General features: G+C 44.0%; 1 long non-coding RNA gene across 1 annotated transcript; it reads left to right on the top strand.

Moving 5' to 3' along the window:
• Window positions 1-13,278: 13,278 nt before the first annotated feature.
• Window positions 13,279-56,706, top strand: LOC138750368 (uncharacterized). Its single transcript, XR_011349289.1, has 3 exons — window positions 13,279-13,371; window positions 49,244-49,385; window positions 56,425-56,706. It is a non-coding gene; the product is annotated as an uncharacterized lncRNA (long non-coding RNA).
• The last annotated feature ends 15,383 nt before the right edge of the window (window positions 56,707-72,089 follow it).

Genomic DNA, 72,089 nt, shown 5'->3' on the forward strand with positions numbered 1-72,089 from the left:
TGACGCATTCAAACCACTCACAACTCTCTGCATAAAAAAAAATCTCCCCTCACCTGAAGCGGATGCTCTCTGGGATTTGCACCTGATACTTTCGGAAAATTTGCTGGCTGTTCATTCCATCTAAGCCCCCCACAATCTTATTTAGAATAAGTTATTAAGCTGTGGAAGGGGCAAGTTGGGAGAGGGAGGAGGGGAGAGAACTGGTGTGGGAGGGGTGAGAGCTGGTGCGGAGGGGACAAGGCCGTGTTGGGGAGAGGGATCAGGACCGCGTTGAGGTGGTGAACGGGCAGACACTACCTGCCGAAATAAAGGAGCAATAAGAAGGCTATCTCGGGATCTGCCAGCATCTTCTGGGGCTTGATGTCTTAATGGCAAACCCCCTGAGGATGGATGTAGGCCAGGCTCTGCTACAGCTGGTACATGAACATCTGGCAACACAACGATATAACATGACCCTCTCTGCCTCCACACTGGCCGGGTCTGGATCCTAAGGGTAAGGGGAGGTGGGTGAAGGGCCCCTCCCTGCCAATCAACATCCATCCTCATCATCCTCTCCACCCCTCTCCCCTCACTACGCTTTCTTTCCTCACCAATACCCATTGAGACCCTCATGCACCCTTCATCGATATCCAGTCCCCAGTGAGACTCAGCCAGTAAACTCCTTCATATCCTCCAACCCCACCATCCAAGCTTGCCCCAGTGGACAACTTGACCACCCAGACCCACAACCACCTTGATGTAGATCATGGGAATGGGCTGCTTGGCCTTGTTGAAGTGCTGGGCCATGCAGTGAACCGTCTCAGGAACATAGTCCAGACCCAGATTCAAATAAACCTCCTCTTTCTCTTGGACACAATACAAACATGTCAGCTGGATTTACCCTCCAACACCCAGCGCCTCTCCCAACAGGAGTGCCAGCCCCTCCTGCTCTCTGTAGGCCTGATGCCCCCAGTGCTCAACATAACGTGGCATGAATCCAAGGGCTCAGCGAGCAGAGCGTCAACAGGCCGTAGTGGACCCGTCCGCTGCCCCATCATTCGGCTTCTGGTGAGACTGCAGAAAATGGGCAGCTCTGACCGCCCTCCCTCGTGAAGCAAGGATTCGCCGGGAGAGAAAAACCATTGACGTTTCGAGATGAGAAATGTTTGCAGCCGGGTGTTGGCTGGGGTCGAACATGTGGAGGCTGAGTTGTTGGGAAAATTCAGAGCAGGCGTTGATTTGGAAGGGCACCAAAAGGTTCTGGGGAAGTGAGTTATGGGGGAAAATACATTCGTGAAATGATTTGTGGAAACAGACTGGAGGGGCTAAGTGGCCGAATTTGGCGACCTTGTCTTGTGGTCTTGGCTGCTGCTGTCTGGAGTTGAAATGGCAAGAGGTCATGAGTTAATGGGTGAGGAGCAGGGCAGCCAGCGTCAAAGAGTCGGCACTGGTCAGAGGGGCAGGATGGAGGCAACAGAGAGGCTGCAGCAAGACAGATTGATTGAAGGAATGGGGAAGGTAGCAGCAAATGATATGCATCAGAGTGGGGGTAGGGTGGGTGCAGGTGGATCTTACCTTGACTACAGTGGAGTAGAAGTTGAGAAGAGGGACGATGATGGTGTGATCCAACTTTCGCACGATATGCAGTTTGCGGTTCTATGGCGAGAGAGGAACATCAGCAAGGCTGGGCGATGGGTCGGGGCCCTGAGGGGCGACTTGTCCAAGTTGAGGGGGGAGGCGGGGAGGAGATTCGTCAAGAGGTCAGAGGTGGGGAACTCCTAGGGAGGCCGAAGTGGGGGACTTTTCGAGAGTCAGTGGGGGGGACTTTTCGTGTCGCTGGAGTGGGGACTCGTCAGGGGGTTCAATGAAGTATCATTTCAGTTTTTATGATTGTTTTCCCAGCTTCTACTAAACAATGAATTTGCAGAAAATCTCTGATATTTGCCAGGTGTGTGTGTGTGTGTGTGTGTGTGCGTGTGTGTGGGGGGGGGGGGGGTGGGGGGTTGTGTGAGGGGATGGGGGGACTGTTGTTGGTTTGTGTGACTTTCTCTGTTTCCAAACCCCATGGCTGCCTTGGTCTCTGTCAGATGCTCCTCTTTCCACCCACCCTTCAAAAATGTGTTTGGGGTGTTGTTTGTCAATTGGGTGTAATTGTGTGAAACGGGCTCATGTGTCGCAAGGGCCTGTGAACGTGATGTAGGCCTAAAGTTAAATATCAGGGTGTTCAATTTCCACACAACTGCTCCTCCCCCTCACCTTGAATCTCTTATCCTGCAAGATCTTCTTGATGGCAGTCAGCTCTCCGGAGTCCACCAGCCTTGCCTGGTACACCACACCGAAAGATCCATTGTCGATGATTTTAACATCTGTGCAGGACACCACCTTGGGGACGTTGGGTCCATGACCCGGTGTGGCCACCTCTGTTGTGACCTTATTGCCATGTCCTCTGGGGCAGAAGCAGCAGCATTTACACACCCAGAGGGTACACAACAGGTCATTTATCCCAACCCAGCCTTGCTGTACAAGTTAGTCTCTACCCCTCCCTCTAACTCCCTTCTAAGGGTCACCTAAATGTCAGAATTGATCCTCTGGTGGTTCGTTCCAGCCTCTAAGTAGAAATATTGCCATCCCAGGTCCCTCTTTGATCACTCTCCTCAGACTGAGGCCAGTTCCGCAGACGTTCACTTTGTCTACAACCCTCCCTCCATGAGAGGATCGGGACATCCTTGACCTTCAGCACATCCCGGGGAGATGAACCACTCTGAACCCCACCACGGGTTTAGCAGAAGCCCTCCACATTCCCAGAAGCTCAGCAACACCGTGATCTTCCATGATGCAAGCGAGATCTCATCGCCTGAGGGAGCAGGTGGTGCGGAGAGAGCCTCACTCTTCACCGGTCAACTCTGCTAGGTCCGCCGCAGCAGAAACACTTTCTAGCACCTTGATCCAGGTCCACTGGGGGAAAGAATCCTATCCCGGTTGGGGGGGTGTGGGGGTGTATGCAAGGGTGGAAGGGATCTTATAACCCGGGGGGGGGGGGGGGGGGGGCGCGGGTAGAGGTGTGGTCCTGTCTCTCAGTGGACAGATCCCATTCCAGGTGGAGGGGGAGCTCTGTCCCATTTCTGTTGAAAGGTCTACCTTCCATCCCCCTCGCAACTTTTATTCTCAGACACCTCACACTCTCCCCTTCCCCAATTCCTCTACCACACTCTCATCCCCCACCCAACACCACCCCCATGGTTTCCCCAGTGCCTTCCATCCCCTCGCACCCCATCCCCCCAGCTCAACCCTATGTCCCCTACCTCTGATCCAATCTCCCTTGACATTAGCCTGTGGTGCAACCCCGTTCCTTCGTTCTCCCCTCCACTCCTACAGACCCCATCCCTGTATCCCCTCACATGCCATTGTTCTCCCCTCCCCAGTCCCCTCCAGCTGCCTCATAAAGTGCCCTGCACTCAGGATGGGGAGAGGGGATTAAATGCAGCCTCCATTCTCTCCGCCCACTCTGGGTGAAGGATGGTGCCAGAGGAGGGTCTGTCCCAGTAGGGGAGCCTGTAACAGGCTCTTTATCTCACCCATGGGCGCAGGGTGCTTCCAAACACAACCCTGTTGATCAGAGGGTCTCTGAGATGAGACAGTGTCCTACTCCGACATGCAGGCCAGAATCCCCTTCCAGGAGAGTCATCTTTCTCGTGTTGCTGTGCCATGGCACGACTCAGCTATGGCTGCCCCATGCAGTGACATCATCACCCCCTCTGTGTCATCATCTCCCCCCTCTGTGACACCTCCCCTCTCTGTGACACCACTAGTGTAATGGGCAGGGACATCCAACCATTTAAATCCTCCTCAATTTCCCCAAGCAAGGGGAGAATAATTCATCTGGTCTAAATTACTCGTTGTTATCTATTCTAACTCCTAGATATTTGATTCCATTTTGCCTCCACATTTGTTGACTATTTTCTTGACATTGGCTCTAATCCCCCTTCCTAAGTGACATGATTTTGCACATATCCCAAAAGAACTTATACCCAGAGATCTCCCCATAGTCCTCCAGGGTGGAGCACAACTTGGGCAATGAGTGTGTCAGGTCTGTCAGATTTATCAGAACAACTTCTGCAAATAAATTGATTTCATGCTCTTCCTGGCCTATACTGAAACCTTTAATGTCTGGATCCTGGCAAATGGCCGCGGCTAATCGCTCCATGGCCAGTACAAACTCACTCACTGGGGGTGTGGGGGAGGGGGTGTCTCACCTTGATTGGCATGCCTGTTGACTACCTCTGTCCCTCTCATCTCGACATCAGTGGCTCAGGTTGGGGGAGTCTGCGCTGCCTCCTGCAGTGCACAGCAGCACTGCTGGACCACCTTTATCTCCTTATTTTCCTGGGCCCTCTCTAAATCTTTCCTTTCTATGATCTCACATTGGTTTCTCAGGAGAAATACTGGCAGCCAAAAGGCACCCTCTGGTTCCCCTTAGATTTTGGGAACCCCGACTTCTTGAAGTGGGACAACACGTGGTGACCTATTTTCTAAAGATGTGGATCCAGGAGCTTGGACCAGTCTACCAGTTTGCCGTGGTCCGCCAGCATGCTTGCCAAGCTCCCCAACCCTGCACTCTCGTCAGTAGACACGCAGATCTTGTTCTCCCTGCCTGCACTTGATTTCCTGCCCCGATCCAAAGCATCTCCACTGCAGCTGTGTTCAGTCGGAGCTCGAAGGACCCTGCTCACTGCACCAATTATTATGTGTGTGAAACTGATTCAAGGAGTCCCAAGGGTGACGAATTTGAACACAGTTGTCTTTTATTGACACATGTAGTGCAGTCGCATGAGGAGTTAAAGACACACACAGAGAGAAACTCGCCGGGTTAATCGATACACTTGCAACCACTCGTGGATAGAAGACTTGACAATCAACTTGTCACATCTTTCTCTCTCTTTGGCTTGGCTTCACAGACGAAGATTTATGGAGGGGTAAATGTCCATGTCAGCTGCAGGCTCGTTTGTGGCTGACAAGTCCGATGCGGGACAGGCAGACACGGTTGCAGTGGTTGCAGGGGAAAATTGGTTGGTTGGGGTTGGGTGTTGGGTTTTTCCTCCTTTGTCTTTTGTCAGTGAGGTGGGCTCTGGTCTTCTTCAAAGGAGGTTGCTGCCCGCCGAACTGTGAGGCACCAAGATGCACGGTTTGAGGCGATATCAGCCCACTGGCGGTGGTCAATATGGCAGGCACCAAGAGATTTCTTTAGGCAGTCCTTGTACCTCTTCTTTGGTGCACCTCTGTAACGGTGGCCAGTGGAGAGCTCACCATATAACATGATCTTGGGAAGGCGATGGTCCTCCATTCTGGAGACGTGACCTACCCAGCGCAGTTGGATCTTCAGCAGAATGGATTCGATGCTGTCGGCCTCTGCCATCTCGAGTACTTCGATGTTAAGGATGAAGTCACTCCAATGAATGTTGAGGATGGAGCGGAGACAACACTGGTGAAAGCGTCCTAGGAGCCGTAGGTGATGCCGGTAGAGGACCCATGATTCAGAGCCGAACAGGAGTGTGGGTATGACAACGGCTCTCTATACGCTAATCTTTGTGAGGTTTTTCAGTTTGTTGTTTTTCCAGACTCTTTTGTGTAGTCTTCCAAAGGTGTTATTTGCCTTGGCGAGTCTGTTGTCTATCTCGTTGTCGATCCTTGCATCCGATGAAATGGTGCAGCCAAGATAGGTAAACTGGTTGACCGTTTTGAGTTTTGTGTGCCCGATGGAGATGTGGTAGTCATGGTGGGGAGCTGGCTGATGGAGGACCTCAGTTTTCTTCAGGCTGACTTCCAGGCCAAACATTTTGGCAGTTTCCGCAAAACAGGACATCAAGCGCTGAAGAGCTGGCTCTGAATGGGCAACTAAAGCGGCATCATTCCTCAACATGGTTATCCAACTGCACGAAAACCAACAAGGTCGGGTCAGAATCAGCAATGAGCTCTCTGAACACTTCTCCGTTAACAATGGCGTGAAGCAAGGCTGCGTTCTCGCACTAACCCTCTTTTCAATCTTCTTCAGCATGATGCTAAACCAAGCCATGAAAGACCTCAACAATGAAGACGCTGTTTACATCCGGTACTGCACGGACGGCAGTCTCTTCAATCTGAGACGCCTGCAAGCTCACAGCAAGACACAAGAGCAACTTGTCCATGAACTACTCTTTCCAGACGATGCCGAACTTGTCACATACGATACCTTGAACAGGTCATTCATTCACTCATTCATCTTGGATGCCTGTGGGTGGTAGGGGATATGCAGGTGGCCGCAAATACTTGGTACTACCTATCGGACGTTACCCGTTAGGGTATTCCACATATGGAGCACGCTTAAATGGTGCTTGGTCGGCCCGCTGGCAGGACATCCGAGTATGTGCTGAACATCATGAGAACATATCACTTTTTTTGGCAGGGGAGAGGCCTGATATAGTCAATTTATCAGACTTGGCCAGCACCCGAACCCCGGCGAATGCGGCCCTTGGTTTTACTTGCTGACAAATAGGGCATTTGGCCATCACAGTTCTTGCAACATCATGAGACCCCCAGATCCTCTGTCCATCATAGTGCCCCCATATGCCCACATTTATGATGCACCAATGCTGCCAAGGCTCCGGGGTCACTCTTCTTGGGGAAAATAGTGGCAGAGCATATTTGAGCAGCTCAGTCCACAGAGGCATCACGTCAGCTTCAGCGGTTTTCCTGGAGGTGTGTCCATCCACGTGGTGGACCCTGACTATTCTTTTGTTGTTCCACCTCTCAGAAGATCTGCCAGTGCTGTTGTCCTCAGAGCAGGCAGCCATGGATCTTCCTCCCTGTCTCCTGCCGCCGACCCAGCCCAGAAATCCTGTGGCACTGATTGGAAAAGAGGCTCCTGGGCCCGCCTGGTTGTCCCTTTTCAGATCAGTGCCACAGCTGCTACTTGGACAGTTGGCTCTCCCCTCCATTACATCCTCTTGTGTCAGTACTTTATCTGTGGTGGGCTGGAGCGCTGCCACCATACACCGCTGTTTTCCGCACCTCCACCAGCCGGAGCCGTCAGTAAACCAAGCTTTTTCCTGGTGTCCAGCATCGAGGGTGTTGAATGGTTTGTCCCAGGCCATGGTGCCAGGCTCTTCTCTGGGTCATTCAGGTGGGAGGCTGTCACTTTCGGGCAGGAATGATCTGTTCTTGCAAGTGGCTCAGCCCTTTGCCCCGGCCTCTGTGCGGTCTGCCTTGTACCACTTCTTCAGTCTGCTGTGAGTGGCATTCGCAGATTTAACCCATCATATGATGGTGAGGTGTGCCTGGAGTGTGACTGTCTCTGCTGCCATCTGGTTCTCTGTGGTGAGCAGGCGAGCATCTGACACTCAAATGGGGAGTCGTGGGAGGCAGCTTCCAGAAAGCAATTGAACCAGAAGCTATGTGGGACTCGGCGACCTTGCCTCTTTTGCTCGAGTCTCCACTAGGCCATTGTCTTCATGGCAGAGACGTCATTCAAAGGGTCTTCCAGTCTTGAGGGGTTGGGGGGTGCTTGTGGTCAGTGGCAGTGGTGTTCAACCGTGTTTTGCCATTAAGCCGTTTGTTGTTCAGGTCATCAATGAAACGTAGAGTTGTTTTTTCTGGGCCACAGATGGAGGGGCAGGGTGAGATGGGGAATATGTTGGCACCAGTAACCCAAAACACCCACAAAACTTTGTGCCTCAACTTGTTGGTGGGCACCGCAATGAGGATTTTGCTTTGAGCAACCATTGATATTTCTCTGCTGCCTGGATTCTCAGGAAAAGGACTGTTGGACTAGGACTCTGGACCTTTTCCAGGTGGTGCCTCCCTGGTGCCAGTGTCTAGGGTGTTGCTGCTGGTGTCCAAGACATCCTAAAGTGGGCCAGAGGTTGTGGTACATGGAGATAGCAATGAAATAGATAGGAAGAGGGAAGGGTTCCTGAAAAGTGGGTCCAGGGCGTTTGGTGAGAGCTGAAAAGAAATGCACAAAGGGAGTCATGTTGGGATGACTGTCTGGACCATGCGACAGTGAGAGCAGGAACAGAATGAGGTGGAGGATGAAGGTGTGGCCTGAAGGTGCGGGTTAAGAGCTCCTTGAGGGCATCCTATTTGCCTTGCTCGGGAGGCTGATGTCGGAAGTCGATGAGCCTTGCTGCCATGTCCTGATGAGCAAGATCATCATGGAGGAGTAATGGGTGTCATCAGCGGTGATCTCTTGGAGGTGAACTGGTCCTCGGCCTGTTTTCTGAAACCCACGTGTGGCTGCGACATCCAGAATGTTGACAGCTTCAACCAAACCATCTGAAGAGCCGCCTTGACCGTGATCTTCACGTCCAACTGAAGGGCTGGGTCCTGCTGAGGTCACCACTCTAGTAGGCGCGCTCCCGCAAACTCTGGAAAGAATGACATGCACCCAAGAAGTGGAAATGGAAGATAAGTTGCTTGAACAGGCAACTCCAGCCTCGGGTTGGAAGGCGATCCTCCCGTTGCTCATTGTTTCCCACCATGTGGGTTATCCCCTGGGATGAAGGGCATTGGCCCCAACGGGGTCTGCGCTGTCAGTGTGTTTGTCAGCTCTCTAGTGTAGTGGCTCGTGTCTCGGTTAACAGGCCACTCCAACTTGATATGTCAGAATAAAATGGAGCCCATATTTACCAAGGGTGGGTGTGGAAATTTACATGAAACCCTGACACTCCCTTTCACCTGAAGGCATCCGTTTATTCAATTTACTTTAAAGTAACAGACACTTCTGTTGAGGAGAGAAGGGGGAGGGGGTAGGATATTGGGGAAGGGGGTGGGGGGTGGTTTCTTTATTCTTTCTTTTATAGATGCCACACATTAGAAGAGCATTATTATTAATTGTGTGAATTTGTTGTGGTTTTAAGTTTATAAATATTTTTTTAAAATATTTTTTTGTGGGTGGCAGATAGGATCATGGGGACTCTCTCCCCCCCAACCCACCCACCCCAAATATCAATGGGATAAACCGGGTTCATTGTCAACGTCGTCGAGGATCCCTTCCACCTGCCCACAGCATCTGGCAGCTCTTCTCGTCAGGAAAGAGGTCGAGGAATATCGGAGCCAGTAGCACCAGGCCCAGAAACAGATTTTTCCTGCGAGCAGTGAGGATGGAGAATGATGGATGACCGGCTCAAAGACTCCATGACTCTGCTATTGATTAAACAGAATTTATTTCTTTTTTGGGAGGGACTGCACGTGTATCATTTGTCTCTCTGTGCGTAGGTCCGGTTGTGTGTTTGCAGAGGTTTCCACCATGAACACAGTTTCCTCGGGTTAAATTTGAACGGGTACAGAGGAGCTTTCCTGGATTGGAGAATGTATCTCATGAAACAAAGTTGACTGAGTTCGGGCTTTTCTCTTTTTCACCCCAAAATTAATTTTATTCTAAAATTATTGACCAAGAGGACAACTGTTCCATGTCTTTTCTCATCCTCGTGTTGCATGCCTATACTCCCTTCACTGCACACGTTCTCTCTTTAGCATCATTCCACCACTTTGACACCTTGTGGTTACTCCCTGCACTCTGTGGTTGAAGGGGTTCCCCTTAGTCTCCGCCCCTCAAGACCCGGAGGATTAGAGTCCTTCCCGACAGTGCCCTCGTGTTGGCTGCACAAAGCCTCAGTGCATCTCTCAGCAACCTGGAATAGGCCGGTGGGCAGCGTTCCCTCACCCACATCTCCATGTGCTAAAAGACCAGCAGGTTAATGTCGAACAGTTATGCCCTTTGGACCTCGATGTTGTGCTGACCTATCAATTCCAAGCAAAATAAAAACTGGACCCGTCCTCCTTCATATCCCTCCATTCTTGCAATGGAGGGAGTGCAGAGGCGATTCACCAGGCTGATACCTGGAATGGCAGGAATGACTTATGAGGAAAGATTGTGCAAATTGGGATTGTACTCCCTGGAGTTTAGAAGATTGAGAGTGGATCTCATAGAGACATATAAAATTCTGGCAGGACTGAACAGAATGGATGCAGATGGGATGTTTCCAAGGATGGGAAAATCCAGAACCCGGGGCCATGGTTTGAGGATAATAGGCAAACCATTTAGGACCGAGATGAGGAGGAATTTCTTTACACATCACCCATTCCCTCTTGTTCATGTGCCCAACCAAATGCCTCTTAAATCGTGGCGATTTCACCACTATCCTGGCAGCGTGGGCCAGACCCCCACCACACTGTGCAAAAACCTGCCTCACTTCTCTCCTTTTCCCCTCTCATGTTCAATATAGGCATCAAAGTATTTTTACATCTCCCACGGGGGTGGGGGGGGGTGTGGAAATAAGAAATCTACCTTCTCCAGGACTACAATAATTGGATAAATTTCAACCAGGTCATCACTCAGCTTCCAATGCTCCAGAGAAAACTATCCAAACTATCCTCTCCTCAGAGCCAATGCTCTAACCCAAGCAACCCCCGATAAACTCCTTTTGTCATGCAGCAACTAGAATTGCAGAAAACACTCGAAATGTGGCCAAAATAACACCAAAGTCCCTATATTTTTCAAGGCATTTGGACAAGTAACTGAGAAAAATTACATTTTAGACACATGGTTTGTCAAGATCAGAAGGATTGGAGCATTATTGTTCAAGTGACACAACTTTAAAAAATAACATCTAACTTTATGAAGAATGTGATACAACAACAGGAAAAACGGATGGAATCAGACACATTCTATGAGCATTGGGAAGCAAAGAAAAACGAATTGGTTTTCCATCTCTTCCAAAGCGACCCAATGACCCCGACAGGTCCTCACCGACCTGCGACCGTAGTACCACAATGGTCGCGTCCTGGGAGGGTGCCCACGATGGTCGCAAGTCGGGGTTCTGACCGCGTGTGAGGACCCCTGAAGTCTTAGAGCCTATTTTTAAAATCAAATGATTTGACAAACGAGAACAGAGACACAGGGCACAAAAGACCCAAAATGTACGGATTGACTTTGTGACTCAGGGTCCATTGGCTGGGTCAGCCATCTTAATTTCTGTACGCATGCGCCAGACGTCAGTTGGCCCTTGCGCAAACAGTTCGCTTCGTGGCCCTCAATCGGCACATGCGTATCTGCAAGATATGCGCGAACTCACCACGCATGCGCCAACTAGACTTGCCAATCACGTTCCCGCGCCCCCTCCCGCTGCAAGTAACCCCGCGGCCTCCAGCCTCGCCCAGCCGACGCCATTAGGCCTCGCACCGACGCCTCGGCTTCACCCAAACACCCCGCCGGTACCGGCCGCTCCCGGGTATGGCCCAGCGGGCTGCTGGTAGCCCGTTTTCCCTGGACCATGCGGCTGTGGATCCCGGCGCCGCCGCCAACTTTTCCCGTTGGGCCAGCGGGGACGCGACGGACCCTGAGCAGACGATGCCGCCGCAAACGTCCCGCCTCCCCACAGCACGAGCCAATCAGCCCGCGAATCCGCCCATCAATCCACCCCGACTTCAGCGTCCAATCAAATAGCGGTCTCACCGAATCAGCCCATTGGCTCGCAAAACTGAATCAACCAATCAGCGAGCGATCGAGCGAACACACAGGTGAACCCAATCTGCATCGCAAGACAGAAAACAAAGGCAGTGGAAGGAGCAGGAGACCTTTCGGCCCTTCCACTTTCAACTACCCCAACAACTCAATCAAATCTTTGGGAAACACAGGATCACTTTGTCTTGGCTCCAGGATTCCTCTGATCTTAAGAAATACATTGTACCCCAACTGCAAGGGAGACTATTTATTATCAAACTTTCCTTTATATTTATTACTGCTTCCAATTTAATGGAGGACACAAGTGGTTGTGTCAACCAGCTGGACGGCCTCGGGGAACCTCATGGAGCAGGTAATTATGCTGAGAAGGTAACTCATCCCTTGGGAGGCCGGTAGTGACCCTACAATGTCATTGTAGATGTGGCTGAACCTATGTGGTGCTGGCTCGAATGTCTGGGGTGGTGCCTTCATGTATGTCTGCATTTTGGTCATCTGGCAAAGTGTACAGGCCTTGGCCCACTGACAACCTGTTTCTGAAGGCTCAGCAAGACAAACCTATTGACCACCATTTTGACAGTACTGATGGCCGGGTGCGTCAGGTTGTGCACCTCATCATAAAACTGCCATCTCCATGCTGTCGGCAGGATGAGGTGGGGTTTGCCATTGGAATGTCTCAGAGGAGCGTCTACTTACCAGGGTCGATGTTAACATCCTCCAGCCTGAGCCTGGACACTGCTGTCTTGCTTGCAAGGATCTCAGGGTCGTACTGCTGTCCCCTGCCGAGGGCTAAGTAGTCTATTCACTGGGACAGGGCCTGGTCAGACTTGATTGCGGGGGTGGGGCAGTGCGTCACCCACGATGTGTTGAATGTCTGTAGTGAACTCAGACTCATATGAGAGGAGTCGCTGCTGCTTGGCCAACCACAGGTCCAACACTTTATGGAAGGCAAAAGTTAATGGCTTCTAGTCCATGAAGACACTGAATTGTTTACCTTCCAAAAATACTTTAAGTGCCTGACTGCCAGGTACAGCACCAATTGCTCTCAGTCAAAGGCACTGTATTTGAGTTCAGGTGGCCAGAGGTGTCTGCTAAAGAAGGACAGAGGCTGCCATTCCCCTTCGATGAATTGCTCCAGTGCACCCCCTACTGCTGTGCTGGAAGCATCTACTGTGAGAGTGGTGGGTGTCTCTGGCCTGGCGTGTACCACAAGGGTTGTGTTGGCCAGTGCGTCCTTGGCCTTCTGGAACGCCTCCAAATCCTCATTGTCCCAGGTAATGTCTTTACCTTTCTCCGAATGATCTGGGCCACTACCGGTATGAATCGGTGATAAAAATTAATGGTACCAGTGAATTCTTGCAGCCCCTTCATTATGCGGGGTTTGGGGAAGCACTGAACATCCTCTACCTTTTCAAGCAGGATTTAGTTCCGTGCCTGTTGATTTGACCCCCAAGGAAGTCGAACGTTTCCAACCTGCACTGGCACTTAGCAAGGTTTATATAGTATGTCCAAATACCTCCAGCCAGGTGCACAGTCACATTCAATAGGGTAGAGAATTCCAAGGATATTTAATTTTCATTGAAGACATTTCTTAAAGTCTAAGCAGCCGATCGGTTATTGGGAAATTGTGACACTTGGTGAGCCTTTTAAATGCCCCTAAGATTTCAGCCTTCACCACCACTCCAGTTCTTGGGCTCGTCCCATGTCCCTGACCTGGTACGCATACATTGCATCCCCTCCCCTTGTCACCCTCCTGTTGTTCCACCCCGAGCCAGTGGTGAAAGTGGTTTCTGTCCCAACAGGTGTTGGGGACCTCAACCAGGGAGCAGACCCGGGAGATGAACCTCAACTGCATCTAATTCACATTCCCGCAGATCAACGCACGACCGTGGGCCAAGGTGAGTGACCCATTGGTGAACCGGAGCTCCGGGGGTGGTCTCCATCCTCTGGGTTCATCCCCAATACTGTCCCCTGTCACCTACCAGGCCCATCTCCAAACCCCCATCTCCCACCAGGCCCATCTCACACACCTCTGCCCTGGCTGGAGCAGTTTCCCTCTTCATGTGGGGGTCCAAAATGGATGGAGTGGGAAGGAAGTCCATGTACGTCGTCAGACTATCATGTTATGATCCCAAAGGACCCCAAAACCCAGCAGCAATGGACATTCACCAGGACAAGTATTTGAGCGAGTCAAGGGTTGATTCGGTGAGGCCGCTATTGGAGGAGACGCTGGGGTCGGGTTGGATTGATGGGTGGGTTCGCGGGCTGATTGGCTCTTGCTGTGAGGAGGCGGGACGTTGGCGGCGACGTCGTCTGCTCGGGGTCCGTCGCGTCGCCGCGGGCGCGAATGGGAGGAAGTTGGCGGAGGCGCCGGAACCTTCCTCAGCCGCGCGGTCCAGGGAAAACGGGCGACGAGCAGCCAGCTGGGCCCCACCCGGGAGTGGCCGGTACCGGCGGGATGTTTGGGTGGAGCCGAGGCGTCGGTGCGAGGCCTGATGGCGCCGACAGGGCGAGGCCGGAGGCCGTGGGGTAACTGGCAGCGGGAAGGGGCGGGGGAGGGGCAAGAAGAAGTTTTGGAAGTCTGGTTGGCGCATGCGCGGTGGATTCGCGACTTGGAGTTGGGTTTGCGCATGTGCGGCTGATACGCACGTGCCGACTGACGGGCCACTCAGCAAAGCCACAAGTCGCGCATGCGCACTGAAATTAAGATGGCTTCCCCCAGCCGATGGACCCTGAGAAACTGAATCACAAAGTCAATCCGCACATTTTGGGTTTTACGTGTCCTGTGTCTCTGTTCACCTTTGAAAATCATTTGATTTTAAAAATAGGCTCTAAGACTTCAGGGTTCCTCGCACGGGGGCAAAACTCCGACTTGCGTCCATTGTGGTATCTGACTGAACTTTTGAGTTCCATTGCGGTCGCAAGTCGGGAAGGACTTGGGGTCATTGGGTCGCTTAGGAAGGGATGGAAAACCAATCCATTTTTTTTTGCTTCCAAATGTTCATAGAATGTGTCTGATTCCATCCGTTGTTCCTGTTGTAGTATCACATTCTTCATAAAGTTAGATGATATTATTTTAAAAGTTGTGTCTTTTGAACAATAATGCTCCAATCCTTCTGATCCTGGCATACCATGTGTTTAAAATGTAATGTTTCTCAGTTACCTGTCCGAATAGCTTAAAAATATAGGTACTTTGGTGTTAAAAATACAGGGTAAAGATTTCACCAATCCTTTTGAATTTATGATCTCTGGGATTTCTGGACATGTTTTCTATTTAGGTTAGTGTATCATGCAGACCTGTTTGGTTGCAGCAAGTTGCATCCGCTGTGGCAGCGCTACCAAATAAAGAGACATCCACCCAAGGTGAGAGTAAACCAAAGACTGGCTTTACTGTTTTAAATTCCCCATGTGTGCTCGCTGGCCCACCCACTTCTGGTGACGTACTCCCTGACTTCCAGCTTTACATCATTGTGTCATGGCGTCACTCTCCAGCTGTCTGCCTCTACGTGGAAGTGTAGGGCTCCTCAGCCCATACATGGTGCTAGGTGCGGGCTCCTTCTTGGCAGTGAAGGGGAGTCCGTGCCATCTTGGACTATCCGAGTGTTGCAGAGATTTGGCCTCTTTTTGCTCACCTGGTCTCTTGGCATGCTACAATCTCAGTGTTTATAAGCGGGAAATTCTTTCAATGTTTCATTCAACTTTATTACAAAATTCTTCCTAGATTATCTGTGTACCATTGAAGGTTATGGGTTTTCTTGAACAGGGATCATGATTTTACTCATAATTTGGTGAGCCAATGGATGGGACATTTTTTGCTCATGCCCCATGAGAATCGAAATAAAAATGTAGTGACAAAATTAGGAAGGTTTGTTGACCCTTCTTTTTAAGCAGGATGTCATGATGATGTTCATCTTGCATATGATGTGTCAGTTCTTAATGGCAGCTGCCATATTGGCATTGTAAGGAGAGATGGGAAATGGGTCAGGTCCTTGGTGGTCCCAGTAATGCAACGTAGAAAGATGTCATGGGGCTGAATGTGGTTTAGGGAGGGAGAGGGTAGAGTATTAATTTTTAAGAAACGTATGTTGCCAGCCACCTATCAATATTTTTTGTCAAATAGAAACTCCTGCTGGTAGAACCCATTTCCTACTTTGAACATTCCCAATGTCATTATCCAAGCAGATATTGTTCAATCTCACTTCTCCTTCTTCCAAGTTATCTGGATGCAGGCAATTCTTCTGCTGTGCACAGAATTGAACGTTTCTAAATTTCACCAGGTTTTGGTGCTCAAAAGGTAAATGTTTCCCGCTCAGAAGGTTCTTGTAGGGTTTTTAAAGATTTGTTGTTCCAGGATTTCCACAACTGAGGTACCTTCATTAGTCATCTCAATATCTGGATGATGAAACTTGCCCCATCAGGATTTTCCAGATGGTAACTTATTTTTGCAAGCTACTACATAGTTCTATTCCTCTTATTCCAAACAACAGGAGTTCTTTCTTCTGCTCAAGCTGTTGTTAGATAAACAAAACCCACGTGTGACTTTCCTCTAAGCACCCTGCAGAAAAGTACTTGTAGCCATCCTGGCTCCATTTCCAAACAATGGTCATTCATTTTATGACATCAGTTCGACTAACACCAACTTGTGAATGTGAATAACTTTCTCCAGAGATCTTCAATATTTCTTCAGTCTTTCAAATAAAATGTTTTATAATGTATGTTTGTGTATGTATGTAACCTACTCTAAATCTTACCAAAATCCCAAATATTACCAAATTCTCCAAATATATTTATCCATTACAATATCGCGTAAGGTGCATTTAAGAGACTCTAAGACAGGTTTACATGGGTGAAAGAAAAACAGGGTTGTAGCGGACGCAATGCCACCGTCAGTTCACAGACTTACCTGACACGTCACAGGCTAACAGTGCTGGGCACCAAACTACAGTGAGTGGATCAGATGAAGCCCCTGCCTAAAGGCACGGGGAACAAATGGCTGGTAGCTTTAACCTGCTGGTCCTCTGGACCAGGTGTTCACTAATGTTCTCTTTGAGAGGCAGGGAATAAAAGGTCTGTATGTCTGCAATAAACCACTCTTGAGTTGACTACCTTTGTATGTGTTTTCCTTTATTTAGTAGCATCTACCGCAGTAGCTGCTACAGGGTTTTTTTTTGTTAATAATATCAAGATCAACAAAACATCGTGGGCCAAAGGGCTTGTACTGGGCTGTAATATTCTGTTATTTCTGTTATTGCTTGATTTGAATATCTGTTGTAAACACTGTGAGACTTCAATAATGTAGCAAATTTGGACAGCAACATTGCAGTCAGAAATTTGTATCTCCTGGTTGACTTGAATTTTTTACCTTTTTACACAATGCTTTATAGTTCTGGTCAGTAAGAAAATAAATATTGTGCATGTTGAATATGTCATTATGTCTGAAAGTAACACTGGAAAAGAGTCATTAACACCAAGGTAAATAGCACCCTGTAGTGGGTGGTGCAGTTTCCTGATGGGCACAAGTTATCCCTCAGTGGCTACAGTGATGTGAAACTGTGGGTAAATTATTTTGATTTATACATGGCAAAATTAGCTGTTGTTTGTTCCAATTTCAGGTAGATGAGGCTGCAAAGAGGGTAAGGATAGAAAATAGTTGGGGAACAAAACTGGGGCTTGCATTTGATGGTGTGAAAGTCAAAATGGAAACTCAGAATAAGGCTAATCTGATTAAGCAATCCACTGGCTCTTATACTTCCACCAGAAGTGAATTGAATTTTGAGGCATTTACGGTGGGTAATTTCAAAGTCTGTTGATTGTAAGAATAAATTAAGAGACCTTTTGCCCCTGGCTGTGCTGAAAGATTGTTTTGTTTATTAACTAAATCTTTCTGAGAGGGAGAATAGACTGAAGCTACTTTACTACTCGTTGTTGATGAATCTTGCAGTAGGATCTTTCAACTAATTACAGACTCCTAATTCCTCCCCCTCCTCGGTCATTTTCTCCTGCAATCTACATCATTTACCACCATCGAGGGATTCTCATGCAGGGTAAAGTTTCAAAATCACCTCCTCCAACCATGTCTGTTCTCTCTGTGGCAGGAAACCCAATGCAGAGTAAATGACAGATTGGCTGAGCACCTCCAATTTGATCACAATGGCCATCTTGGCTCATGGTCACAAGCTGTTTTAAGTTCCATTCCATTCCCACACTGACCTTTGTCTTCTGCCTCCTCCATTGTCAGGGTTAGATCAAATCCAGAGGAACCATCTCTTATTGCATTTGTGACTCGATAGTATGCATATGGAATTTTCCAAAATCATGTAACCTGTCCACCACCTCCCCCCTCCACAGGTTTCACTCTCTCTCCTGCTGATTCGCCCACTTCCCCTCGTATTCTCCATTCCAAACCGATAACTTTTAAATGTGGGCAGAGAAATGGCAGATGGAGTTTAATCTGGACAAGTGCCTTGCTCTTCGAGAGGACTTGTCATACTGTTGCAAAGAGGGATCTTGGGGTACAAGCGTGAGCTCCTTGAAAGTGGCAACACAAGTGTAGGGTGTTAAAGAAAGTATTCTTCATTGAGCAGGGCATTAAGTATTAAATGTGATTACGCCACATTTTGAATGTTTTCTGCAATTCTAGTTGCTGCAGCTCAGACGGCAAAGTCCTCCTCAGCGACAAGATCTCCATCCTCAACCGATGGTCAGAACACTTCCAATCTCTTTTCAGTGCCAACCGCTCAGTCCAAGATTCCGCCCTGCTCCAGCTCCCTCAACAGCCCCTAAGGCTAGAGCTGGAAGAGGTCCTCACCCTGGATAAGACATATAAGGCAATCGAACAACTGAAAAGTGGCAAAGCAGCAGGTATGGATGGAATCCCCCCAGAGGTCTGGAAGGCTGGCGGCAAAACTCTGCATGCCAAACTGCATGAGTTTTTCAAGCTTTGTTGGGACCAAGGAAAACTGCCTCAGGATCTTCGTGATGCCACCATCATCACCCTGTACAAAAACAAAGGCGAGAAATCAGACTGCTCAAACTACAGGGGAATCACGTTGCTCTCCATTGCAGGCAAAATCTTCGCTAGGATTCTACTAAATAGAATAATACCTAGTGTCGCCGAGAATATTCTCCCAGAATCACAGTGCGGCTTTCGCACAAACAGAGGAACTACTGACATGGTCTTTGCCCTCAGACAGCTCCAAGAAAAGTGCAGAGAACAAAACAAAGGACTCTACATCACCTTTGTTGACCTCACCAAAGCCTTCGACACCGTGAGCAGGAAAGGGCTTTGGCAAATACTAGAGCGCAACGGATGTCCCCCAAAGTTCCTCAACATGATTATCCAACTGCACGAAAACCAACAAGGTCGGGTCAGATACAGCAATGAGCTCTCTGAACCCTTCTCCATTAACAATGGCGTGAAGCAAGGCTGTGTTCTCGCACCAACCCTCTTTTCAATCTTCTTCAGCATGATGCTGAATCAAGCAATGAAAGACCTCAACAATGAAGACGCTGTTTACATCCGGTACCGCACGGATGGCAGTCTCTTCAATCTGAGGCGCCTGCAAGCTCACACCAAGTCACAAGAGAAACTTGTCCGTGAACTACTCTTTGCAGACGATGCCGCTTTAGTTGCCCATTCAGAGCCAGCTCTTCAGCGCTTGACGTCCTGCTTTGCGGAAACTGCCAAAATGTTTGGCCTGGAAGTCAGCCTAAAGAAAACTGAGGTCCTCCATCAGCCAGCTCCCCACCATGACTACCAGCCCCCCCACATCCCCATCGGGCACACAAAACTCAAAACGGTCAACCAGTTTACCTATCTCGGCTGCACCATTTCATCAGATGCAAGGATCGACAATGAGATAGACAACAGACTCGCCAAGGCAAATAGCGCCTTTGGAAGACTACACAAAAGAGTCTGGAAAAACAACCAACTGAAAAACCTCACAAAGATAAGCGTATACAGAGCCGTTGTCATACCCACACTCCTGTTCGGCTCCGAATCATGGGTCCTCTACCGGCATCACCTACGGCTCCTAGAACGCTTCCACCAGCGTTGTCTCCGCACAATCCTCAACATCCATTGGAGCGCTTTCATCCCTAACGTCGAAGTACTCATGATGGCAGAGGTCGACAGCATCGAGTCCACGCTGCTGAAGATCCAGCTGCGCTGGATGGGTCGCGTCTCCAGAATGGAGGACCATCGCCTTCCCAAGATCGTGTTATATGGCGAGCTCTCCACTGGCCACTGTGACAGAGATGCACCAAAGAAAAGGTACAAGGACTGCCTAAAGAAATCTCTTGGTGCCTGCCACATTGACCACCGCCAGTGGGCTGATATCGCCTCAAACCGTGCATCTTGGCGCCTCACAGTTTGGCGGGCAGCAACCTCCTTTGAAGAAGACTGCAGAGCCCACCTCACTGACAAAAGGCAAAGGAGGAAAAACCCAACACCCAACCCCAACCAACCAATTTTCCCCTTCAGCCGCTGCAACCGTGTCTGGTTGTCCTGCATCGGATTTGTCAGCCACAAACGAGCCTGCAGCTGACCTGGACTTTTACCCCCTCCATAAATCTTCGTCCGCGAAGCCAAGCCAAAGAAAGAAGAAGTTGCTGCATGACAAAAGGAATTCATCTGGGGTTTGCTTGGGATAGAGCATTGGGTCTGAGGAGAAGTTGGACAAATTTGGATACTTTTCTTTGGAGCATTGGAGGCTGAGAGATGACCTGGTTGAAATTTATCCAATTATTGTAGTCCTGAAGAAGATAGATTTCTTTTTTCCCGGCCCCCGAGGGAGATGTAAAAATACTACGATCCCTATATTGAACATGAGAGGGGAAAAGGAGACAAGTAAGGCAGGGTTTTGCACAATGCGGTGGGGGTCTGGCCCACATGGCCAGGATAGTGGTGAAATCACCACGATTTAAGAGGCATGTAGTTGGGCACATGAACAAGAGGGAATGGATGATGTGTATGGACCATGTGCTGACACATGGGATTAATTTCAATGAGCATCATGGTCACCACAGACATTGTTCACCAAATGGCCTATTCCTGGGCTGCTCTGTTGGGTGATGATTCATCTCTTTTCAAGGATTGTTGCCGATGGGCAATATACTTTTCACAGAGGTCTATCTCCAATTCATGTATTTAGAACGTTTCCATGAGTTAATTCCCTGGAGAAACACCAGTTTGTCATTCAAGCCACAGCAAAAATGCAAAGTTTGAAGGCCATCATTACTGAATCCATTTTAATCAGCCTTCACCTTGTACAATGTTCAGTTGAGACAACAAAATCAAAATGCAACTTTTAACCTTTAGGAAAGATGAGTAATCCTCTGTACCACAGAATTATTGCTGAAAAAATATTTGGAAAATTTTGTGAATTCAGCTTCCAAAGAGGTGATGAAAAGGAACCACAACATGATTTAAAAAATTTAAACCCAGAATATTTATTAGAAGATGTTTATCACAATAAACATGTTCATGTTCAGTAATGATCGATTCTGGAATGGCATGTGGCAGTGATAAAAGGAATGCAGGATAGATATATTCCAAGGAAAAAGAAATTAATGATTTGGATTGTGGTTTAAATGGTTTTGTGGCCAAATTTGTGGAGGTCACCAAGATAGGGGACAGAGTAGGAAGTGTAGAAACCGTAAAGTTGCAGAAGAATATAAACAGATTAGGAAACTGGGCAAAATGATGGCAGATAAGATTTAACACCAAGAAATTTACTGTTGTACATTTTGGCAGTGAAAATAAACAGGAAGCATACTGTTTGGATGGGATGAAAATTCAGACCTTGGATGTGCAAAGGGACCTGGGTGTCCTTGTGCAAGGAAACCTAAAAGTTAATGACCAGGTGAAATTGGTCATGAAGAAAGCGAATGCTATGTTGGCATTCATTTCAAGAGAAATAGTGTACAAGAGTAAAGAGGTGTTGATGAGGCTCTATGGGGCACTGGTGAGACCTCATTTCGAGTAGTGTGTGTAGTTTTGGGCCCCCTATCTGAGAAAGGATGTGATGTTGTTGGAGAGGGTGCAGAGGAGAATGACTAGGATGATTCCCAAAATGCAAAGGATAACGTACAAGGAGTGTTCGACAGCTCTTGGGTTGTATTCATTGGAGTAGAGGAAGTTAAAGAAGAAATCTCATGGAGGGATTTTGTGCATTGAAAGGTTTAGATAGGGTGGATGCGGGTAAGATGGTTCCCTTGGTGGGTGAATCGAGGACAAGAAAATTAGAGGTTATCCTTTAAAACAGAGATTAGGAAGAACTTGTTTCGCCAGAAATTCGTGGATCTGTGGAACCGCTGCTACATACAGTAGTGGAAGCCAGATCACTGAGTATTAAAACAAGAAATAGTTTTGTGTCAGTTTACGGAGCAGATTCGATGGGCCTGGTGGCCTGGTTCTGTTCCTTTGTCTGTGATCTTGTTCTCATTTGGGAGAGATTATTGAAGGCAACGGAGAAAAATGGAACAATTCAGGCAGTTGTTAGAATAGGTTATTAGTTTGGCATCTCTGTGTAAAACTCCAAAACTATCTGTGACTCTGGAGCGGTGCCTGTCCCTCCAACACCTGAGGAACATAGATTTGCTAATATGTCATGTGTTCATTCAGCTACAAATGATTCTCTTATTCAAATATGCCCAGAGGTCACTCGCATTTCATTTCAGCTTCACATCGTTTTGGGTGGGTTTTCTGTTGTAAATGTGGCCAGTTCCACTTTGGGAGAGAATTTCTTGTCACATTTTTCAGTGATGTATTTGACAAAATGCCGTTGTGTGGACTGCAGCTCTTGAATGCAAGTGAGCTACATTTATTGTCCTTCCAATGCCATCTGCTGCCTGACAAGCCTTCAACCTGGCTCCTGCCCTTTCCAAGCCTTCCTCAAGTCTTTTCCTCGCCTCGTGTCCCCATCATAATGGTGTGCAGACATGCAATAAGCCACCATATAAAGGCAGGGTCTATGAGACGCAGGCTTATAATACCCCGGATTATCTTAAAATCTCAAAATTGGAATGGCAAGAATTGTGCCTAGCCCACAGATCTGACAGCTGCTGGGCTTCACGATTGTATGTGGTTCTGAACAAACTAGAGATTGGCAGCCTTGCAGAGATGATCGTCCCCTGAACAATTCCACCATGCCTGACTGATACAATATTCCAAATTTACAAGACTTCTCAGCAAACCTCCATGGCAAATCTGCATTTGCCAAAATAGATCTAGAACGTGCTTACTATTAGATTCCATTTGAGTCTTTGGATGTCACAAAGACAAAGATGCTCCCGTTCGGCATGTTTGTGTTTCTGAGAAAACCATTCGGTCTATGGAATGCAGCTCAGAAATTCCAGTGGTTCATGGACCACGAACTCACTGTCCATGGGTTTGTTTGGTGCTTGTGTTGATTGAGGAGATTCTGGTTGTAAGTGTGGATGAAGTGGAGCACAAGAGCCACCTTATCTCATTGTTTCTAAGGCTTGAGGAATGTGGTACCGTGATCAATCCCTGGAAAATGTTTCTGGTGTTTCTGATCTTGTATGTTTGGGAGCTAGAGTTATGCAACATGGTATTTTGCCTGATGAATGGAAAGTGCGTGAAATTTGAGAATTTCCTCCCTCTGTTACGTTTGGCCAGTTGTGATGGTTTTGAGGTATGAGGAATTTTTATTGCTGTTTCCTGCTGAATGCCACTACACCTCTTGCTGAACGACTCAAAGGATCTGATCTCTGCTTCAAAAAGACATTATCTTTGGGAGACCATCCTATTTATGCTTTCCATGATGTGAACACTGTTCTGACAAATGTCACTAAGGTTGTACATCAAATGCCCAAGATCTTGCTCTCTTACCACAGATGCATCTGTCAGTGCTGTGGGAGCAGTGTTCGAACAACGAGTCTGTGGGAAATTGGAACCTCCGGTGTTTTTTTTCAGCCAAGCGGTCACCGGCTCAGGCAAAGTATAGTACATTTGGGCAAGAACTCTTAGCTATCTATCGCGCAGTGAAACATTTCAGTTTTTTTTTAAATTTATAGTTTTGTATACAGTACAATATAATACCAGAATCGTATCCAAATGATACATTGATCAAAATAGAATAACAAATAAATGGTTGTACTGTCCATAAAAGTGAGAAGAGAAGAAAAGTATAATGAAAAAAAAAACAGATCTAGGTTCAAAGCTCCTGTGATAACTATTCCCTCCCAAAAGGAAAGGCAGGATATTTATAAAATATTAGAATTAAACCAACATGATAAGGTTCAACCATTAAGATTAATGAAAAGTGGTGGTGGGGTGGAGAAGTAAATACATTAGATATCCAAACCCATATCTATATATGGTTTCCATATTTTGAATAATGTATCATACCCAGTTAATATTATACGTCACCTTTGCTAAGGGAATACAATTTTGCATTTCCTCCCCACAATCAATTTTAAGATGGGATTCAGATTTCCATGGAATTGCTATACATCTCCTGGCCACTGTCAATGCAACTTATAAAAATAATTAATTTTTCTTTGAGAAATTGAATTAGGCTTCCAAATCATATACATTTCCCAAAAGTAAATGCTCAGGTGTTGATGGTAAACATTATTATAATTTGTTCCAAAAACTTGCCCACATCTTTCCAAAATGATGTCACCTTGAGACATGACCAGAAAGAATGTATAAACGTACCAATTTCTGTGCCACATCTAAGACATAAATTTGAAAAAATTGCAATAAATTAATTGATATGGCATTAAATATAATTGAGGAATAAATTTGTAATTAACTAATCTATTAAAAACATTAATTACTGTCTCAACAAATGTCAGACAAGCAAAAAGGGTCAATTTCAGTTCCCAAATGCAATTCCCATCTTTCTTTTGATTTATTCAAGTCTGGGTTTGGAGTTTCCTCTTGAAATATTAGATACAATTTTGAAACAAATTTATTTGTAATTCTCTCATGAATCCAAATTTCCAATTCAGTATTTCAGCTTTTTATTGGAAGGTCATTCTTACACAATTTGTACAGACCACCAGCCTCTTCTGCATACTGAAAGTAGAAGCACACATCTCTATTTGCGCAGAGAGATTTGGCACTTGGAGTTCATCCTACAATTTTCATCGGACACACAGCATATCTGAGGAAAAGCGAATGCTGTGGCTGGTGCCCTATCCAGGCGCGACATTACATCCAACAATTGCCATCGATTTTAGTGCCATGGCTCATGCACGGCACACTGATGCTGATTTCATCAGGTGAAACCAGATCAACTCTGGTCTCCATCTTCAAGATGTGACCCTGGATGAATCGGGTGAAAAGTTGGCCTGTGATTTTTTTTCCCCCAACAGGAAGGACTCTGCCGTTTGTGTGGCAGGTATGAGGCAGGAGATTTTCTCTTCACAATCTATCTCTTCCTGGTCGAAGAGCATCAATCAAACTGGTTAAGGAAGATTTTATCTGGTTTCATGTTGAACAGAATGTTGGATTATGGGCAAGGACTCGCTTGCTGGTTCAACGCCCTAAAGTCTCCAGGCACATGAAATTCAACCTGGGGGATTTTGTTGTTTTGGATTCCCATTTCCAGCACGTGCACCTTGTGCTTGGAAGGTCCACTTCCGCCATCTCGACAATGTACTTATCTGCTCACGGGTTAGGACTGGACGACCAGGTGGAAGGATGAAATTCCTAACATCGGCATCTCTGCAGAGACAATTGCTTGGGCTTTTGTGGATCATTGGATTCCATCTTTAGATGTTCTGGGCACTATTACAACAGATCAAAGGTTTCAGTTCGAGTCAGCATTGGTCCGAACTCTCATTGATCCTCTGGGCACGACCTGAATTATTGCTAAGCATTTCAGGGCCAACAGCTTCTTTGAGCATTTTCATTGACAATTGAAAGCAGTTGCCGATGCATCTACATGAAGCAAACGTTTGGCCATGGTTCTCCTTCGACTGCCTACTGCTGTTAAGGCAGATCATGGATGTTTAGTGGTAGAGCTTGTCAATGGCTGTATGCTGACCTTGCCAGGTGAGTTTGTGAATCTGTGTCCAGGCATAGTGCTCCATGAACAGGTTAGTTATCTTGATTGTCTTCAAGAAAATGATTTGGCAGAGAATGATTCCAACTGAAACGGTATCTTCTTATGAACCAAAGTAGCAACACCTCGAGCTTTCGAATTAAATGGAGATGAAAAACATGTCCGACCCAATCTCTTTTCAATTTCATATGTTCTTTCTCAGACAAATGAGTTTCTTGCAAAAAAGCAAGATCAACCGTCATTTTCTTTATATATGCCAATATTCACTTTCTTTCAATCGGATTATTGTCCTTTAACATTAAAGATCACAAAATTGAAATGAGCCAAAACTTAATTTCCTCCTGAGATTGACACTTAACACAGCAATTACAATTATCTATCTATAAAAAAACCCAAACCCTTCTTTTCAAAGAAGAAAATCCTGTAAAAAAACCTACGAGTATAAGAGTCGGATCCCCCTCTGTGGACCAGGTGCAGCTAATACCACAAGTGGCAGATGACTTTAGAAGTAGTCGAGTCAACCACCACCCCACCACCGAACATTAAAACCCATCAGTCATCCCAGTGATAACACCCACATTGAGCTTGAGCTTCATCTTCAACATCACTCACCAATTCTGATTCCAACTTCTTTTCCCCATACCCATCCCAATTTTATCCTCTGATATTTTCCCCATTGATTCCTTCAAATCTGGGAAGGAATTCACAAAAGTTAATGCACCATAAGGACTCTCAAAACATTGAGACAGATCTGGCCTATAAAGTAAAGTAAACTTATACCCTTTCTTCCACAGAACTGCTTTGGCCAGATTAATCTCTTTCCGTCACTTAATAATCTCCTGACTTAAATCAGCATAAAATAAAACCCTATTGCCTTGAACCATCATAGGGCTTTGATCAAGGCGAGCTTTCTGAACCGCAAGCCGCAAAATCATTTCTCTATCCTGATATCGCAAACATCTTAAAAGAACCGCTCTTGGCATTTGACCCGGAAAAGATTTTCTCCTTAATGCCCTCTAAGCCCGATCTAAAAAAACTCAACTCCCAACATCTCTGGAATCCATTTCCAAAAATAATTTTACAGGATCTGAATCTTCAATATCTTCCAGCAGACCAACTATCTTAATATTATTATGACAACTTTGATTTTCCAACAAATCAATGTTTTGTAACAAATCTCTCTTCTGGACATCCCAGCCTGTAAATAAATCCTCAATATGATCCATTCTCTCTGCATAATGGTCCACACGGTCCTTACAGTCATTAAAAACTTCTTCTATCCTCTTAAATTGATCTTGTCCAGTGTCCACTGCTGTTAAACTCTTATTAATATCAACTTCAATAGATGTAATTTCTTCACACATACCAGCCATTTTTTTCCTTCATACCAGCAAATTGATCATTAAAAGTTTCAAAACCTTAGTTCACAGAAGACATCATATTTTCATTTTGATGGATCAGTTCTGTAGAGGGGCCTTGAAGTCTGGGGAAGGTATCTGGTGAAACAACAGCTTTCATTGGAGAAGGAGATGTTCTTCAAGCCTTAGGCCTCCCTTCATTGAGTCCAACTGCAGCAAGTAGTAATTCTTGCTCTTCTTCTTCTTGAACCTCTAAGTTGTCCTCCTCCACCTCTTCTCTTCCACATCATACCTGGCAGCCGGACTGTAGATCGGATCCAGAATTTCCTGCAAGTGAGAACATCTCCAGATGCTCCGCTGCAAACAGGCAGTCCCCTTCCCGGTATCTAGAGCTCGCATTCGGGCATTCACCCCCCACTCTCCTTAGTCAAGCCCGGCTCATGTCGAATTCCTTACTTGCGCTCCTCCTGGCCTGGCCAAAAGTCTTGGCACCATCTTTCATCTCCGGATGGCAGAGGTTGCAGACATTTCTTCCAGCTGCTCCCGACTTGCATGTTGAGGATTCAGATCCATGTCTAACTTGTCCTGAGGTTCCTTCTGGAAGGTCGTCCTTGCTTCTTCTGCACTTTTCACAGGTTGACAACCTAGGTTTTTTCGAAGTTACTTGTAATGAAATGGTATTGTATGTACTGACCAGTACAGGCACGGGCTGGCACCACCCCCCCCCCCCCCCCCACCGATTACAAGCTCTCCTGGATCCTCCCTGGACTCCTCCCCTGTGATCCAGGCCTTCACTTCCCTCACTTGGACGCGGGCCTGCAGTCTTGTGTGTAATAAAGCCTATCGTTCCCCTCAGTCTTTGTCTCTGTGATAATTGGGGCAACTGATCGTGCCCAACACTGTTTTTTTTCTTTCTTCATTTCCAGAATTCTACAGTAGAAAATTATTGTTCAAAACATTGATAAAGTCAAACAAGACATAACAGTTCGAGTATTGAACAGTTCAGTCAGGGAGAGGTGTCTTCGAACTTCTTTTTCCTACGCCATCTTGCCACGAGACCCCCGCCCCCCCCCACCTCAGCTGACTCCTTGAACACCATCCAATCCATGGACTCTAGGCAGACCTACAGCTGTCTTCCCTCCCGTGACCACCTTCTGGTTGTCCTGCTCTCGTAAGGGTTGTGAGCAATTTTAGGCCCCATTTCTAAGAGAGGATGTGATGGTCCAGAGGTGGTTTACAAGAATGACCCTGGGGATGAGAGAAATAATGTTTGAGGAGCATTTGAAGGCTCTGGGCCCGTACTCGCCCGAGTTTATAAGGATGAGGCAGGACCTCATTGAAATCTGATGAATAGTGAAAGGGCTGGATAGAGAGGATTTTGCCAGTAGTGGGAGAGTTTAGGATCAGTGGGCACAACCTCAGAATAAAAGGATGTCTGCTTAAAATGGAGATGGAGAAATCTTTTCATCTAGAGCAGTGATTTTCAAACTCCTCCTCCACACCCCCACCCCCCTGGATCATATTCCACTTAATCCCTTTGCCAGAAGTGCTCTGTTAGTAAGGAATTACTTAATGAGCTATGTGATTGGGAAAAAAAGTTTGAAAACCACTGTTTTAATCGTATGACATTGACTTGTTCTGTGCGTGGTTTCATAACTCGAGAGGAAATGGGCCAATGACAATTTATCTCAAGCAAAATCTTTCCTTCACCATTGGCTCCACTGCAGTCTTTCTCAGCCTTTTTTCCCATTCATATAACACTTTAAGCAATCTCTTACTCAGTTTTCGACACTCCAAGGAATAAAGCCCCAACCTGTTCAACCTTTCCCTGCAGCTCAACTCCTGAAGACCTGGCAGCGTCCAAGTAAATCTTCTCTGCACTCTATCAATCTTACTAATACCCTTCCTGTAGCTAGGTGACCAGAACTGCACACAATACTCCAAATTTGGCCTCACCAACATCTTATACAACCTCACCATAAGTTCCCAACTCCTATTTTTAACATTTTAATTAATGAAGGCCAAGATGACAAAAGCTGTCTTTAGAACCCTGTCTTCCTGTGACACCACTTTCATGGAATTATGTAACTGTGTTTTATCTCTTGCTACCAATTTCTATAACTTCGCTGTTCAATTTCATATCGTTGGCTTTTGGATTATTTTATTGTGTCCCTTGATCTAGAGAGTTCTGGCAGAGCAAAGGAATTTTGTTTTCTTTTGTCAGGTCAAATTTTGTCACATTGATCCAAAAACAAGTATTTTCTCCATTCCTTCATTTCAGATTCTCTTCAGCTGTCGTATTGAACCTCACAGTGACGGCATCATGTTTGTCTTGTTTATCCTTTATCCCTCCATCCAGACAGATGTGTTGATCAACGAGTCGACTTCACTCATCCAGCAGCCAATTCTGCTGCTTGGGCTTTTCATCCCACTTATTCAGTTTGTTATCTCTCCTCTTCTTTTTCTCAAAAAGAGAATCAGGTTTGTTTGATCATCTTCTTGAATCCCAGTGAAAGGTTATCAACCTGAAGGTTTTAAAGCCGATTATTTTTCCAGTAGATGGCTTGCCGAGTATTTCCAGCATTGAATTTTTATTTTACTGCCTTGGTGTATTACTGAGTGCTTTAAATAGTAGAAGAAATGTGGGTTGGGTTAAGTGGAGATGATTATGGAGTGGATTTAGAAAAATAGACATAAAAGGGAAGGGAGCATGGAAATAGTTAATTCATCTTTTCAAATTGTTTTTTGAGCTATGATTGTTTTCTGATGTACGCGCAGTGTTCAGAATTAAAAATTTATTGTGATGAACATGTCACAAAATTTGTCATTTTGTTGCAACAATATAGGTGCAAATATTGCTATAAATTACATTTTTAAAAAAGAAATCTATTTGTGCAAAATGAAGAGTAAGTGAGGGAGTGACTGTGGTTCCTTGTCCATTCAGAAATCTGATGGAAGAGGGGGAGAAGCTGTGTTTGTACCATTGGGTGTTCGTCTTCAGGCTCCTGGACCTGTTTCCCTGGTGATAGCAGGGTGAAGAAAGCCTGGCCTGGGTGGTGAGGGTCCTTGAGGATAGAGGTTGTTTTCTTCAGACTCCGCCTCTTGGAAAAGTCCTTAATACGTGGGCCAAGGATGAAAGAGGAAAAGTTTAGTTGAAACATGAGGGGGAACTTCTCCACACAAGGTGGTGGGAGAATGGAACAAGCTGCCAGCTGCATGAGGAAATATGAGCTCAATGTTAGCATTGAAGAATTTGGACAAGTTCAGGGATACGAGGGGAATGGAGGTCTCTGGACTGGATTCTCGTCACTGAGACAAGGCAGAATAAGAGTTGTTCAGTGGGCGCACGAAAACATAAGACAGACAGCTGTGTTCTCAACCATTTAATGGACTGCACTTGGTGCAGTGTGCCAAGGAATGGCACGTCGATCTGTGGAGACTCCTGCCGGAGAGTGTGGGATGCTCACGGGGCTTAATTTAAACCTGCCGGTAGCAAACACTTCATTATGTCCCACCTTGTCTCGTGGAGCCCGGCACATATAACCATATGACAATTTACAGCACGGAAACAGGCCATATCAGCCTTTCGAGTCCATGCCATTTCACATGAACCACTCCACTCCCTAACCATTCCCCAGCCCCATCCCACACTCTGCCCATATCCTCCAACCCCCTCATATCCATGTACACATCCAACAATCTCTTCAATGACAGAAAGGACCCTGCCACAACTATCTCTTCTGGAAGATCATTCCATTCTGCCACCACTCTCTGAGTGAAGAAACATCCTCTAACATTTCTCCTGAAGTTTTACCCCCTTACCCTTAAGTCATGCCCTCTTGTTCCAGCCTCCCCTGCCCTCAGTGGCAAGAGTCTACTCATGTCTTGCCTATCTATTCCCTTCATAATTTTAAATACCTCTATCATAACCCCCTTCAATTGTCCACATTCCAATGAATAAAGTCGCTGTCTCCTTCATCTTCCTCTGTACCCTAGGCAACATTTTTGTAAATCTTCTCTGCACATGGCTTCACCAATGCCTTAAACAGCTATACTCTAGTCTATGCTATGATTTATGAAGGCCAGCATGTCACATGCCTTCTTAACTACCGTGTCTACATGGGAAACCACCTTCAAGGAAATCTGTACCATAACTCAGGATCCCTCTGTTCCTCTGCCTTCCTCGATGCCCATCCCTGAACTGCATATGTCATATTAAGATTATTTTTTCTGGAATGCAGCACCTCATACTTGTCAACATTAAATTCCATCTGCCATCTTTCAGTCCACTTTTCCAAACAAACCAAATCCTGTAATCCAAGAAAACCTTCCTCACATTCCACCAGTCCCCCTATTTTTGTATCGTCTGCCTATTTGATTACCCAGTTAACCACCCCCTCATTCAAATCATGAAAATAAATGATAAACATCAGGGGACCTAGCACCAATCCCTGAGTCACACCGCTCGTCACAGGCTTCTATCCTCACAGACAGTTGTCCACCATGACTCTCTGCTGTCTGTTTTACAGCCACCTCTGAACCATCTCACTATCTATTAATCCCTAGTCACTGAACCTTCCTAACTAACTTTACATGCGGAACCTTATCAAAAGCCTTACTAAAATTCAAATAGATATCGTCAGCCGCCCTACCTTCAGCCACTTGCCTTGTCACCTCTTCAAAACATTCAACAAGATTCATTAAAATGATTTTCTCTTCATAAACCCATTCTGGATGCCCCTGATCATTCCCTGCCTATCCAGATATTTGTACATACTATCTCTGAGAATACCCTCCATAACTTTTACCACCACCAAAGTAAAACTTACTGGCCGATAATTATTTGGCCTGCACCTTCTGCTTTTTTTAAACAGTGGAACAACATTTGCAACCCTCCAATCCCGCGACACCACACCCTTCTCCAGTGATGTTTGAAACATCACTGTCAGAGCCCCGGCTATTTGCTCCCTGACCTCCCTTAATGTCCTGGGGAAAATCCCATCAGGACCAGGAGACATCCAACGCTATTGACCCGAGAAGCTCCAAATTCCTCTCTTTACTAATCCCTATCCTTTCCATAACTAAGCCATTCACCTCATTTATCTCACATAGTCCAGTGTCCCTTTTGCTCGTGAATACAGAAAAGAAAAAAAATTGTTCAATATCTCCCCCATCTCATACAGCTTCTCACTTACACATAGTCCACCGTTCCCATTTTCCAGTGGACGTACTCTATCCTTAACCCTCTTTGTACTGTTCTCGTATCTGTAAAAACCCGAAGGACTCACTTTCACCTTATTAGCTATGGATACTTCATACCTTCTTTTTCCCTTTCTAATTTCCCTCTTGAGGTTCTTTCTTCAATATAAGTAAGGATCATAAATCTCATCAATCTTTTGTTTCTTATATTGAGCATGGGACTCCCTCTTATCCCGAATCATTCATAATTTTTCTAGAAATCCACAGCTCCCTTGAACTTCTTACATTTCAGCCGATATGGAACAAAATGATCCTGTACTCTCAAAATCTCACCTTTAAATACCCTCCAATTTTCCTCTTCATCATTTCCGGCTAAAAGATCAGCCCACACAACTCTGCAAATCTCTTCTCATTTCTTCAAATCTGGCCTTCCCCCACTCGAAGACCTTCGACTTCAGACATGACCTATCCCTTTCCATAATTAAGCTAAATCTAATTAACCCATGATCACTGGATCTGAAGTTCTTCCCAATGCTCACCTCCGCCACCTGCCCCATTTCATTCCCTAACCACAGATCAAACACTGCCCCCCATCTCGTGGGCATCTCCACATACTGCTGCAAAAAGCAGTCCTGAACACGTTGTCTAAACTCTAAGCCATGCTGACCTCTCACTGACTGTGTTTCCCAATCGATGTTAGGACTTCACTTGCCTCCTTTCCAGACCAATCAACCAAGGATGAAACTTAGTTTTGTCTTGTGTCATAATGGCAGAGGACATGAAATTCTGGTACATAGTAGGTGCATTGGATGCTGCTAAAGCATGTCGTAGAAGAGAATTTGTTGCTAATCCCCTGGCAGAAAACCAGTACACGAGGCGTCGCGCAATTTGTCTGCACATGTACCTCATGCCAGACTGCCAAAATTCAACGGCACACTAAGGCACTTCTTCAACCTTTCCCGGTGGTACACACGCGGTTGGAACATGTGCATGTGGATCTGCTCGGACCATTGCCAAAATCTCAAAACATGAGATACATTCTAACAGTCGTAGAACGTTTCACACGCTGGCCAGAGGCCATCTCGTTTCCATCTAGTGACACTGAGACAAGGGCCATAGCATTCATCATTAATTGGATGGCTAGATTTGGTTTCCCGACCCACATTGCATCAGACCACGCACCACAATTCACCCACAGTCCAACGGCCTTGTGGAACGTTTCCATTGGCAACTGAAGGCCCTACTCACCGGACACAATATAATCGATGAATTGCCATGGGTTCTATTGGGAGTGTGCACGGCTCCAAAGGAAGATGTCTGCATTGTCCGCAGAGATGGTTTATGGTACGGTCCTTACAGTTTCATGGGACATTCATTTCACACCAACTCTGACCTGAACGTCCTTCAGCAGCTTCGACATGGTGTTGTGATCAGCAAATCTTTTCCTACCCACTTGCATGGTTCCCCTAAACAGAATGTGCCCCCAAAACTCCTGGACACTGATTATATTTTTGTGCACAGACAGGTCCCAGGAGCGCCATTACAATGACCGTATGAGAGCCCTTTCCGCGTGATGAAGAAGGATGGGGTTGTGTATACTTTGGACATTGGGGGGCATTCACAGCTGTTTAGTGTGGACAGATGCAAGCCTGCCCATGTGGATCCCACTTCACCCTTTCAGTTCCCCCAGCACAGATGATGAGGGGGTCCACCTAAGGTCGATGCAGCTGGGGCTTTAGTTTCTGGTGACAGTTCTGGTGGGGGGGGGGGGGTCGGGTAGCAGCTGTGTAGCGGGCTGAGTGGGGATGGTTCTTTGGTGGGCGCGTGAAAGCATAAGACAGACAGCTGTCTATTTAATGGACCACACGCACGTGGTGCTGCGTGTCAAGGAACGACACGTTGATCTGTGGATTCTCCTGACAGAAGGTGCGAGACACTCACAGGGCTTAATTTAAACCTGTGGTTCCGTGGATCAGTAGCAAACTCATAATGATGTCCCATCTCTCCCATGGAGCCCGGGACACACGGTAAATAAAAGAAGCCTGCAAAGACTGAATAAAGCAGTCTTGTGTTGACTACATATATAAATATTTAGGGTAACTATCCCATTTACAGGATACTTTTCATCCATCTCACAGCCTGTGGGAAGAAGCTATTCCCCAGCCTGGCAGTCCTGATTTTGATGATGGATGTGGTGAAAGATGCTGTGCACTGGATGGAAATGGTCTTTTTACAATTCCTTGAGCCCTATTTGAACAACACTCCCAGTAAATGTCATCTGCAGAAGAAAGTGAGACCCCAGTGATCCTCACAATTCTGCATCATTCCTGTCTGATGCTTTACAGCTACTGGAGCGTCCAATGACTTAGCCAGACAGGAGACTCAACTGCGCTCCTGTAAAATCTCAGGAAGCATAAATCCAAATGAGTAAATCCATATTTTTTTAACTTTTCTGGTGTTTAATACAACTGAAGTAGAAAATTATAGTTCACCAAATGTAGTCACACTATCTTCACACATAGTAGTCCATTCTTCTTGGGATAATTCTAAGGATAAATCTTTCTCCCATTTAATATTTTATTTATCTAAATCCAGTTTGCCCATTTTCTCTTGCAACAAAGAATACATTTCTGAAATAAATCCCTTTTTTCCCCATTTACAATTACTTTTTTAAATTTAGTTAACTTAGGTATCTTCAATTCCCACCCAAAATACTTCAGTACTGGAGCACGTACTTGAAAATATGCAAGCAAAGAATTTAACAGTACCACAATTTTTTTCCCCAAGCCTATCAAAAGAAAGAGTTGTCCCATTTCAAAACAATCTGCTAACACTTGAATACCTTTCATTTGGCAAATCTTTAAATACTAAAATTATTCATCGAGAAGAATATGAACTTGACATGGAATTTGAAATGAAACCTTATCTCCAGTTTCTGTTGCCAGATTTCTTTTATACCAAACATCACATAAATGTCATAATAGTGGGAAATTATAATAATGCAAAAGATGAGGAGTCCATCTAAATATACATTGATGTATAGTAGAATGAGAAATCTGTGCTAATTTCACTTTATCCAGGCGAGGAGGTTGATTAATTTTGAACATCATATTCATAAATTTTAACTGATAATTAATTAATAATTTAACAAATAATTCTGAAAATGAGGCCATTGTAGTCCCTAATGCATATTTCCATGTCAATTTTTGCAATAATACTCTAGCCAAAGTACCTTTCTATAAAAATATTCTGATGGCTGCATAACTCTTTAAAAAATATCTTTGGAAGCGAACATGGAATTGATTGAAAAAGATATTGAATACAAGGAAAAATGTTCACTTCAACACAATTCACACGTGCCATTCATGTCAAAGGAAGATTTTTCCATTTAATTAAATCAGCTTTAATTTTATCAATAGAGAAACATAGTTCAGCTTACACAAATGTTGATAATCCGCATCAACCATTACCTCTAAATATTAAATTTTCTTCGTCCATCTAAGCTGTGTAATCTGTTTACAAGCAGGATAATCTTCCTCTGTAATTGGTAATATGTTCCTCTTATCCCGATTAACCTGATAACCAGACATTTCTCCATATTGAACCAAACAGGTTTGCAGATGTCATAACAATTACTGAGGATTTGTTAAATATATTACTACGTCATCTGCAAACAAATGAATCTTATATTCTCTTCATTTATTTTAATCCCAATAATTTTATCATTTTGCCTTTTTGCTTGGGCTAGCAGTTCTATCACCAATGGTGACAAAGGACCACCTTGCTTAGTCATTGATTGATTCAAACAATATCTTTATCCATTAATCAAAGTCACAGTTGAACAATATTTTCAGAAGAAAATCTATTCTTAATAAAACCTGCTGGATCAACATGTATTAAACGTGATAAATACTTTGCAAGTCTATTAGCTACTATCTTATAATCTACATTTAATAAAGATATTGTTCGATATGAGGCAACTTTCAATGGGGCTCTTCCTTTTTTGCAATAACTAATTCTAGCTCTAGAAAAGAATTCTGGAAATGCTTTTGCTCTTCTGTAGATTGTTTAAGAACATCCATCAAAACAGGAGACAAGACTTCATAAAATTCTTTATAAAACCCTCCTGTAAACCCATCTTCTCCAGGTGATATTCAATATCGCTTCTTCAATTTCAAAATCATTGAAAAGAACTTCCAATTCTGTCCTATCTTTATCGTCCAAAACCGATAACTCCAAACTACCTAAAAAAGACTCAACACGTTCCTCATCCTGACTTACATCAAAAGAATATAAATTCTGGGAAAATGAGTGAAATTCATCATTCATTTCCTGAGGTTTATTATCTCATCGCATTTATTGTCCTTGATGCCTGTTCAGTCTTTAATTGCTGAGCGAAAACCTTATGCGCTCTTTCTCCTTACTCATAGTAACGCTATTTGGATCATTGTATTAATTTTTCATATTTATATGTTTGCATTATATTATAACAGTTTGAACTGAATCAAAAAACTATTTTTATCCACAGTCAAATTTCATTGGAATTGCTTTTCCAACATTGTTATATCCTTCTCCAAATGTTGGCTCTCCGCCAAATACTGTGTCTTAATTCTTGCAGTATAATTGATTATCACACCTCTTCAATAAGCGTTTGAAGCATCCCACAAAACAAATTTACTTTGGACTGAATATGTATTAATTGGCAAATAAGTCTGAATATGGTCTTTGATATAACTTACAAACTTTGGTTGCTTCAATAACATCCCATTAAACCTTCACCGATAAGGGTCTCTACATTATGCAAACCAGAACATGTGCAGGTGCACAATCCTTTATCCAGAACCCTTTGTGGGGGGGGTGGGTCACTGTGTTCTGTATTTCAGATTTTTCTGGATTTTGGAAAGCCAGATTTAAGCCCACCCAAATTATGCTGCTGTATCCACCCCCACTCCCTTTCAGTCACACTGCCATTTTCCCCCCACCCCTCGCCCGCCTGACTCGCGCTCCCATCTCTCTCCCCACTTGCTCATGTTTGGTAAAAGGATTGTGTACTTCTACTTAACAATGAGGAATGATCAGACAATTCCTACTCTTATACTCTGCATGTATAAATCTACCCTGTAATTGTGCTGACATTAAGCAAAAGTCGATTCTCAAAAAAGGATCATGTCTAGGTGAATAAAAATAAAAGACTTTTTCTGTCAGAATTAACTCCCTCCACATTTCCACCAAATTCAAATCTTTCATTGAGTCTTACATCCATTTAGCTATTTTGGTTCTTTGTACAGTTTTTGGAAATGTATCCAACACACAATTAAAATCCCCACCAACCAAAATATTTTCATTAGCTTGACCCAGATTCCAAAAAGTTTCAGAAATCGCGTCTTCATTATTTTCAATGGGTGGATAAACATTCATCAGTCCATGCTTCAGCAAAAATTTTACAATTCACCAACAGCTCTCTACCCAATGTGGCAGAGAATGATTCCAACTGAAACGGTATCTTCTTCTGAACCAAAGTTGCAACTCACCTCTAGCTTTCGAATTAAATGAAGATGCAAAAACATGTCCTACCCAATCTCTCATCAATTTCATATGTTCTTTCTCAGACAAACGAGTTTCTTGCAAAAAGGCAACATCAACCGTCATTTTCTTTATATATGCCAATATTCACTTCCTTTTCATCTGATTATTAAGTCCTTTAACATTGAAGGTCACAAAATTTAAGTGAGCCATAACTTAATTTCCTCTTGAGATTGGCACTTCACAGAGCAATTACATATTTTAAAAATCCTAACCCACCCCCCCCTTTCAAACAATAAGAAACCCCTGTAAACAATGTAAAAATCTACAAGTACAAAAGTCGGACCCCCCTCTGTGGTCCAGCTGCAGTTAATGCCACAAGTGGCAGTTGGCTTTAGAAGTAGCAGAGACGACCATCACCCCCCAACCGAACATTAAAACCCATCCGTCATCCCAATGGTAACACCCACATTGAGCATGAGCTTCATCTTCAACATCACTCACCAATTCTGATTCCAATTCTTTTCCCTGTTCCCTTCCCAATTTTAACCTCGGGCATTTTCTCCATCAATTCCTTCAAATCTGGGAAGGAATTTGCAAAAGATAATGCACCATAAGGACTCTCAAAACATTGAGACTGATCTGGCCCATAATTCACCTTAAATATCGTCGGACACCGAAAAGTAAACTTATACCCTTTCTTCCACAGCACTGCTTTGACCAGATTAAACTCTTTCTGTCACTTAATAATCTCCTGACTTAAATCAGCATAAAATAAAACCCTATTGCCTTGAACCATCATTGGGCTTTGATCAAGGCGAGCTTTCTGAACTGCAAGCCGCAATATAATTTCTCTATCCTGATATCACAAACATCTTAAAAGAACTGCTCTTGGCATTTGACCCAGAAAAGGTTTTCTCCTTCACACCCTATGAGCCCTATCTAAAAAGACTCGACTCCCAACATCTCTGGAATCCATTTCCAGAAATAATTTTACAGGATCTGAACCATCAATATCTTCCGGCAGACCAACTATCTTAATATTATTACGACAACTTTGATTTTCTAACGAATCAATGTTTTTTAACAAATCTCTCTTCTGGACATCCAAGCCTGTAAACAAATCCTCAATATGATCCATTCTCTCTGCATAATGGCCCACACGGTCCTTACAGTCAATAAAAATGTCTTCTATCTTCTTAAATTGATCTTGTCCAGTGTCCACTGCTGTTAAACTCTTATTAATATCAACTTGAATAAATGTAATTTCTTCACACATACCAGCCATTATTTCCTTTATAGCAGCAAATTGATCATTTAAAGTTTCAAAATTTAAGGTCATAGAAGACATAATCTTTTCATTTGGTTGGATCAGTTCTATAGACATGAAGTTGACTTCCATCCCTGTTGCGGGGCCTTGAAGACTGGGGAAGGTGTCTGTGGTTAAACAACAGCTTTCATTGGAGAAGGAGATGTTCTTAAAGCTTAAGGCCTTCCTTCAGTGAGTCCAACTGCAGCAAATAGTCATTCTTGCTCTTCTTCTTCTCGAATTTCTGAGTTGTCCTCCTCCACCTCATACCTGGCAGCCCTACTGCAGATTTCCTGCATGTGAGAACATCCATCCATGCTGAGAAGCTCAGTAGCACCAGAGGAGCATCTTCAGATGGGCCGCTGCATACAGTCAGTCGCCTTCCCGCGAACTCGCGCTCACATTCGAGCACCCACCCCCCTGCTCTCCTTAGTCAAGCCAGGCTTGGGTCGGATTCCACGCTCACTCTCCTGGCCCACCCCCAGGCCAAAGATCTTGGTGATATCTTGCGTCTCTGGAGGCGCAGAGGATGCAGACATTTCTTCCAGCTTCTCTTGGGTTCCACGTTGAGGATTTGGATCTATCTCTAACTGCTCCTGAGGTTCCTTCTGGAAGGTCGGCCTTGCTTCTTCTGCACTTTTCACAGGTTGAAAACCTAGGTTTTTTTCTAAGTTGCTGGTAATGAAATGGTATTGTATGAACTGACCAGTATAGGCATGGGCTGGCCCACCCTCCTGATGACATCCTCTCCGAGACTCCTCCCTGGACTCCTCCCCTGTGACCCAGGCCATAAAGGTCGAGCCACCTCTTCCATCCCTTCACTTACCTAGCTTGCACGCGGGCCTGCAGTCTTGTATGTAATAAAGCCTATCGCTCCCCTTAGTCTTTGTCTTTTTGATTTTTAGGGCAACTGTCAGTGCCCAACACTGCTGTTTTCCTTTCTTCATTTCCAGAATCCTACAGTAGTAAATTAATGTTCAAAACATTGATAAAGTCAAAAAATTCACTACAGTTCGAGTATTGAATAGTTCAGTCAGGGAGAGGTGTCTTCTCACGTCATTTTCTGATGCCATCTTTCCACGACCCCCCACCCCACCTCCCCTCAGCTGACTCCTTGAACACCATCCAATCCAGAAACTCTAGGCAGGCCTGCAGCTGTATTCCCTCACGTGACCACCTTCTGGTTGTCCTGATCTCGTAAGTGTTGTGAGCAATTTTAGGCCCCATTTCTAATAGAGGATGTGATGGGCCAGAGGTGGTTTACAAGAATGATCCTGGGGATGAGCGGAATAATGTTTGCGGAGCATTTGATGGTTCTGGGCCTATACTCGCCTGAGTTTAGAATAATGAGGCAGGACCTCATTGAAATCTGATGAATAGTGAAAGGGCTGGATAGAGAGGATTTGGCCAGTAGTGGGAGAGTTTAGGACCAGTGGGCACAACCTTAGAATAAAAGGATGTCTGCTTAAAACTGAAATGGAGAAACATTTTCATCTCGAGCAGTGATTTTCAAACTCCTCCTCCACACCCCCACCCCCCGGATCATATTCCACTTAATCCCTGTGCCAGAAGTGCTCTGTTAGTAAGGGATTACTTAAGGTGGAATGTAATTGGAAAGAAAAAGTTTGAAAACCACTCTTTTAATTGTACGTCATTGACTTGTTCTGTGCGCGGTTTCATATCTCCAGAGGAAATGGGCCAATGACAATTTTTCTCAGGCAAAATATTTCCTTCACAATTGGGTCCACTGCAGTCTTTCTCAGCCTTTTTTCTCATTCATATTCCACTTTAAGCAATCTCTTACACATTTTTCGACACTCCAAGGAATAAAGTCCCAACCTGTTCAACCTTTCCCTGTAGCTCAACTCCTGAAGATCTGGCAGCTTCTTAGTAAATCTTCTCTGCACTCTTTCAATCTAACTAATACCCTTCCTGTAGCTAGGAATTATTTTTTTTATATAAAGAAAAATCCGATTATTTTTCCAGTAGATGACCCGCTGAGTATTTCCAGCATTGAGTTTTTATTTTACTGCCTTGGTGTATTACTGAGTGATTTGAATGGGAGAAGAAATGTGGGTTGGGTTAAGTAAAGATGTCTAGATTATGGAATGGATTTAGAAAAATAGACGTAAAAGTGGAGGGTTCATGGAAATAGTTAATTCATCTTTTCGAATTTTGGAGTCTCCTGCCGAAAAGCATGGGATAATCGCGGGGCTTAATTCAAACCTGCCGGCAGCAAATTCTTAATGATGTCCCACCTTGTCCCGTGGAGCCCAGCACATATAACCATAGAACAGTTTACAGCACGGAAACAGGCCACGTCGGCCCTTCGAGTCTGTGCCAGTTCACATGAACAACTCCACTATTTTTCCCCTCAACACTCTGGCCATATCCCTCCAACCCCCTCATATCCATGTACACATCCAACCTTCACTTAAATGACAGAAAGGACCCTGCCGCAATGATCCCTTCTGGAAGATCATTCCATTCTGCCACCACTCTCTGAGTGAAGAAACATCCTCTAACATTCCTCCTAAAGTTTTGCACCCTTACCTTGAACTCATGCCCTCTTGTTCCAACCTCCCCTGCCCTCAGGGGAAAGAGTCTACTCTCGTCTAGTCTATCTATTCCTTTCATAATTTTGACTACCTCTATCATAACTTCCTTCATCCATCTACGTTCCAATGAATAAAGTCACTGTCTCCTTAATCTTTATCTGTACTCGAGATGTTGTAAGCCACGTAACATTTTTGTAAATCCTTTCTGCACCCTCTCCACCTTATCTATTTCATTCCTATATTTGGAGACCGGAACTGAAAACAATTCTCTAAACCTGGCCTCACCAATGCCTTAAACAGTTGCAGCATCACTTTCCAGCTATACTCTAGTCTATGCTATGATTTATGAAGCCCAGCGGACCATATCTCTGGTTAAGACCCACTGTCTTAACGTCCCTCATATGCAAGATTTTGCCTCCCATCTGCACAATTTCTGTGCTTTCTCCAAGGTTGATCTTGTCATGAGATACCATTAGATCCCATCCACAAGGAAGACATTCCTAAAACGGTGATTATTACCCCTTCTGGTCTTTTTGAATGTCTTAGGATGCCACTTGAGTTGAAGAATGGTGTTCAAACCTGCCAGCGGGTTATAGACAGTTTGGGCAGAGATTTAGAGTTCCCTACGATCTACTTGGATAACATCTGGTAAAAACAATGGCATCACGAATATGCTGTCCAGACCGACTATATATCATATTCAGGGTGACATTGATATTTCTGAATTAGCCAGTGTCCAGGCAATGGACCCCGATGTTCAGGCATACAGTACGGCCATTACTAACCTGGACATACAGCAGAGGGCAGCACAACTGGGTGGCCAACCTTACGTTGTGACATGTCTTTGGGCTACATTAGACCAATGTTTCCTGCATCTTGGAGGAAACACCTTATTGACCAGATACACAGCTTATCTCATCCATCCATCAGAACATCTGTCAAGCTCATGTCAAATAAATATGTATAGCATGGACTGAGAAAATGCGTTGTGCAATGGGTTTGCACATGTACCTCCTGCCAGACTGCCAAAATTCAGTGCCACACTAAGGCACCTCTTCAACATTTCCCGACGGAATGCAGACAGTTGGAACACGTGCATGTAGACCTGCTTGGACCATTGCCAGAATCTGAAAACATGAGATACATTCTAACAGTTGTAGAACATTTCACGTGCTGGCCAGAGGCCGTCCCGTTGCCATCCAGTGACACTGAGACAAGGGCCAGAGCATTCATCGTCAACTGGATGGCTAGATTTGGTTTTCCCACATTAATTCCGTCCGCGGAAAACAATTCACCCACGTTCCCACTGGCAACTGAAGTCCACTTTTAAGGCCTGACTCACTGGTCCCAATTAGGTTGATGAGTTGCCATGCGTTCTTTTGGAGTGCACACAGCTCAAAAGTAAGATATGTCTGTGTTGTCCGCAGAGATGGTTTATGGTCTGGTCCTAACAGTTTCATGGGACATTCATTTCACAACCAACTCTGATCTGAATATCCTTCGGCAGCTTCGACATGGTATCACGATCAGCAAAGCTTTTCCTACCCACTGGCTTTGATCCCCTTAACAGAATGTGCCCCACAACTCCTGGACGCTGATTTTGTTTTTGTGCACAGACAGTACACAGGAGTGTTGTTACAACGACCGTATGAGAGCCTTTTCTGCGTGGTGAAGAAGGATGGATTTGAGTATACTTTTGACATTGGGGGACATTCGCAGCTGTTTAGTTTGGACAGACATAAGCCTGCCCATGTGGAATCCGCTTCACCCATTCAGTGCCCCCATCCCAAAAGATGAGGGTGTCCACCTAAGTTGCATGCAGCTGGTGTTTTTCTTTCTGGCGACGGTTCTGGGGGTGTAGCAGCTGTGAAGCGGGCCGACTGGGCAAGGTTCTTTGGTGGGCACATGAAATCATAAGGCAGACAGCTGGGTACTCATCCATTTAATTGACCGCATGCACGTGGTGCTGTGTGCCGTTCGAACGGCACGTTGATCTGTGATTTCCCCTGCTGGAAGGTGCGGGACACTCAAAGGGCTTACTTTAAACCTGTGGTCCCGTGGATCTGCAGCTAACTCATAATGATGTCCCATCTTGACCCATAGAGCCCGGGACATGCTGTAAATAGAAGAAGCCTGTAAAGACTGAATAAAGCAGTCTTGTGTTGACTAACCTGGTATGTGTGTGTGTGTGTGTGTGTGTGTGTGTGTGTGTGTGTGTGTGTGTGTGTGTGTGTGTGTGTGTGTGTGTGTGTGTGTGTGTGTGTTGCTTTTCATAGCTCTATCGAAGTAGCCGCTACATATATTAATATTTGGGAGGATTATCACACTTACAGGATACTTTTCATCCATCTAACAGCCTGTGGGAAGAAGCTATTCCCCAGCCTGTAAGACCTCTTTTTGATGATGTACGTGGTTAAAGATGCTGTTCACTAGATCAAAATGGTCTTTGCACTATTCCTTGAGCGCAATTTGAACAACACTCCCAGTAAATGTCATCTACAGAAAAAGGGAGAGCCCAGTGATCCTCACAACTCTGCATCATTCCTGTCTGATGCTTAACAGCAACTAGATCATCCAATGGTGCAACCAGACAGGAGACTCAACTGCGCTCCTGTAAAATCTCAGGATGAGAGCCGTTGGCCTTGACCTCCTCAGCCTCCTTGGGAAGTGTAGGCACTTCATGACCAATGAGGAGGTGTGATTGTTTTGTGTATTAATACGTGTGCTGTATGGATGGGAATTTTATGTGATTGTATTGTCTATTCTTGCTCTTTAACAATCTTTAGTGGATAGAAGTAGTCATTGTACTTTAGGATGTACAATCATGTACAGATTGTCCTTAAATAGCCATTTGGCCCAGATGTCTATTCAGTCCAAGAATACTTTCGATCACAGGCAGATTTTGAACAATAACACCATTCATTCTAAAACAAACATTGGTTTTAATTTTCTTTAAACAGAAAAACAAACAGGATCAAACTTTAACTTATCACTATTAATTTAACAGCCTTCCATTACCGCCTTCTAATTTTAAGTGCAGGTGTATTTAATGTGCATAAAGTTCTTTGACACAACTCCAAGTTCACCGGCATCTATCAATTCTTATACTGTGCACAGAATTCAACATTTATGAATTTTCACCAAGCTCTGGTGCTAAGAAGTAAATGTGTACCCTCCAGGAAGGTTTTTGTTGGTTTCAGAGAGGGATTTCATGCACATTGGACACACATAAAGTGATTCCCTCTGATCAGCCACTTTGGTGTCTTGCCAAAGAAACTTGACCCATCAGGGTTTTCCAAATGATAACCTCTTCTGCAGGTCACAATTGATTTCCTTTTGTTTCCCTTATTTCAGGTGAAACATCATTTCTAGCCAGCCATTTCCTCTTGTATGGACAACAAAGTTTTTCAACAGGCTGAACTGAGAACTCACAACCAGTCTTCAAAACAAGATGCCAGCTTGCCATCTCTCTCTCTCTCTCTCTCTCTCTCTCTCTCTCTCTCTCTCTCTCTCTCTTTTTTAGAAAAAGCCTATTTGGTCTCTCCTCTCTGCTTGCAAAACCACATGACCTTCTTAGAACAGCAAACTGGAACCAGCCAGATACTGCACCAGACCCAAATTACTGAGTCCATTCATCTGTTGCTTTAAAAACAATAATCTATTTACACCTGCTTTTGAAATTCTTTAGCAAAACAGCCTCCTTGTTTTATCTTTGCAAAGGCTATCGGCGCCTGAATGACTCACTCTCAGCAAAGCTCTTGCGTTTTAAATAAGATCTGTTTTGTGAAGTGTATGTGTTTGTTTGTGACCTAAACGACTCCTCCAATCCATCTCTTTCAAAAACATCTCTATATACAATGTAAAATATATAATCTGTCACAGGACAGAAGCAGCAGAAGAGCTGTGATAAAATCAATGGTGTCCTTGCAAAAAAAAAAGTGGGAAGAGGTATAATCCAGTTGGCTCTGGTGAGTGTAGTTTGTAATAGTTTGAAACTTGAACCTCTCTCTCTATTTCAGGAGACAATTTACTGTCATGTAATTAAAAAGTGTCATATCACACAAAATTGCTTTTTTCCTGCTGTCAGACAGACAGACTCACGTCTGGCAGAAATTGACTGAAATGCCTCTTACGGTCAGAGAAAGACTGAGTGCTACCCACCACCCCCACCACCCCAAACCCTGGGCCAAGTCACTGAGGGTCTGTGGATTGTCTTTCAATGCTCACAGACCAATCCAAGTCATTGGCAATGTGAGCTCCAGTTTTGAACATCTGACATAATTAGGAACCATTTAGCACTCACTCGTATCCCAGGTCTGATACCTGACACCCTTTTAGCCAGTTTTGACCCAGTCTCTAGCAATCTACAGCCTGTTGTGAGTTCCTTGACTGCTTTGTCCAGAAGCCCGCAGCCTGCGTGGGTTCCTCTCCTCAAGTCACCAACAGCCTGCCACCTATGTGGGTTCTTCAGCTGCAAAACCCCTCACTGGTCTGCTTCCTTGGACACTGACCCGTGGATTGAATCCTCTGCTTCTGAGATGTTGGTGGGGTGTGGTCTTTATGTTTTCTGGTGCTCTGCATTAGTCGTCCGCTTCCCCAGAGTTCACGGTGGTGAGGAAATCTAACAAATCTAAATTTAAAAAATGTAACTAAGAGGAGAATCTCACATGTCTAGAGGGATGGAAAGGGAATTATTACAAATTGAAGCCTGATATTTGAATATTCAGGTGCCAAATTTGCAAAAGCATATTTCTCAAGCTATATGTAATTTTTTCCAAAGGAATACAAGTTTGAATTTTTGCATGTCATCTTGCCATCCCTAAAAATATATATATATCTGATTTCCAAGTAAGTGCAATACATGTCCTCATCACTGCTAATGTTAATTTAACAAATTTCCATTGATATATTAATAGATTTAATTTGGGCCTTGTTCCTTCAATATTTTGTAATAAAGATAAGGTCAGATTCTGCTGGAAAACATCTCCTGTAACTTGTTCCAAAAAATTTGTAATTCTCCCCAAAAAGATCTCACATTAGGACAAAGCTAAGTTGAATGCAAGAAAGTTGCGACATCTTCACCACACCTAAAACATTGATCTGATAATTCTGATTTTATTCTAATTAATTTCATTGGTGTAAGAAGTCACTGTAGAAGAAAAACTAGTTGTGAATTCCTTCCTCACTGCTGCAGTGTGGAACTCTGGTCAATAGTTCCAGACTGCTGAGTTGAAGTGAATTAATACAACTCCCCTGGATCATGTGATCTCTTTTGCCAAATCAGCTTCCTGAGGAGCTTTTCAAATCCAACAGCCTGAGTCACCTGACTCCAGGTGCAGCTTTCAGATAAAATCCTTGCTGACATCTGCTACATGACTGATGTAAAAACAATTATACTGAATTAATTTATGGATCTCCCCATATTTGCCAATCAATTAAATTATTCAGATCCATTTCCCACCTTTGTCTCAACTTATGAACTCCTCATTTAAAAGTTCCTACTTGTAATAAAGAGGATATCATCAAATAATTTATTTTTAACAATTCCTCTTATAAGGAATTTCTATTTCAGTACAACATGGTTGGTCCTAACTTATCCTTCAAATATGCTCTTAGTTGGAAAGAGCAAAAAAGATTGTGATGAGTTATACGATATTTATTTCTCAGTTGCTCAAATGACATTAATTGTCCCCTTTCATAACAATCTTCAACATTTATAATCCCCTTACGAAACCCGCTATCCAGAAATTGATGATCCTTTAAAAAAGATATGAGGATTTTGAATCAAAGCCATTCTGGGTGATGTACATCCACTTACACCAATTTCATCATTTATTTTATTCCATATATTAATCAAATGTTTCAACAATTGTGTATCTTTATCACCAACCATTAATTTCGATTCCCACTTGTATATAAATTCTTCTGCTTTTCCCTCTCCTATTTTATTTGATTCTATTTTAACCCTTTCAAAAAAAGAAGCAAGAAATCTCATTTGAGCTGCTCCATAACAATTTTTAAAATGAATAAGCTGCAGTCCTCTCAATGCAGAATTTGCATTGGGTTACTTGTAACATGGGATTCAATTGGAAATGGGTTCACGTGACATAAACCCACAATGCAGAATGCTTTCTAAGAAGGGAATACAAGAGGAGGGTTGTCTAGGTCTCCAGCAGGATATAGATCACAAGATATAGGAGCAGAAGTAGGCCCGTCGAGTCTGTTCCACCATTCTTCCACTCACCCCCACTCCCCAGCTTTCTCCCCATAACCCTTGATTCCTTGACTAATCAAATACCTGTCAATCTCTGCCTTAAATACACCCAATGATCTCACATGGGTTTCACGACCACTGACAAAATCAATTTTTCCACATTTGTTTTAAATTGACACCCTTTTATCCTGAAATTATGCTCTCCTGTCCTAGAATCCCCTACCATGGGAAACATCTTTGCCATATGTAATCTGCCCAAGCCTTCCAGCATTTGAAATGCCTCTGAGGACCCTCTTATCCTTCTGTACTCCAACTAGTACAGTCGAAGAGTCGACAATTGTTCCTCATATACTCACCCTTTCATTCCTGATATCATTCCAGTAAATCATCTCTGACCTTCTCCAACTCCAGCACATCTTTTCTCAAATACGGTACCCAAAACTCTAATTCTGATTGAATGGAAAGCGAATTCTCCAACGACACAAACACAACAGTTAAATGATATTATGTCTTGTTAATATTTACAAAAATTATAGAAGAGTCAATTAATAACTTTCAACAGATGCTGGGACCCATTTATGGACCATTGTCATAACCTAAAGCATTAGGGTTGTTCTGAAGCTTGGTGCTGTGTTACGAGTCCAGAGGATCCCAAAACCCAGCAGCAATAGATATTCACCAAGACAAATGGTGACTTAAACAAAAGCTGATTTTAATTATCTTTCAAGATGAAAATGGAATAACACTTTAACTTATCACTATTTTATTACTTTAACTGACTTTACCCAACTTTCCCCCCATCTAATTCTAAGTGCACGTGTGTGTAAGTTCAGAAAAGTTCTTTGGTTCACAGTCCAATCTCACTTCTCATTAATCCAAGTTCACTGGTTGCAGGCCATTCTTCTACTGTGCACAGAATTTATCAAATATAATGTTCACAGGTTTGGTGCTCGAAAGGTAAATAATTACTGTTCAGGAAGGTTCTTGTTGGTTTTCAGAGAGAGGTGTGTTGTTCAGGGAAGTATTAGGGTGTTTGTGACTCAACGTATCAGCATCTGAAGTCTGTTATCTCTTCGGAAAAGCTCTGATCGCTTTAGCGTGGAGCAGAGCTGAACCAGGACTTTGCAGGTATTTAAGGGAGTGTGTGGGCAGGGTTTGTTCTGGACCAACAATCTCACCAAATGACTCTGCTTGAAATCAAGATTCAAATCATTTTGAGGAATACAACAGGAATTGTTCAACAAGAGCCTGGTGTTCCCTGAGGAGTTTTCTTTCAATAGTGGAAATGATTTATTTAAAAACCCCATTAATCTTCCTGATGCAGATCTTTGTATTTAACTTTCAGGTTGCTATCTGTTGTTAACTTGGAGGCCTTTAATCAGGTGACTGGGTGGAATCTTTGCTTTAACCAAGCAGTTCGCTTGCAATTTTCCAGCTGTAGGATGCAGTGCAGTTGCTTGCAAGTTTAGCAAGTGGGATTATGATGTGAAACAGCAAATCACAGCGTCATTTTTGTGTTTGAAAATGCCAATGTGAAAATTTTAACTTTGGTCTCCTTGGTTTGCTTAAGTTAACAGAGGAGACGTTGGGTCAAGCTGAGAAGACAGAGGTTGGATGCCCATTTGGAGAATCAACTGGGGAAAGAAGAAAGCACAAAACGAGGGTCTGAAAAAATAATGAAGCAGACTGAAGTGCTGTTGAACCAAACCCAGGTAAAGAATTTAATTTTGTACAGCATACTTAAGAGACCAAATGATTTGGGTTTTTAATCATGGGTCCTCTACCGGCACCACCTACGGCTCCTAGAACGCTTCCACCAGCGTTGTCTCCGCTCCATCCTCAACATCCATTGGAGCGCTTACATCCCTAATGTCGAAGTACTCGAGATGGCAGAGGTCGACAGCATCGAGTCCATGCTGCTGAAGATCCAGCTGCGCTGGATGGGTCACGTCTCCAGAATGGAGGACCATCGCCTTCCCAAGATCGTGTTATATGGCGAGCTCTCCACTGGCCACCGTGACAGAGGTGCACCAAAGAAAAGGTACAAGGACTGCCTAAAGAAATCTCTTGGTGCCTGCCACATTGACCACCGCCAGTGGGCTGATAACGCCTCAAACCGTGCATCTTGGCGCCTCACAGTTTGGCGGGCAGCAACCTCCTTTGAAGAAGACCGCAGAGCCCACCTCACTGACAAAAGGCAAAGGAGGAAAAACCCAACACCCAACCCCAACCAACCAATTTTCCCTTGCAACCGCTGCAGTCGTGTCTGCCTGTCCCGCATCGGACTTGTCAGCCACAAACGAGCCTGCAGCTGACGTGGACTTTTTACCCCCTCCATAAATCTTCGTCCGCGAAGCCAAGCCAAAGAAGAAGAAATGAACAAAATCTGATTAGAATAGAAGTTTATGGAATGTTTGGAAGTTGCCACAAAAAAATGGAGATATAAATTAAATGTTGTAATTAAGATAAATGAACAATACAATGAGCCTGGTGTCTCAGTATCTGCCTCCCTTGACTGAACATCACCGTTAAACCTTCTCCCCAATATGAACCTGATGTCAAAGTATCTGACACAGTTAATCGTACATCAATATTAAACCTTCGCACGAATTTGAATCCTGTCTCAAAGTTTCTGCCTCAGTCTATCGTACATCAACGAAAAACTTTCTCCCCCCCCCACCCGTGATCCTGGTGTAATAGAATCTGCCTCAGTCTACCGTCCATCACCGTTAAACCTTCTCCCCACTGTGAACCTGGTGTCATGGTAGATATCTCAATATACAGTATATCACCGTTAAACCTTCTCCCCAATGTGAACCTGGTGTCACAGTATCTGCCTCAGTCTACCGGACATCACCGTTACACCTTCTCACTACTATGAACTTGGTGTCACAGCATTGGACTCAGTCTAACATACATCACTGATAAACCTCCTCCCCACTGTGCACCCTGTGACACAGTATCTGATGCAGTTCATGGGTATATCACTGTTAAACCTTCTCACAAATGTGAATCCTACTATAAAATAATACTCCCCTTCTAAGTCTCTCTGTATTCTAATCCCCACCTATTTTAAAATTCCAAAAAAAAGAGAAAAATCAATCCCAAAACAAGCTACTCAAAAGTAGTAGCCCCCTAAAAATCTGGGTGTGGTGAAGTGCACAAGTGGCAGGTGACTAAAGGACTCAGTGTCACCCACCCCCAGTCAGACTTTCACAAAGTCCTGAAACAAAAACATTCAACCCAGTGATTCCAGTCCCACTGATTGTTCCGGATCTTCAATATCGAGAAGACTGCGTCAATTCAACTTTTTTCCCATTCTTTCCATATTTTCCAATCTTCCCATTTCCATTCCCATTGACCCTTCCCTTCGGTGACAATGGTGACGATCGCCCATTTCCTCGTCCATCTGGCAATGAATTAGCAAATAATAAAGCATCGTGGTCATTCTCAAAAAACTGAGATTGAAAATTCCCATAAAAATCTTTCAATACTGCCGCATGACGAAAAGCAAATTTATATCCCTTTCGCCACAATACTTCTTAGGCTGAATTAAATTCTTGGTCTCTTCTGATAATTTCTTGACTCAGATCTGCATTAAAAAAACCCTATTATTTTGAACCATCAGTGGAGCCTGATTTTGCCGTGTTTTCTGCACCACCAATCGGAGGATCATCTCTCTGTCTTGATATTTAAAACAGCGAATCAAAACTGCTCGTGGTAATTGGCCTGGAAACGGTTTCTTCCTTAACGCTCTGTTCGCTCGATCTAATTCCAGTTCATCTGGAACGAATTACCTGCCCTACACTTCTGGGATCCATTTCTTCAAAACCTTCACCAGATCCGAACCTTGCATATCTTCCGGAAGACCTACTATCTTAACATTATTTCTACGACTTTGGTTTTCTAATGAGCCAAACTTCTTCAATAATTCCTTCTTCTGAATCCCCCAATCTACAAAAGGATCTTACACTATTTCCATTTTTTCTCTATTACACTCCATTTGACTCTTGCATTCAAGAAAGCCTCCTCAATCTTTTTAAAATGATCTTGCACAGTATCCACTGATCGTGTCCATCTCGTAACATCACTCTTAACTACATTAATATTTTGCTTCATAAAAGTTATTTCTTCACACACAGTGTTCATTTTAGATTTCATTTCTGAAAATCCTTGAGTCATCTGATGAGTCATCTGCATTGATATATTTGACATATCTTCCATGAGCTGAGCAATCCTTTCCAGAATAGGAAACACAGAATCCAGTCCAGGATCCATCACCTCCATTTGAGGCTGACGGCTCTCTTCTTCCTCCAAAGCAGTAAGTCCTCTTCCAGTATGGTTGCGGGTCTGGTCACCCGACAACAGCGTGCCGACCTCATCAGCTCACTGTCGCTCAGGCTCCCCCACAGCCCACATCGTCTCCAAAGGTTCGTGGACCCTCAACACACTTTGCATGCTTAGTAGGGCACCGACTGCGCAGGTGCATCTTCTGATGCTACATTGCACTCCCCCGGACCACCAGGCAATGCTGCAGGATCACGGGCCTGTCCTCGCTCAGCTGGCCCACACTCACGCCTGTGTTCATGAGCGCACGAGTCGAAACTGCCAAAATCATCGCTGAGCTGGTGCCATCTTGCGATTGCAGAAGCCGGGCAGGAGTCCTCTGAGACTTGGGGACTCCAGTCGATGACTCCGTTGCTTCAACTTGAACTCGGCCTCAATTCTTCAACACATTTGTAAGGTAATTTCTTCTGAAACTGAGTTTTCGATTTTTTCACATTTGCAGCCATTTCAATCCTCCACTATTTCAGTTTTTTTTATCAGTATTTTAAATCACTTTTACAACTTTTAAAATCGAGCATTTAATAGTCTAACTGGGGAAGGGTGGAACCACCCATCTACCCTCTGTGCCATCTTGTCACAGTATCTGACACAGTTTATAGTAAATCACTGTTAAACCTTCACATTACTGTGAATGCTGTCTCTCAGTTTCTGCCTCAGTCTACCATTCATCAATGTTAAACCTTCTCCCCCTGTTAACCTAGTGTTAAAGTATCAGCCTAAGTTTACCACACATCACCATTAAACTTTATCCCCATTGTGAGACTGGTTTTACTGTATCTGCCAAAGTTTACCGTACATCACCAGTAAACCTTCTCCTCAATGTGAGCCTGGTGTTACTCTATCTGCCACAGTTTAGTGTACATCACCATTAACCTCCTCCCCACTGTGAACCAGGTTTCACAGAATCTGCCACATTTATTGTACATCATTTTTAAACCTTCTCACTACTGTAAACCTGGAGTCACAGAATCTGCCTTATTCTTCCATACATCTCTGTTAAACTTTCTCAGTTCTGTGAACACGGTGTCACAGTATCTGCCAAAGTCGACTGTACATCACCATTAAAATTCTCCCCACATTGACCCATTTTTCACTGTTTTTGCCACCATTTATTGTACATCACAGTATATTCCACAGTTTATTGTACATCAGTGATATACCTTCTCCTCATTGTGAATGTAGTGTCACCATATCTGCATCAGTCTTCTGTACATCACCATAAACTTCTCCCCAATGTGAACCTGGTGTCACTTGATATGCCACAGTTAAGATTACATCACCGTAAAACCTTCTTCCAACTGTGTACCTGGTATCACAGTATCTACCACAGCTTATCGTGCATTACTGTTAAACCTTCTCGCTACTGTGAACTCGGTGTCACAGTATCTGCCAATGTCTACCGTATATCACCGTTAAATATTCTCCTAACTGTGAACCTTTTGTCACAGTGTCTGCTCAGTTTATCGTACATTACTGTTAAACCCGCTGGATAAGCTCCAGAGAGCGAAAGAGGAGTTCTCACATCTGCAGGAACTGGGGATCATTCATCGCTCCGACAGTCCTTGGGCTCGCCACTCCACCTGGTCCCAAAAGCCTCCAGTGGCTAGTGCCGCTGCAGAGATTTTCGACGGCTTAATGACACGACAGTACCTGACCGTTACCCCATCCCTCACTTTCAGGACTTTACGGCCAATCTGCATGGCATGAGAGTATTCTCCAAGGTCGATCTGGTGCAAATCCTGTTGCACCCCGAGGATATCCCCAAAGCAGCTATCATCAACCCCTTCGTCTTGTTCGAATTTTTATGCATGCCTTTCAGGCTCAAGAACACCACCCAGACCTTCCAGCACCTCATGGATACGGTGCACAGTGATTTGAATTTCGCGTTCATTTATCTGGATGACATTCTTGTCACCAGCAGAGACTGGGCACAACACAAGTCTCAACTGCACACCCTCTACTCCCGACTGGCCGAATTCGGCCTAATGGTCAGGCCGGCCAAATACCAGTTTTGTGCAGAAGAAAATTTGGATGGGATGAAACTAATCCAGAATCCATCGCACAAGATTGGAGAAATTGGATTGAGCATCTTCAAATACTTGGAAGTTTTGAAGTTAACAGACTTTGGAGTGGCCACATTTGCTCAGTTACACCATTTTTCTGATGTAAGTGAAGATGGTTTTGATCCTGTCAGTTACTGAGTCCTGTGAAATAACCAAGTGCGAGGACATGGTGGATTTATAATGGGAAAAGCCAGAGTGGCTCCATTAAAGTCAGTCACCAGACCTTGAATGGAATTGACTACTGCTACTATGGCGAGCAAAATGGACGCTATGTTAAGAAGTGAATTACAGATGGAGTTAGCAGATCCTGTGTTTTGGACTGATAGAACATCAGTGCTTAAATACATTAATAATGAAATCATGAGGTTTCATTTCTTTGTGACTGACAAAGAGAATGAAAACCTGGACAACAACAAATGGCAGATTTACCACAGGACAGAGTTTCACCTGATGAATTCCCATTTACATCCGTGGAAGTTGATTATTTTGGTCCTTTGCAAGTAAAGTGAGGACGAAGTGTTGAAAAATGATATGAAGTTATTTTCACATGTTTGACTATGAGAGCAATTCATATTGAAGTAGCGTCATTGCTTGATACAGACTCTTTTATTAATGTTCTTTGGCGTTTTATTCCTAGACGTGGTCAAGTAAAAGAATTATGTTCTGATAATGGATCTAACTTTAAAGGAGCTTATCGAGAATTATGAAAAGTTATTCAAAATTGGAATCAACATCAAATTCATGATACATTACTTCAGAAAGAAGTTAATTGGATATTTAATCCACCCATAGTTATGGGTGTGGTACGGGTAAGGGTTAGTTGGTTGTGGAGAACGTTTACAAAGGTCTGTTCTGGGCAGTACTGGGCAGCAATGCTTAATGTTGTAATGGATGCGGAAGCTCTGGGAAGGGGTAAGGGAGGGACTGGCCAGGAAGTCTGCTGATGCTGGGGCCGAGGGCAATGCACAAACATGCTGGGGAAACTCATGGATAGTTTTGTGAGGAGCAGGTCCTGCTTCACGAGTCAAATTGAGTATTTCGAGGAGGTGTCAAAGGAAATAGATGAAGGTCAAGGTCTGTATGCACTGCATGTGGATTTTAGTAAGGTGCTTGACAAGGTCGTCACAGTGGCCTCATTCAGAATGTCAGGAGGCATGGGATCCATGGAGCCTTGGCTGTGTGGATTCAGAATTGGCTTGTCTGCAGAAAACAGAGGGTAGTAGTCGATGGAACAATGTCTAGTGGCTCTCCAAATGGATCTGCTCTGGGACCCCTGCTCTTTGTGATTTTTATGAATGATGATGGGAGTGGAAGGGTAGGTACGTCAGGGGCTGACACAGAGGTAGAGATGTTGTAGACAGTGTAGAAGGTTGTCATAGGTCATCTAGTTTGGAGAGAAGTGACTCCAGGATGGAGTTCAATCCTGTAAATCCAGATATACTTAAACAAGCAACTGGTACAGGTTAATTTCCAGAGTCATTTTCAAGGGCACGAATAACAGTTATTCCAAAGAAGATTGGAGACCCATTAAAAGTAGCTTCATATAGACCAATTTCTTTATTGAATGCGGATTACAAGAACGTGAGGGCAGAGAACTTGGTTAGTGACAGGATTATGAACAGTGTGCAGGACAGAGAAATATTTAGATCCTGCTACATAAATCGCTCAATGTTGCTGTGAAAATTGAGAAGGAGTTTAAGATGGTGTATTGTGTGCTGGCCTTCAGGAGTCAGGGGATTGAGTTCAAGAACTGAGAGGTAATGTTGCAGATGTATAAAATTCGAGTCAGACCACACTTGGAATATTGTGTGCGAGAATACCAGAGGGCGTCTAAATAAGGTGAGAGGAGGGAACTTTAGGCAAGATGTGAGGGGTACATTTTATTCACACAGAAAGTAGTGGGTGCCTGGAATGCATTGCCAGGGGTAGTAGCAGAGGCTGGTCCATAAAAGGCATGAAAATGATTTTAATATGGGGACAGGTATAAAAGAAAAACAGAAGGTACTGGTGTGAGGGAGGGAAGGGTAATATCGTTGTGGGGTAGGTTCATATGGGTTAGCTGAAGGGATTCGACCAATCCATCCATGATTTGTCCAGCATCTTGCTGTCATGTCGTGGTGAACCAGGGTGTTGCCTGATGGAGACACGGTGCTCTGAGTTCTGCAGAGATAGATCGTGCTTTTCTCCAAAACACACTTCCTCAGGTAAAGCAGAGGAAGGGGAAAGGCCCTAATATGCAGGGGTAGGGAGGGGGGTGATGGGGGAAGAGTTGGGACCCTCCAAAGTCATCGTGATCAGGCATCGCAGACAGCATCTCTATCACCCATAGTTCTCTTCCCAGGTGAAGGAGCGATCTCAGAGACAAGACACGAGTCCAGAAGAACCTCGCATCCCATCTGAACAGAGGTCGGACAACATCATGATGTCCTGAATCCCTCCCCTTCTTCTCCCCCTGGCCCTGCCAACCCCATTCCCTGCACCTCCCATGTCCCTTCACCCACTTCCCCCCACTTCTCCTCTACCCCTCCTCAATCCCAACCCCCTCCCGCTCACCTTGCCCTTCCCTCACACCTATGCCCTAACCCCAGCCCTCCTCCACCTCCCTTTCACCCTCCCCTTTCCCCTTCCAACCTTAACCTAGGGGAAGGAGGGGTAGGAGAAGAGGGTAGGAGAAAGGGGGTAATGGAAGGGGGTAAGGGTAGGAGTAAGGGGTAGGGTTGCGGGTGTGGGTATGGGTGAGGGGTATGGTTAGGGGAAGGGGATAGGTGTAGGGGATAGGTGTAGGGGATAGGTGTAGGGGATAGGGGTAGTGTTTAGGTTTGGGTTGGGGAAGGTGGGTAGAGTTAGAGTTAGAGAGGGCTGGGATAGAGGTAGCATTATGGTTAGGGTTAGGAGACATGGGCTCAGATTAGGTCTAGGTTTAGGGTGAGGTTTAGAGTTCGGGGATGTGGGTTTGTGTTGGGTTTAGGGGAAGGGGGTAGGAGTAGGAGGTAGAGGTGGGGTTAGGGTTAGGGTTAGGAGAAGGTGGGTTGGATTAGGGTTGGGGTTAGGGGACGGCATACGGGTAGAGATAGAGTTAGGGGACGTGGAGTAGTGATAGGGGGTATCGGTAGTGTTAAGGTTAGGGTTTGTTAGGGGTTAGGGTTAAGAGTAGGGGAATGGGAAGGGGGAGGGGAATGGGGAGGAGAATGTAATGGAAGATTTAAACCGTGTTTTATCCTTTTGCAGACTTTGCTTCTGCAAGGCTGAGAACCTGCTTGTTTTTTACAATCAGCAGACATAAGCTAAATTCTACCAAGGGGTCAGAGATGCAGTTATCTGACAAAAGGGCATCTGTGTACCAAGAACATTTAATCTTCCTGCTTGTTTTGGTCACAGACTGTCAGAGGCCTAGCCTTGATGCAAAATAACCATTGTATTCAAATTGATAAGCTGAAAATTATGTTATTCAAACGAAGCCTAATATGCTAGCTTCCTCGCTTATCTTTCTTACTGTGCTGGGAATTGGTGCTTGGGTAAGCAGTTTTTGGGTAATATAAGCCATGGTCCCGCTGCTGAAGTTTGAGACTCTCTGAGAGGTGGCAACATCTGTCAGCAAGAAGAAGAATTTCTGGAGTCCAGCTAACGTCCCAGTCGAGGGACGTGGAGAAGCTGCTACCGGTGCCCGACAACCTACTACAAGTGTGCAGTCGTTGCCTCGCTTCGGCAGTTGGGACCAGTCCAGGCATTGATAAATATAATTGGGAAGGGTTTGCATATTGTAGTTTGAAATCAGCTTTTGAATTTGTAATGAACCTTTGTATAAACTGAACTGCTCTCGGTGTGTGTGGGTGTCTATTTTCTTTCGGTAGCTCAAACACTGTGACCAATCTCAAATGAACAAAGTGAGAAGTACAAGTTTACGCAGGACATGGAACGGGGTGGAGGAAAAAGGATGTGAACGGAGGAAGCCAACCCTACCCCCTCCCCTCCCCACCCCTTCCCCCACATTATCGCTGCTTATTTTCTCCTCCATCTAGCAGAAGTCGGGCCTCATTCCGGCCAGAACCTCCCGTGGTTTCAGAGCCTCCGTTTCAGGAAGTGCCTTAGACGTTCGCTGCTGGACAGACATCTTGTCTCTTGATTCATTCTGTACCGTTATTATTAAATTAAAAAATGGTTGAGTTTTTTAAAGCTAGAATGCAAAAGGCTGGTCCAGATAGACAACACAGAATAAGGCCCATCGGCCCCTCTCTCCTGCTGGCTGAGTTGTAATCAGTTCATATTCCTCTCCCCGTTTTCATTCTTTGCTCCCATCCAGTTCATGTTGCCTTGTCAATCTCATGGCCTGTGGGAAGAAGCTGCCTGGCTGTCCTGCTTTTATTCCATATCTCCTTCCTGATGGCAGGGGGACAAAGATGCTCTGTGCTGGATATCTGAGTCTATTTACAAATCCCATCCCTGCAAACAATCAGGGGTCCCTTGCCTTGAGGTTCCACCCATGTTACCTCTCGCTCAGCACTCTCTCGTCAGAACACTACTGCACCCTCCTTTCCCTCCTCTCCCAAGTCTCAGTATCCCACTGACAATTCCAGACAGCTGCCATATCTATACCCTGGCCCACCTCAACCAATGGATCGATCAGGACCTTCTCCCCTCAAGAGTTCCAGGAATCCACTCTCGCAATGTCTTGCAAATGAATGTCCTGCATTCTCCTTCCCCCTTGGTTTCCTCCTGTTATCAGGTACCTGCATGGACCCCACCCTGTTGAAACTACCCGTGTTCTCACTGATCTCTCTGCACCTCTACCCTCCATCCAAGGGTCTTGGTTGTCTTGTGGGGCTAGTGGAGAACAAAGCACCAACTCAAGGAGATGTGGAGCAGTACAGAGACCCCCAGCTCCAGGAGACAGGGAGAACCACAAAGATGCCCAACTCTGTCAATCGGATAAAACCTGATCATCAGTTGCAAGGTGCAAGGAACTCTCAGTACTGCTGCACGTGGGGCAGGTGTGGCCCATCCCTACACCTCCACCCTGGCAATTCTCAAAACAGTTTTCCTATTCTTGTGGGGGTCCATGTACGTGGTCAATCAATGGGGGCAAGGGTGTTACAAGCATGGCCATCATTGTGTGTGGCTGTGCATGGAACCAAAGTGCAAGGGCACCAAATGGCGCTATGTGCTGAGGTTCTACCTGGCTGAGGTGTTGCGAAAGATTGGTCTGGCCCTGGTGCCGCACAATGTCCCAGTCAGCAGGGCTTTGCCCCATCACCTTCCTGGGAATGGTTTCATAAACAAACATATTTGACCACAAAGCCATCAGCCAGTGGTCAGCAGAGAATTGCTGACACAGAGACTCTAGGCTTGATGGGATACTGTGGGGTGGTCCACGGAGCAGAGCATCCAGAGACATCCAGGAGGTGTTCCAGAGGGCCAAGGACTCACTGCCCAACACCACCCTTCTGGTACATGCCAGGCCAGAGACACCTACCACTCTCACAGTAGATGCTTCCAGCACAGCAGTAGGGGGCGCACTGGAGCAATTCATTGAAGGGCAATGGCAGCCTCTGGCCTTCTTGAGCAGACACCTCTGGCCACACGAACTCATCTACAGCACCTATGGCTGAGAGCAATCGGTGCTGTATCTGGCAGACTGATGCAGGTAACCTGACCTCAGCTTCACCGTGGGGAAAATGTTTCACGGAGATGTACGAAAAACTGTCACAAACACTGTGACACTGGGTTAACAGCAGTGAGAAGGTTTAACACTAATGTACGATAAACTGTGTAAGATATTGTGAAACCAGGTTCACAGTCGGGAGAAGGTTTAATGATAATGAGATAGATACTGAGACAATGGGTTCACAGCAGTGAAAAGGTTTAACTGTGATGTACGATAAACTTTGGCAGACGCAGTGACAAATGGTTCACATTGGGGAGAACGTTTAACTTAATGTACGGTAGATATGGCAGATATTGTGACAACAAGTTCACAGTAGTGAGAAGGTTTAACGGAGATGTACGGTGGACTGTGATGGATACTGTGAAACCAGGTGCACATTAGTGAGACGGTTTAATAGTGAGGTTCAATGAACTGTGGCAGGTACTGTAACACCGGGTTCACAGTATGGAGGAGGTGTAAAGGTGACACGTGATACATTGGTGCAGATACAGAGACACAGATTTAACAGTGGGGAGAAGGTTTAACGCTGATGTATGGTTGACTGAGATAAATACTGTGAAACTGGGTAAGGAGAGGATTTAGCGGTGATATATGGTAGACTGAGGTAGATATTGTGACACCGGGTTCACAGTCGGGAGAAGGTTTATCAGTGATGTAAGATAAACTGGGGCAGATCCTGTGACACCAGGTTCACAGTGGGAAAGAGGTTTAATGGTGATACATGATTCAATGTTGCAGATACAGTGATACCGGTTTCACAGTAGGTAGAAGGTTAATGTACAGTAGAATTAGGCAGATTCTGTGACAGTGGGTTCACATTAGGGAGAAGGTTTAACAGTGATTTTCAGTAGATTGAGGCTGATACTATGACACAGGGTTCACAGTAGTGAGAAGGTTTAACAGTGATGTCCGGTAAATGTTGGCAGATACCATGAAAATGAGTTCACCGAAGTGAGGTTTAATATTGATGTACGATTAACTCTGGCTGATACTGTGACACCAGGTTATCAGTTGGGAGAAGGTTTAATGGTGATGTACAGCAGACTGAGGCAGACACAGTTACACCGAGTTCTCAGTGGGGAGAAGGTTTATCAGTGATGTATGATAAACTGTGGCAGAAAATCTGACAACAGGTTTCCAGTGGAGATAAGGTTTATCAGTGATGTATGATAAACTGTGGCAGAAAATCTGACAACAGGTTTCCAGTGGGGATAAGTTTTACGGTGATATAAGATAAACTGTGGCAAATACTGAGACACAAAGTTAACGGAGGTGATAATGTTTAACAGCACTGTACAGCAGACTGAGGAAGATACTGCTACACTGGGTTCACAGTGGGGAGAAAGTTTAACGGTGATATACGGAGGAATGAGGAAGATACTGTGTGACCGAGTTCACAGCAGTAGTTAGGAGGTTTAACAGAGATGTACAATAAACTACAGCAGATGGTGTGGCATCAGGTCAACAGTGGGGAAAAGGTTTCATGATGATGTATGTTATAATGTGGCAAACACTGTGACAATGGATTCAGAGTTGAGAGATAGATCAATGGTGATGTACGGTAGACTGAGACAGATAATTTGACACCAGGTTCACAGTGGGAAGGAGGTTTAACAGTGATACACGATTCAATGTTGCAGATACAGTGATACCTGTTTCACAGTAGTGAGAATGTTCAATACTGATGTCCAATAAACTGTGTCAGATACTGTGACATCAGTTTCACACTGGGGAGAAGGTTTAATGTTGTTGTCCAGTGGGCTGAGACAGATACTGAAATGCATGTCCTTCAATCCAAAAAGCAGAGTGACAGGTAGATGAGCTTAGAGCCTGGATTGGCACTTGGAATTATGATGTGGGGGCTTATAGTGAGACCTGGTTACGGGAGGGACAGGACTGGCAACTCAATATTCCAGAATACAAATGTTTTAGATGTGATAGAACAGGGGGTAAAAAAGGGGGAGGAGTTGCTCTGCTTGTGAAGGAGGACATTACTGCCGTGAGGTAGCAGGATGGTTTGGAGGGATCGTCCAGTGAGGCAGTTTGGGTGGAATTGAGGGGTGGAGGAGGCATGAGGGCACTAATAGGAGTGTATTATAGACCACCAAATGGGCCAAGAAGATTGGAGGAACAAATTTGTAAGGAGATAGCATATATGTGTAATAAACATAAGGTAGTGATCATGGGAGATTTTAACTTCCCTCACATTGATTGGGATACCCATACAGTAAGAGGGCTGGAAGGGCTAGAGTTTGTCAAATGTGTACAAGATAGTTTTCTTAATCAATACGTAGAGGAACTGACTCAGGACGGTGTAATACTGGATCTCCTGTTAGAGTACGAGATAGGTCAGGTGTCTGAGGTTAATGTTGGAGAACAAATTGAGTCTAGTGATCACAACTCTATTAATTTTAGGGTAGTTTTAGGGAAGAGCAAAGAAGGGCCTAAAGTTGAGGTTCTGGATTGGAGAAAAGCAAATTTCGAAGGAATAAGAATGGATTTGGGGAGTATTGAGTGGGACATGATTTTTTCAGGAAAGGATGTAAATGAAAAATGGAGAATATTCAAAGAAGAAATGTTGAGAGTACAGAGTAGATGTGTCCCAGTGAGGATCAAAGGAAAGGCTGGAAGTCATAGGGAGCCCTTGGTTTTAGAGGAATATTAGAAATTTGGTTAGGAGAAAGAGGGAGGTGTACAAGAGGTATAAACAACAGGGTGATGAGAAATTGAAAGAGGACTACAAGGAGTGTAGAAAAAATCTTAAGAAAGAAATAGGAAAGGCCGAAAAGAGACACAAAGAGGCTTTGGCAGGCAGAGTAAAAATAAATCGAAAGGGTTTCTATAGGTACATTAAAATAGTGAGGGATAAAATTGGACCCCTTTAGATAGGGAGGGTAGGCTATGTGAGAAGTCAGAGGAGAAGGGGGAAATTTTAAATGATTTCTTTTCCTCAGTATTCACTAGGGAAAAAAATATTGTACCAGTTGAAGTAAAGAAAAATAGTGGAGAGGTCATGAATCATATAAGGATAACCGAGGAGGTAGTGATGGCAGTGTTAAAAAAGATAAAGGTGGAGAAATCTCTGGGTCCAGACAAAGTATTCCCAAGGACACTCAGGGAGGCAAGTGTACAGATAGTGGGGCCATTAACAGAGATATTTAGGATGTCACTGGTCATGGGGGTAATGCCAGAGGATTGGAGGGTGGGTGGCTCATGTTGTTCCGCTGTTTAAGAAAGAGTCCAAATGTAAACCTGGAAATTATAGACCCGAGAGTCTGACGTCTGTGTTGGGTAATTTAATGGTAAGTGTTCTGAGGGATGGCATTTACAAATATTTGGAAGAACATGGATTGATAGGGAGTAATCAGCATGGTTTTGTCAGGGGTAGATCATGCTTAACAAACCTTAAAGTGTTTTTCTAGGGGGGGGGTTACAAAAAAGATTGATGAAGGGAAGACTGTGGATGTTGTCTATTTAGACTTTAGTAAAGCTTTTGACAAAGTTTCCCATAGGAGGTTAGGTAAAAAGGTAGAGGCATTAGGTATAAATAAGGAGGTAGTGAAATGGATTCAGCAATGGTTAGATGGGAGGTGTCAGAGAGTAGTGGTAGAAAATTGTTTGTCAAATTGGGGGCCGGTGACTAGTGGAGTTCCTCAGGGATCGGTCCTGGGTCCACTGTTGTTTGTTATACATATTAACGATCTGCAAGAAGGGGTGGTGAATTGGATAAGTAAGTTTGCAGATGATACAAAGATTGGTGGTATTGTGGACAGTGAGGAAGATTACCATAGCTTAAAAAGAGATATAGGAAAGCTAGAGGAGTGAGCTGAGAAATGGGTGATGGAATTTAATACCGATAAGTGTGAAGTGTTGCATTTTGGAAAGGCAAATCTAAATAGGTCATATACATTGAATGGTAGACAATTGAGGAGAGCAGAGCAACAAAGGGATTTGGGAGTTATGGTAAATAGTACCCTCAAAGTTGATACTCGGGTAGATAGAGTGGTGAAGAATGCATTTGGAATGTTGGCCTTCATAAATCGGAGTATTGAATTCAAGAGTTGGGATGTTATGATGAAATTGTACAAAGCATTGGTGAGGCCAAGTTTGGAATACTGTGTGCAGTTTTGGTCACCAAATTATAGGAAGGATTTAAACAAAATAGAGAGAGTGCAGAGAAGGTTCACGAGAATGTTGACAGGATGTCAGGGTTTGAGTTACAGAGAAAGGTTGAGCAGCCTGGGCCTTTTTTCTCTGGAGTGTTGAAGATTTAGGGGGGATTTGATGGAGGTTTTCAAGATTTTAAAAGGGACAGAGTCAACGTGATTAGGCTTTTTCAATTAAGAGTGGGGGATATTCAAACCAGAGTCCATGGTTTGAGTTGAATGGGGAAAATTATATGGGGAATATGAGGGGGAAATTTCTTTACGCAAAGGGTGGTTGGGATGTGGAATAAGCTTTCAGCGGAGGTGGTTTTAAAATTTTTTTATTTATTTTTCATACTATAAACAACATTGATCAAGATACATACATTTTCCTTTTCAAATATATACAGTGTCATTTTCTCCCCCCCCTCCCTCTTCCCTTCCCACCCTCCCTACTTGCCCTCCCATTCATTCAAAGCTCAGAATCCAAGATACATCAAACCCGCCAAACAATGTTGTCACTCAACAAAAACAAACAAAAAATTCCACTGAGTCAGTTCTTTTCATTTTCTTCTCCTTCTGTCATTTTAGGTGGTAGATGTCCCCAGTAGGTTTTCTCTATTATGTTTCATGTATGGCTCCCATATTTGTTCAAATATTGTAATATTATTTCTTAAATTATATGTTATTTTTTCTAATGGAATACATTTATTCATTTCTATATACCATTGTTGTATTCTCAAGTTATCTTCTAATTTCCAGGCTGACATAATACATTTTTTTGCTACGGCTAGGGCTATCCTAACAAATCTTTTTTGTGCACCATCCAAATCAAGTCCAAATTCTTGTTTTTTATATTACTTAGGAGGAAGATCTGTGGGTTTTTTGGTATATTGCTTTTTGTGATTTTATTTAATATCTGGTTTAGATCTTCCCAAAAATTTTTCACTTTTTCACATGTCCAGATTGCATGAATTGTTGTTCCCATTTCCTTTTTACAGCGAAAACATCTGTCAGATACTGTTGGATCCCATTTATTTAACTTTTGAGGTGTAATGTATAGCCTGTGTATCCAGTTATGTTGTATCACACGTAATCTCGTATTTATTGTATTTCTCATAGTTCCTGAGCATAACTTCAGCGGAGGTGGTTGAAGCAGGGACGTTATTTACATTTAAGGAAAGACTGGATGATGACATGGAGGGGAGAGGATTGGAGGGTATGGACCAGGTGCTGGTCAGTGGAACTAGGAGGGTGGGGATTTGTTCCGGCATGGACTAGTAGGGCCACACTGGCCTGTTCTGTGCTTTATATGGTTGTATAGCAATGAGAGTTTTAACAGTGTTGGATGATAAAATGTGTCAGAAAATGTTTCATGAGGTTCACAGTGGGGGGAAGCTTTATTGGTGATGTACAGTGCATGGAGACAGATGTTATGACACCCAGTTCACAGTGGGGAGGTTTATCAGTGATGTATAATAAACTCTGGCATAAACTGTTATAATGAATTCACAGAGGGGAGAAGTTTTAAGTGTGATGTTCGGGAGACTCAGACGGATACTGTGAAACCAGGTTCACATTAGTGAGAAGGTTTAACAGTCAGGTTCAATTAACTGTGGCAAGTATTGTGACACCAGGTTCACAGTGCGGAAGAGGTTTAAAGGTTGCAGATACAGAGACACAGAGTAAAAAGTGGGGAGAAATTTTAATGGTGATTTTCGAGAGACTGAGGCAGATATTATTTCACTGGGTTCACAGTAGGGAGAAGGTTTAATGGTGATGTATGGTTGGCTGAGGTAGATACTGTGACACCAGGTTCACACTGGAGAGGAGGTTCATCAGAGATGTACAATTAACTGTGGCAGATCATGTAACACCAGGTTCACAGCAATGAGAAAGTTTATCAGTGATGTACAATAAACTGTGGTGGATAATGTGACACCAGGTTCACAGTGGGGAGAATGTTTAACAGTAGATTGAGGCAGGATATCAGACACCAGATCACAGTACTGAGATGGTTTAACGGTGAGGTACAGCAGACTGAGGCAGATACTGTGACACCGGGTTCCCAGCAGCAGTGAGAGGTTTAACATTGATGAACAATATAGCAGATGCTGTGGCACTAGGTTAACAGTGGAGAGAAGTTTTAATGGTGATATACTGTAGACTGATGCAGATACGGTGACACTGGGTTTGTAGTGGGCAGAAGTTTTGTCAGTGATGTTCAATAGAGTAAGGCAGATTCTTTGATGCCAGATTAACAGTTTTGAGAATGTTTAACAGTGTACGATAAATTTTGTCAGATGCCGTGAAACCAGGTTCACAATGGGAAAAGAGTTAATTGAGATATACGGGAGATATACAATAGACTGAGGCAGATACTGTGACGCCGTGTTCACAGTGAGGAGAATGTTTAACGATGATGTATGGTAAATTGAGGTAGATACCATGACTCCAGGTGCACAGTAGGGATAAGTTTTAAAAGTGATGTACGGTAGACTGAGGCAGATACTATGAGATCATGTTCACAGTGGGGCAAGGTTTAACTGTGATGTACGATAAACACTGGCAGAAACTTTGACAAATGGTTCACATTGGGGAGAAGGTTTAATGGTGATGTATGGTAAATTGAGATAGATACTGTGACACCAGGTGCACAATGGGAAATAAGGTATAACAGTGATGTACGGTAGACTGAGGCAAATACTGTGACACTGTGTTCACAGTGGGGAGAAGATTTAATGATGATATACAGTAAATTGAGGTAGATACCATGACTCTAGGTGTACAGCACGGAGAAGGTTTAATGGTGATGTACGATAAACTGTGGTAGGTACAGTAAAACCGGCCTCACAGTGGGGGAAAAGTTTACTGGTGATGTACGAGAAACTGAGGCAAATGCTGTGACAGTGGGGAGAACATTTAACAGTTCTGTATGATAAACTGTGGCAGAGAAAGTGACACTGTTTTCACTGTTGGGAGAATGTTTCATGGTGACGTACGATAGACGTACGCAGATACTCTGACACCAGCTTCACAGGGGGGAGAATTTTTATCAGGGATGTACGGTGGACTGAGATAGATACTGAGACAATGGGTTCACGGGAGTGAAAATGTTTAACATTAATGTACGATAAACTGTGTCAGATACTGTGTCACCAGGTTCACCGTGGGGAGAATCTTTAACGAGATGTACAATAAACTCTGGCAGATTCTGTGACGCTGAGTTCACAGTGTGGAGAACGTTTAATGGTGATGTACAGTAGACTGGGACAGAAACTGTGACACCAGGTTCAGGGCAGTGAGAATGTTTAACAGTGATGTATAAAAAAACTCTGGCATATACAGGATCACAGTGGAGAGTATGTTTAATGGTGATATATGGGAGTCTGAGGCAGATACTGTTACATCAGGTTCGCAGTGGAGGGAAAGTCTATGGGTGATGTAAGGTATATTGAGGCGGGTATTGTGACTCCAGGTTCACAGTGGGGAGAAGGTTTAAGTGTCCTGTACGGGAGACTGAGGCAGATACTGTGACACCGTGTTCAAAGTGGGGAGAATGTTTAACATTGATGTAGGATAAATTGTGGCAGATCGGGTGACACCAGTTTCTTAGTTGAGAGAAGGTTTAATGGTGATGTTCGGTAGACTGAGGCATATACTGTGACACTGTGTTCACAGTGGGGAGTTGTGTCAGTGATGTACGATAAACTGTGGTAGATACTGTGGACACCAGGTTCACAGTGGGTTGAAGCTTGAACGGTGATGTATGGAGGTGTGACAAGGATAATGTGACACCGTTTTACATTAGTGAGAAGGTTTAACAGTCAGGTTCAATGAACTGTGGCAGGTACTGTGACACCGGGTTTACAGTACTGAGAAGGTTTATAAGTGATGTACGATAAACTGTGGCAGAAATTGTGAAACCAGGTTCACAGTGGGAAGAATGTTAAAAAGTGATGCATATAACACTATTGCAGATACATTTACACCAGGTTCACAGTAGGGAGGAGATTTAAGGGTGATGTATGGGAGACTGAGGTAGATGCTGTAACACCAGGTTTACAGTGGGGAGAAGGTTAAAAGATGATGGACGGTAGACTGAGGCAAATACTATTACACCAGGTTCACAGGGGGGAGAAAGTTTAACGTTGATGTCCGATAGACAGAGACAGAAACTATGAGACAGGATTCAGATTCGTGAGAAGGTTTAACAGTCAGGTTCAATGAACTGTGGCAGGTACTGTGACACCAGGTTTACAGAACTGAGAAGGTTTAAAAGTGAGGTACATTAAACTGTGGCAGATACTGTGAAACCGGGTTCAGTGTGGGAAGAATGCTGAAGGTGATGTACAGTTAACTTTGACAGATACTGCTGACACCGGAATCAGTGCAGTGAAAAAGTGATGTACAATAAATTCTGGCCTATACTGTGACATCAGGTTCATATTGGGGAGAAGGTTTAACGGTGATATATGGTAGAGGGAGGCAGATACTGTGACACCAGGCTCATTGTATTGTTCATTTATCTTAATTACAACATCTAATTTATATCTCCATTTTTTTGTGGCAACTTCCAAACATTGCATAAACTTCTATTCTAGACAGATTTTGTTCATTTAAATAGGTCACCACAAAAAGCCCAAATCGTTTGGTCTCTTAAGTACACTGCACAAAATTAAATTTTTACTTGGGTTTAGTTCAACGGCACTTCAGTCTGCTTCATTATTGTTTCAGTCCCTCGTTTTGTGTTTTCTGCTATGCCCAGCCGTTTCGCCAAATAGGCATCCAACCTCTGTCTTCTCAGCTTGACCCAACATCTCCTCTGTAAACTTAAGCAAACCAAGGAGATCAAAGATAAAATTTTCACATTTGCATTTTCAAAAACAAAAATGGTGCTGTGATTTGCAGTTTCACATCATAAGTCCACTTGCTAAACTTGCAAGCAACTGCATCGCATCCTACAGCTGGAAAATTGCAAGAGAACTACTTGGTTAAAGCAAAGATTCCACCCAGCCACCCCATTAAAGGTCTCCAAGTTAACAACAGAGAGCAACCTGAAAGTTAAATACAAAGATCTCTATCAGGAAGATTAATGGGCTTTTAAAAAAAAATCATTTCCACTATTGAAAGAAAACTCCTCAGGGAACACCAGGCTCTTGTTGAACAATTTCTGTTGTATTCCTCAAAATGGTTTGAATCTTGATTTCAAGCAGTGTCATTTGGTTAGATTGTTGGTCTAGAACAAACCCTGCCCACACACTCCCTTAAATACCTGCAAAGTCCTGGTTCAGCTCTGCTGCATGCTAAAGCTCTCAGAGCTTTTCTGAAGAGATAGCGGACTTCAGATGCTGGTACGTTGAGTCACAAAAACACTAATGCTTCCCTGAACAACACACCTCTCTCTGAAAACCAACAAAAACCTTCCCGAGTGGTAATCATTCACCTTTTGAGCACCAAAATCTGGTGAACTTGATATATGTTAAATTCTGTGCACAGTATAAGAATGGCCTGCAAACAGTGGACTTGGAGGAATTAGAAGTGAGATTGGACTGTGAACCAAAGAACTTTTCTGAACTTACACACACATTACACACACGTGCACTTTGAATTAGAAGGGGGGTAAGTTAGATAAAGTAAGTTAAAGTAGTAAAATAGTGATAAGTTAAAGTCTTATCTGTTTTCATGTTTAAAGATAATTAAAATCAGCTTTTGTTTAAGTAACCATTTGTCTTGGTGAATATTTATTGCTGCTGGGTTTTGGGATCCTCTGGTCTTGTAACACAGCACCAAGCTTCAGAACAACCCCCATTCTTTAGGTTATAATAATATTCCATTAATGGGTCCCGGCATCTTTTCAAAGTTATTAATTGACTCTTCAATAATTTTTGTAAATATCAACAAGACATAATATCATTTCACTGTTGTGTCTGTATCGTAGGAGAATTCCCTTTCCGTTCGATCAGAATTAGAGTTTTGGGTGCTGTATTTGAGAAAAGATGTGCTGGTGTTGGAGAAGGTCCAACATTAGTGAGAAGGTTTAACAGTCAGGTTCAATGAACTGTGGCAGGTACTGTGACACCAGGTTTACAGTACTGAGAAGGTTTAAAAGTGATGTACGATAAACTGTGGCAGATACTGTGAAACTGGGTTCAGTGTGGGAAGAATGCTGAAGGTGATGTACAGTTAACTTTGACAGATACTGCTGACACCGGAATCAGTGCAGTGAAAAAGTTTAACAGTGATGTACAATAAATTCTGGCCTATACTGTGGTGAGTGTATGAGGAACAATTGTCGACTCTTTGACTGTACTAGTTGGAGTACAGAAGGATAAGGGAGACCTCAGAGGCATTTCAAATGCTGGAAGGCTTGGACAGAGTACATATGGCAAAGATGTTTCCCATGGTAGGAGATTCTAGAACAAGGGACATAATTTCAGAATAAAAGGGTGTCAATTTAAAACGGATGTGGAAAAATTGATTTTGTCAGTGGGTCGTGAACCTGTGGAACTGAGGTCATTGGGTGTATTTAAAGCAGAGATTGACAGGTAGTTGATTAGTCAAGGAATCACGGGTAATGGGGAGAGAGCTGGGCAGTGGGGGTGAGTGGAAGAATGGTGGAACAGACTCAATATGCCTACTTTTCCCCTATATCTTGTAATCTATATCCTGCGAAAGACCTAGACAACCCTCCTCTTGTATTCCATTTTCAGAAAACAGTCTGCATCATGAGTTTACGTCACGTGAACCCATTTCTGATTGAATCCCATATTACATGTGACACAAAACAAATTCTGCATTCAGAGGATTGCAGCTTCCTCATTTTAAAAATTGTTATCGAGCAGCTCAAATGAGATTTCTTGCTTCTTTTTGTGAAAGGGGAAAAATTGCCTTTAAAATGTATAAAATAGGAGAGAGAAAAGCAGAAGAATTTTTATACAAGTGGGAATTGAAATTAATGGTTGGTAATAAAGATACACCATTGTTGAAACATTTGATTAATATATGGAATAAAATAATTGATGAAATTGGTGGAAGTGGATGTACATCACCCAGAATGGCTTTGATTCGAAATCCTCGTCTCTTTTTCAAAGGATCATCAATTTCTGGATAGCTGGTTTCGTAAGAGGATTATAAATGTTGAAGATTGTTATGAAAGGGGTCAATTCATGTTATTTGAGCAACTGAGAAATAAATATCGTATAACTCATTGCAATCTTTTTGCTATTTCCAACTAATAGCATATTTGAAGGATAAGTTAGAACCAACCATGTTGTACTGAAATAGAAATTCCTTATAAAGAGGAATTGTTAAAAAGTTTACTTCTGTGATGTCCTCTTGATTACAAGTAGGAACTTTTAAATGAGGAGTTCATAAGTCGAGACAAACGTGGGAAATGTATCTGAATATTGTAATTGATTGGCAAATATTGGCAGATCCATACAAGTTTCTCAATGTATGATACCAATTAGTTCAGCATAATTGTTTTTACATCAGTCATGTAGCAGATGTCAGCAAGGATTTTATCTGAAAGCTGCACCTGGAGTCAGGTGACTCAGGCAGTTGGATTTGAAAAGCTCGACAGGAAGCTGATTTGGCAACAGAGATCATTTGATCCAGGGGAGTTGTATTAATTCACTTCAACTCAGCAGTCTGGAACTATTGACCAGAGTTCCACATTGCAGCAGTGAGGAAGGAATTCACAACTCGTTTTTCTTCTACAGTTACTTCTTCCACCAGAGAAATTGAATAGAATAAAATCAGAATTATCAGATCGATGTTTGAAGTGTGGTGAAGATGTAGCAACTTTATTGCATTCAACTTAGCTTTGTCCTAATGTGAGATCTTTTTGGGGAGAATTACAAATTTTTTGGAACAAGTTACAGAGTTGTTTATCCGCAAAATCCAACTCTATTTTTATTAGGAAATATTGAAGGAATAAGGCCCAAATTAAAACTAGTAATATATCAATTGAAATTTGTTAAATTAGCATTAGCAGGGATGTGGAAATGTATTGAACTTACTCGGAAATCAGATAAATTTTTAGGGATGCCAAGATGACATGCAAAATTTCAAAATTGTCTTCCTTTAGAAAAAATTACATATAGCTTGAGAAATATATACTCTATCCTTTTGCAAATTTGGCACATGAATATTCAAATATTAGGCTTCAATTTGTAATAATGCCCTTTCCATCCC

The sequence above is a fragment of the Narcine bancroftii genome, unplaced genomic scaffold (assembly GCF_036971445.1).
Source record: "Narcine bancroftii isolate sNarBan1 unplaced genomic scaffold, sNarBan1.hap1 Scaffold_125, whole genome shotgun sequence".
In the NCBI taxonomy this organism is placed as follows: domain Eukaryota; kingdom Metazoa; phylum Chordata; class Chondrichthyes; order Torpediniformes; family Narcinidae; genus Narcine; species Narcine bancroftii.